This window comes from Quercus lobata, chromosome 8 (genome assembly GCF_001633185.2).
Source record: "Quercus lobata isolate SW786 chromosome 8, ValleyOak3.0 Primary Assembly, whole genome shotgun sequence".
In the NCBI taxonomy this organism is placed as follows: domain Eukaryota; kingdom Viridiplantae; phylum Streptophyta; class Magnoliopsida; order Fagales; family Fagaceae; genus Quercus; species Quercus lobata.
The window spans coordinates 18,140,582-18,201,974 of NC_044911.1; the positions used below are offsets into that span (position 1 = coordinate 18,140,582).

General features: G+C 35.0%; 5 protein-coding genes across 6 annotated transcripts; 1 reads left to right on the top strand and 4 right to left on the bottom strand.

Moving 5' to 3' along the window:
* Positions 1 to 210: 210 nt before the first annotated feature.
* Positions 211 to 3,203, bottom strand: LOC115956535 (PR5-like receptor kinase). Its single transcript, XM_031074880.1, has 3 exons — positions 3,161 to 3,203; positions 1,485 to 1,526; positions 211 to 1,322 (listed from the first exon to the last, which is right to left on the bottom strand). The coding sequence occupies exons 1-3, from the start codon at positions 3,201 to 3,203 to the stop codon at positions 211 to 213; spliced, it is 1,197 nt and encodes a 398-aa protein (XP_030930740.1).
* A 10,526-nt stretch (positions 3,204 to 13,729) lies between these two features.
* Positions 13,730 to 46,424, top strand: LOC115955885 (U3 small nucleolar RNA-associated protein 25). 2 transcript variants are annotated; one of them, XM_031074278.1, is made up of 26 exons: positions 13,759 to 13,971; positions 14,172 to 14,288; positions 14,509 to 14,644; positions 18,894 to 18,988; positions 23,781 to 23,931; positions 24,348 to 24,492; positions 24,603 to 24,641; positions 25,237 to 25,360; positions 28,329 to 28,429; positions 28,516 to 28,647; positions 33,456 to 33,536; positions 34,977 to 35,173; positions 36,303 to 36,375; positions 38,498 to 38,557; positions 38,683 to 38,721; positions 38,832 to 38,920; positions 39,174 to 39,238; positions 39,592 to 39,638; positions 40,523 to 40,582; positions 42,632 to 42,700; positions 44,507 to 44,536; positions 44,652 to 44,746; positions 44,891 to 44,996; positions 45,213 to 45,275; positions 45,447 to 45,518; positions 46,327 to 46,424. In XM_031074278.1, exons 1-26 carry the CDS (start codon positions 13,944 to 13,946, stop codon positions 46,399 to 46,401), a joined length of 2,289 nt encoding a protein of 762 aa, XP_030930138.1. In that variant the 5' UTR covers positions 13,759 to 13,943; the 3' UTR covers positions 46,402 to 46,424. The 2 variants fall into 2 exon arrangements, with proteins under 2 accessions (XP_030930139.1, XP_030930138.1); XM_031074279.1 differs by lacking the exon at positions 24,603 to 24,641 and having other exon boundaries at positions 13,730 to 13,971.
* Positions 46,425 to 54,277: 7,853 nt separating this feature from the next.
* On the bottom strand, positions 54,278 to 57,109 carry LOC115954444. Its single transcript, XM_031072299.1, has one exon. It carries the CDS (start codon positions 56,670 to 56,672, stop codon positions 54,435 to 54,437), a length of 2,238 nt encoding a protein of 745 aa, XP_030928159.1. The 5' UTR covers positions 56,673 to 57,109; the 3' UTR covers positions 54,278 to 54,434.
* A 175-nt stretch (positions 57,110 to 57,284) lies between these two features.
* Positions 57,285 to 58,448, bottom strand: LOC115956536 (probable disease resistance protein At4g27220). Its single transcript, XM_031074881.1, has one exon. It carries the CDS (start codon positions 58,446 to 58,448, stop codon positions 57,285 to 57,287), a length of 1,164 nt encoding a protein of 387 aa, XP_030930741.1.
* Positions 58,449 to 58,553: 105 nt separating this feature from the next.
* On the bottom strand, positions 58,554 to 59,702 carry LOC115956537 (disease resistance protein SUMM2-like). The gene has a single exon (XM_031074882.1). The coding sequence runs from the start codon at positions 59,700 to 59,702 to the stop codon at positions 58,554 to 58,556; it is 1,149 nt and encodes a 382-aa protein (XP_030930742.1).
* Positions 59,703 to 61,393: the final 1,691 nt, after the last annotated feature.

The window sequence follows — 61,393 nt, forward strand, 5'->3', positions numbered from 1 at the left end:
GTTGATCCATTTCTCCATATTTGTTCCACTTAAAACAATGAAGATCATGCGGCAGTTCATAAGTCCTGAGACAATTAGGGGGGACACACATTCAAAGGCAAAAAAATGAATAAAATTTCAGTTTACCATGGTGGGCATATATTGTTTTTCCTATTCAATCCAAAATGAGTTTTTTTGGGGGGAAACATGCTAGTGGCCAAAATTTTATGATTACATTTTAGATGAATCTTGAGGTGATCTTCTTGGTGAATCCAAGAATGGCTTTGGTGGAAATTCTAATGATTGAAGGGTACCTTCTAACATCTCTATGACCTTGCCCATGGATGGCCGATCCAAAGGATTAGTCTGAATGCACCATAAACTCACTATCATCATCTTCTTTGTTGTCTCTTCTTCTTGCTCTGACATTTCCTCGCAAATACTAACATTTTCTTTTAGTTCAAGTTTTTTATAAATCCAATGTGGAAAATATATTTCACTGGTATGAGAAACACCAGCATCGAAATTTTTTCTTCCTCCAACCATTTCAAAAACCAACATTCCATAGCTATAGACATCAGATTTATGAGAAACTCCTCCAAAATTTCGACTAAATACTTCTGGGGCCATATATCCTGCAGTTCCTCTCACACCCGTCATGGACACAATACTCTCTTTTCTTTGGCAGAGTTTAGCAAGACCAAAATCTGATATTTTGGGACAAAAATCTTCATCCAAAAGTATATTGTGAGGTTTTATGTCAAAATGTAGAATCCTCGTGCTACAACCACGATGTAAGTACTCTAGTCCTCGAGCAATGCCAATTGCAATTTGGTGTATTGTATTCCATTCTAAGTGGCAATTTATATCTGGCAATCTTTGATTGTATATGTATGTATCAAGAGATCCTTTGGGCATGAATTCATAGATTAGAGCTCTTTTAGTCCTCTCATGGCAGAAACCCAATAGAGTAACTATATTAACATGAGATGTTCTGCTAATGCTAGCCACCTCGTTAATAAATTCTTCTCCATTACCTTTGGACTTTGTTAGGACTTTCACTGCCACGATATGCCCATCAGGTAGCTTCCCTTTGTATACAGCACCATATCCTCCTTGTCCTATTTTATCTTTGAATGAGTTGGTAAGTTTCTTCACATCTGAATAAGTGTATCGCTTTGGGGCTAGAGATCCATAATTTTTAATGATTTCCTCAGCATCCTGATCTTTTCTTGCATGTTTCTTCCAGCAGACAATTGCATTACTTGATAAATGTTTTCTCCTTAGGGTGCAGATAATCAAAAAAATGATTACTATAATTGCAGTCCCACCTGCCGAAATACCTGTATGTGAAGAATAGATTAAGTCATGTAGACAACAAAAAAAATTAAAAATGAAATAGTAGCACTTTTCCAACCATTAGAAAGAGAGGGAGGCTTGCCATTATATGCTAGGGCAAGAGAGAGAATCAGAAAATTTAGAACGATTTTTAATGATAAAAATACCAATGACAATTTCAAGCCGCCAATTGTGCTTTGGAGATGGTTCTGCAACAAGGAAACAAATTGAGTCAGATTATGTCCATAATAAATACACCATCAAATATGTATAAATTACAAGTGTCCAACTTCGTTAGCATTTGGGTCAGATTGCCTATGTGACCTTTGACTATATAACGAGGCCGAGGTTTGTGACTGCTACTTTAGTGTACTGCCAGCGACCATGATTGATTCAGTCTAAAAGGGCATCGGTGGTCGAGCTAAAGTTAAATGGCATGAAGGTGAAGATAAGATGATTTGGTGTCCAAGTTTTGTACTATGACTACTTTCTCCTAGGATTCATGTCAACATTACGTGCCTAGATGTATATGTGACTCACTGGAAAAAAAAAAACCCCAAATCACCACCACCGAATCAAAGAACATGAAGATCAAACCCAAGCAAAAGAATAGAATTCTATTCTTTTGCTTGGGTTTGATCTTCATGTTCTTTGATTCGGTGGTGGTGATTTGGGGTTTTTTTTTTCAAGTGGGTTTTTTTCTTTTTGGTTTGTTTGCCAAAAAAATTTATGGGTTTGAAGGCTAAGGTTTGCTTTACTGGGGATATGGGTTTGGGGTTTGGTTAGAATTGTGTGGATTTTATTAAAAAATAACTATAAAACCCAATCTATATTATTAGTTAGGCAACGTTTTAAACATATATGGTTTCTAACAATTTAAGTTTTTTGCACTTGATTTTGCCCAGTGAATTTGCACTTGAAAGTCGAGTGTCTGACACTTGAGTTCCATACTCACTTGGAAATCAAGTGTCTCACATTCAATTTTCTCAGAGCAAAATCGAGTCCTCTGGGCTCGATTTGTTAGAAATGAAATTTATTTCAAACCTTGCCTAACTAATAATATAGTTTGGGTTTTATAGTCATTTTTTAATAAAATCCGGATTGTGTTTAGGAAAGGTAAGATAGGGTTTTTATTAATCATGAATGTCTAGAGGCTTTTCCAAATTTGGTGGCGACTGTTTCCCCACTACTAATCTCGGATCATACTTCTCTTTGTGTTTACACTAATAGCTGCATGTTTGTGCTAAAATGCCATTCCAGTTCGAAGCTGTGGCTTACTCACACTTAGTGCAAGGAAATTATCCAATTAGCTTGGAAGGAAGAGGTAAGGGGAACAAGCTCTGATAGTTTGGAATAGAGCTGGGAAAGGTGGAAATGAATATTAATCTTTTGAGGGAGGAGTCATATAGGCTGCAGAAAAGACAAAGGACAATGGATGACATTGAGCACGATAGAAGGCATAGAATGCACTTGGAAATTTTAATGAAAGAGAACAAATTAGATACGCTCAAAAGGTTCAATGTAATTGGTTTTTATGTTATGGGGATAGGAGTACAATTTTTTTTTTTTTTTTTTTTAACTTCAATAAGGTAGAGAATTGTCTCCTATAGGATCACTTGAAATAAATCAAGTGAAGGAAAGTTGCTGGAAGATATGAATTGTTTAGTCATTTTCAAGGGATATCATTTCCTGTTTTGTCAAGGGATCTAAGAAAGCTTTTAGTTCATCCTTTCATGGCAGAAGTAGTGGTTGAGGCTGTCAAGCAGTTGGATCCTTGGAAGGCTCCTGGTGCAGATGGTATCCCAACTCTATTTTGCCAAAGCTTTTGGAGTATAACAGATACCTCTGTTGTTAATGTTGTCCTCTCTTTTCTTAATCAAGGCCATTTCTTAAGAAAATTAAATGCTTGTTCTTAAAGTCAGTGTTCCTGAGTCAGCCAATGATTTTAGGCCCATTAGCCCCTGCAACATTATTAACAAAATCATGTCTAAGATCATGGTGAATGGTCTATCTTAGACTAACTTCTTACCCTTTTTCAAATTGCCTTTGTAAAAGGCAGATTATCACTGATAATTTGTTTCTGCCTCATGAATTTGTTTGAAAAGATTAGGAAAACTAAAAGGGGTAACGGGTAGCTTGCTTCTTCTGAAATTGATATGAATAAGGCTTATGATCGACTGAGTTGGCTTGCTTCTCATTGGATTAAACTGGTAGAACAGTGAGTTATTATTACTTTCTCTAATCAGATGATTTTTAATGGCTCACCCTCCTGCCTTTTTCCTGCTTTCTAGTTTAAGACAAGGAGATCCATTTTCACCTTATATTTAAATTTTTTACGGAAATTTTTTATGTCTTGTTTCATTAAAGGCTCAATATTTCTGCAAGATCAGGGGTATTTAAGTTGGCAAGGGAATTGGAGCTTATTTATCATCTTTTGTTGGCAGACGATAGTGTCTTATTTTTTGAACAGGGTGGTAAGAGTGTTTACAGTAGTTTTGTTTGTTGTCAGGTCAGGTGACTAATCCAAAAAAGTTTGAATAAATTTTTAGTTCCAATTGTCCTGAGTCGGCTGAGATATTGTATTGGAGCACTTCAGGGTTAAAGAGGCAGTGATACCCTCTATGTATTTGGGGCTTAGCTTGAATTTTCTAGAGAAGAAGTCAATATCATTTAGATGTATTGTTGAGAAAATTTCTCCTAAGCTCCAGGGCTGGAAAGTAGTGGATAGAAAAATATGTTTTTTTGTTTCTTTCTGGGGTCATGATGAGAGTGAAAGGAAAGTTACTCTCTGCTTCAAAATGGGATCGTGGTATGGGTTGCACTTGCAGCAGCATGAGTCTTGTGAATAAGGCCATGCTTCTTGCTTGCTAAATATTTTTGGAGCATAGTGAATAATCCAAATGAAGTAATGTCTAAAGTCTTGAGGGCTAAATATTGTAACAATCTATTTTACTTTCATGTCTAAGGCTTCTGATTCTTAGGGATGGAGAGATATTCTTTCTTGCAGAAATATAATTCTAACAGAAACCAAATGGTGTGTGGAGTACGTGATAGGTCTATAAGATCTGATCATAGCCCCTTTTGGTTTGATATGAAGGAAGAGATGGCTTGGAATTATTTAAACTCTGCTAGATGTGGCTGACCTTACTGATCAGAGGACTGCCAAATGGAATGCAGACCTTGTCAAAAAATTGTATAACTATGAAGTAGCTATGGAGATTGTCAACATCCCATTATCAAGACAACCTACAAAGGATAAGCTTATTTGGCCCCAAGGGATGCCACTTGATAAAATCTCTAGGTGTGGTTGAAAATAATAAGGTCAGTTCAGTTCTTACTATTGGTCTATTTTAATTTTTATGGCATATTCCATCCATTTTAAGATTTTGTTATTTTCATGGAAAATTAGCTTGTGGTGGCCCACTTGAAAGAAAAAATTTATGAATTTAATTTTTTAATAATTTGATAGCTTCTAAATGGATTGGATCTCTAATTACCTAAGCTAGGTTGGAAGATAACGGAGGAGGGAGATTTAAAACTCTACACATCTCTTTGAAAACACCAGATAGTACCACTTAAACTACACGTCTCTTGGCACCTCTCCCTTAAATTTAAATGCATATGGAACATGATATCTCAATTTTATCTATAATATAATAATTTATTCCTTACTTAGTTCCTTTAAATTATTTTAAGGGGGAACCCTTTAAATTGAAAATTAGATTCATCCAGACTAATAAGTGCCTCGAAATCTTATGACCAAATATGTACTTTAAGTTAGTAGGTTAACGTATAGCCAATATATAATTTAGTCACTCTATTATGAATAGATTCATACCTGGTGTCGCCGCAAGCACATGGGGTCCCTCAGCAAAAGGATTCAGTGCTTGTGGGGCGTGAGCAACATGGGGTCCCTCAGCAAAAGGATTCAGTGCTTGTGGGGCGTGAGCAACTGGGGGAGGCACTGGCAAGTTTGAAGGCGGAGCAGATGGTGGGTACAGACATGTATGAGAATGGTTTGCGCAATAACAAGTTATGTCATTCGAAGACAAGTGATAACTACAAACTCCCATGGCTCTAGTGCAGACACTACAAATTTCGGACAGAGTGACGTCTCCAGAAGACTGTGAATAAAGTGTGACATTCACTAATGTAGGTGAACAAATTCCAGTGGCGAAGTCTTCTCTCACAATGGTACTCATACTATAAAGGCGGTAGCTGACGTTTCTAACATTTTTGTTTGTATTATTGGTGACATTTTTCTCACAGGTGAGTTGTAGTCGAGGATTGCCACAAGCATCAGGCTTGCCAGCTCGCCAGAAACCTACATTGCAGTTTGAGTACGAAGCTGCAGAGGCACATAAAGACACTGGAAAGTACTCTATGGCAATCAAGGTTGTCAAAAACAAAGAAACAAGAAAAGTAGAGCGGGAGAAAATAATGTGGGAATTCATTGTGGTGGTGTGATTATTGATGAATGATGACTTGAACTTGGTTTTCTTTTAGCTTGGAAATAGAAAGTAATCAGTGACTGACGGTAATGGAAGAAGACGCGAAGTCAAATTAAGGAGGTGGTACCGTGGTAGACTTGTGTCGAACCATTTTTCCATAGTTACGTTACTTCATGCGATAATCATGCACAAAAAACAAAAACAAAAAATCTAGAGTTTGTTGCTTACAGCAAATCAAACCTTGACTTCTAAATTTTACTACATTAAAAGCTAGACTTTATAAATCATGCTGAATGAGTCTAGTATCGATTGAGGGCTAAGACAGTAAATTTGTTTAAGTAGAGTCTCTTTTATTTAAATGTCATTTATTAAATGTATTTAATACTAATCAAATTAAAGTTAATTTGATGACTTAATAATAAACAAATCAGTGTTAATTTCATAAATTAAAAGTAAAAAGTAGGATACAATTTGTTATTATTTTATATAGAAAAATCAAATATCATAGTTTAAGCATACAATTTTACAAATATAAATATAAATATATTATAATTTTAAAATGAAAGTTTATTTTACAATGGATAAATAAGGCAATGCATGGTTAAATAAAATTGTAATTTAGCTTTCAATTTCAATTTTGGTTTTAATAGAAATATAGAAATCATTTATTGTGTAACCATGTGAGAGATTAGATAGCTAATGTTGAGAATCTACCGGGTAGAATATTGATTCAACATATTTATAATATTTATATAAAAAAAAAAACAATTTAGGGTTCCTATTGGTCTAATATTGTGGAGGCATTATTAAAGGTGGGAAATATCGTACAACAGTTTTTTCAAAACCCAATTATTATCAGAAGATTATTGATTTTATATATATATATATATATATATATTTTTTTTTTTTTAAAACCTTCAACCTTGACTATCTAATATTTTTAAACCTTCAAAACTTGTTAGGCAATATTTTTATTCTTTCCACCCCATCCTCAACCCACAATCCATCCTCACCCATGACGACAGCACCAAATCAACCAAAATATCCAAAACACACCCAATTGAGCATAGACGGCGAAAAACCCATATTTTAGAGAGAAAGATGATTGAACAAAAATGAGGAAAACATATTGATATACTAACAATAATTTTTAGAACAAAAAAAAAAAAATACAAAAAGACAAGTGTTTTTTGAAACTGTTTTGCACAATAAAATTGAAAGCAATTTTCTAAAAACAATTTGCCAAAACTAGTATATGATATGTGGGACCCATCACTTTTTGTTTTTATATTAATATTAGTGTTCTTAAAAATAAACTCTTAAATTCATAGCTCAGGTAAACTTTCGAGAATAGAAACTCGCTTGCATTTACCCAATAATTTTTTTAATTATATATTAAAATGTAAATGAAAAAAGGTCTTTAAATATGGGCCAAGTAGTTCCTTATAATTGAAATTTTTAATGGAATGGATAGTAATGAAAAAAATAGAAATGAAAAAAAAAAATTGAATTAAATATTTAGGAAAAAATTTACTTCTAGAGAAAAGTTCTATAAACCAGAAAATTCAAGTGTATTTTTTTTTTGTAGGACCTATTTGACGAGTTATGTGCCTTATTTATTATATTTTTATGGAGTTATGTGCCTATATATATATATATATATTTGTAGGGATAAATGCCCAAAATTATATGTTAGGCCTTGGTCGAGGATGTTGGTTGGTCCAAGGACAAATAAACAGTAGTGAGGATGTTAAGCTCAGAGCCCTATGAGTAGGTTGCAAATGGAAAGGCTGGGGAAGGCAGGCCGAGGAGGAATGTCTCCTCCTCGGATAAACAAAGCATAAATCAAATGTATATCTTACCATTCAAGGTGACCTTCCAGGAAGTTCCACTAATAAAGACTTACTATGTAAACGTACAAGAGGGATGGAAGCTCAGAAATATCTAAAAGAAAAGCTGCTACCACCGTATTGAATGCTTTATAGCTAACTCTCTAGCCGCATTAATGAGGAAGTGATCTATGAACAGTGTTTTTCAGCTTTACAGCTACCCCCAAAGACTTCAGGAAGGTGCTGAGGAGACAAGGATCAACATAAAGCAATCTACTGTCCACGTGTAGGGTAAAGATGAGAAAGAAGAGATAGTATAAATTAGAGTGAAGACTCTAAGAGAGGGGGGAGGAAAATTGAGAGAGAAAGCACTGTAGCAATCAAAATTGCATCTGTAATCTTTTTTGGTTGATTTATAGAAGAACTGATCTCCTTGGACTATGCTGAGGACGAATTTACTTAAATAGATCCTTCTTACTTTTGCTTGATTGTCTTTTAAGTCCATTCTAATTGTTATCCAACTCGTTAGGGTCTAGTTTTCCAACCTATTCTTCACAAATTCATTGTATTGGGCTTGTTGGGCCTGAATCCATTTACGTTTTGGGCTTGGTTTCAAAGTGGGTCCTTACAATATTAATAGGTAAAGTAGAAAGAAAATTCAATTAGATTTCAAATTGAAATTCAATTAAAGTCTTATTTTGCGCCACGTGTCCTATCTAATCTAAGTTTTTAAATTTTTGAGCCAAATTATTTAATTTAGTGTAAAATTTGGATCTAATGTTAAGTTTTTTTAATTTTTGTACCAATTGAGTCTAATTTAATGTAGAAAATGAGGAATTCAATATGAATAAACCACAAACAATCTAATCATATATATATTTAGATTCAAAATTGATTTTTTTTTTTTTTTTGGTTAGCTTTCCATATAAATTAAATTGTTTAGATTTTTACTGTTATTTTTTCTCTGAACTAATGAGCATATTTTTTTATACTATTTCCATTCAGATATTTTGTATGCCAAGATCTTGAATATAACATATTGTAATTGAGCTGAACGATCTCATGCACCTATCTCCATTCAATTTAGGAGATACTATTAGACCAAAATTTTATTTTATTTTATTTTATGTTATATTTAGTAGAATTTCACAGTTAGTGATTATGAATTGATATTGTATATGTAATATCCAGTAATGATTTTCTAAATTTTATACATAATAACAGTATAATGAGAAACTTAGCCAAGCTAATATCATGAAAATTGTAATAAAAAAATATTTTAGTACCTTCAAATATCTTGGTTGAACTAATAGCTTATATGTTTTATAACCTAAGCTAACATCAACAGCACCACTACAATTCATCATTCTCATGCGTAAGCATGAGTTACATATTAGTTTAAATAATACATGTCTATAGTGTAATGAATAGCCAAGTAATGGGTTTAGTTGGAGAAAAACTTTAACCATATTAATTTATATCTTCCTTATTTTAATGTAGGAAAGGAAATTAATGGCATAAAAAGTAATAACTAATGAACCTATCACCTTGATACTCATAAGGAGATGAAAAGTAATATTATTTAAATTTTTCCCTTTTTATCTATACTACTCCGTACTATTTAAGGGTTTCCCCTATTTGGACTAGATTTTTTTTTTAGTTCCAAAATACTTCTACACCCTTAGGTTTAAGTAGAGATAACACTAAATGATAGTCTGGTAAAATACGTGTCTAACTTCCACTTAAACATTGCCTACAAAATATGAATACTCTTTCACTACCCATTTCTTCAAAGCAACTACATGTTTATTTATTTATTTATTTTTTTAACAGAAAAACAAGTTAAACAACCCAGCAACATTGTTTTTTTTCCTATAAAAAAACACCCCACATTTATCCAAAAACAAAGCTAAATAAAAAATAAAAAACCTAAATAGTTATAAAAAAATCTAAAAATTATCCCAAAAAAAAAAAAAAAACCTAAACTAAATAGATATATTCACGTTCTCAAATTACTTGCCACTTGCCTTTTAGTTTTTTTCCCCCTTATCAGAAACATCTTCAGTTTGAGTCTTTTCACAAAAACTTTTCCTTCTTCTTTGTTCATCACTCCCCTATTCTGCAATATTTATTCCTTCTTCTCCTCATTCGATGACTACTAAGAGTCTTAACTATGTATGCTATTGGCTGAGGAAATTTGAAGATATGCTTAAATTTTAAGTTATTACCTGGCCTCTATTAGTATTACCACATATTTTGAGATTGTTTTGATCGAACCAAATCAAAACAAAACCTAGGAAATGGAGCAAATATCGTTGATTGGAATGAAAGCCCAATACTAAGTGTAGCAATAAAAAGTTGTTCAAGAATGGATACATCAAAGTGCACTACAAAAAACTGGACTTATAGCGGTGTTTTTTTAGTAGCGTTTGTCAAAAACACTGCTATAGTAGCGTTTTCAAGGGCCTATAACAGCGTTTTTAAAACTCCACGATAGGTCCTGGTCTTACAAGGCCCCATAGTGGCTGAAATACCTGTATGTAACGCCAATTTCTCTTGAAGGATTGATGAACTTTTTTTTTTTTTGGTCTTTCATCCACATTTTACTTGAGTGGATAGATATTGCTATAAAAATCAAACTGTGCATGTTTAGAACATTTGACTAGATTAACCAGCGGGAGGCATCAATTAGTTCTTCTTCAATGGGTGAGCATCAATCTTTCTTTCTTTCTTCTTCTTTATTTATTTATTTATATTTTATTTTAATGAAGGGTGAGCATTAAATTAGACACAGAAAGTTATACTTTGTTATTAGTGGTTAGTACCATTGCCAATTGAATGTAATTTTAGATTTGGAAGTATGTATTATAAAATGTTTTTTCCTCTTTTTTTTTTTTTTTTCAAAAACAAAATGAAATAAATGGTGTTGAAACCACTTCATCTATATACCCAAATGGCGTTGAATTGATACTTGGCACAAACTTTGTGTCTTGAGAAAACATTTTAAATTTTTTTATGTTATTACTAGTTCACTGCGGTCATATTAATTGGTGGTATAAGGATTCTTCACCTAAGGCTATATATGATTTGTAGGAATTGACTTACTTATGATGGGCGTCCACAAAAGAATTTGCCAGGTGTGTATGTATTAATGAATTTATTTATTTCAATAAATTCACTAGCCTAATCCTATATCTGAATTATTTTTCCACTTAAGTAATGTTTTATTATATATTTTCTGATTTGGTAATCCTATTGTGGTTCTTTTTCCCTAGTATTATGGTGGTGAGGGAGATTCAATGTAGATGGAGGTGGTAGTACCAACAAATATAAAATTTGATGTAGGTTTGACTATAAAGATTTTGAGGCATGGAATGCTAATGTTTTAATTTAGGTAGAGAGTGTGTTGCTCTAGAAGATAGATATGTCAAGTTTAAAATGGAAAAAAAAAAAAAATTAAACACAAAGAACATTATGATTGGTAGATTATAAAGTGGAATACAAAAAATTGTACATTCATTCACATGATCTGTATATTGTAGTTGTAGTTTTGTCTCTTCTGTTGTTTTTGGCCCTTTTTAGATGGGTAAATTCTATATAAGAAAATTATGCTTTCAATTGGGGTTGATGGGTCTTTTCATGGAATAATTTATGAAAATTTTTAGGTTGTTACTTCGTCAAAAATGTTTATACTTTAAAATGTACAATACCCAATTTCAAATAAGTGAAATGGGGTATGATAAGATTTATATACGAAAAAATTATTTAACTCACATAAATCTTATTACATATCTACGTATTTTTGTGATTAAAAAAATTTAGTAATCCTGAATTATGATTAATGGAAGGTATTGACCTTTAAAAAAATAGAAATATTATGTCCATAACATTTTAAATTATTATCCTTATCTCATCATAAAAAAAAAAAAAAAAAAAAACCCCTTTTGCAAGATCTCCTATTTCTCCTCTCCTTCACGTTAAGTTGGTTTTTTTTTTTAAATAATTTTTTTAAAACCTTTTTTTTTTTAATTGGGAAAAACCCTTATCCTTATCCTCCCCCCCCCCTTTTTTTTTTTATAATTATTATCCTTATCCCTTTTAAAAAAAAAATTATTATCCACCAACATATCTCACTTATCTAAGTAAAAAAAAAAAAAAAAATCAAATCCCAAGTTCACCCATTTTTCTAAAATTTAGCATACCTCTTCAAAATTTAAAATTTAAAATACTCACACATTTTAAAATCTTTTCTTTTTACAATTTTTTTACATGAGGATTCTAATAGCTCAACAACAACTTCTCCTAAACTCTAATTATGGTTTTTATTTGAGTTTGTACTTAGCTTTAAAGGTAGTAATTATCTTTTAGTTGTAACTCATGAATATTTTCATCAAGTGTATATTTTGAATATAAATAAAAAAATGTGGACAACAGTGGAATGTCAGCTGTCCACCTTCAATTCTGCAGTATTACAAACTAGCCTTTGAGCATACGTGTGAGTCCATACTCAGAGGCTAGGCTCTTCTATTTTTTGGGTAGAGGTTAATAATTTGCATAAAATATAATTTAATTATAAAAAAACCTAGGGGTGTGATGAAAAAATTATTTCACCTACAAATGCTTAACACTTATCACATCCCTACCTTAGGTTTTTTTTTTTTTTTTTTTTTTTTTTTGTGATTGGAAAATATATTAATCCCAAATTATAATTTATGCAAATTATTAACCTTTACCCAAAAAATAGAAGAGCCTCATGCTCAAAGGCTAGTAAATATAATAGAATTTTAATTCATAGGATTTGTTCCACATTGAAAATTAATTTTTTTATAAAAAATTATTAATAAAGCTTTTTTTTTATATAAATAAAAATATACAACATGCGTTATTAAGTAGAAGTTTTACAGAAGTTCAATAAAAATTAATAAAAAATTATTTCGTAGTTAAAATATGGGACACTATCTACACACTAATATGTACATATTCAAGTATGTAAATGAATTGAAATTGTGGCTTTAAGGGTCTGTTTGGTTGGAGGAGTAGAAAAGTGGGAGGATGGAAAATTAGTGGGAGGATGGAAAAGTGGAAGGATAGAAAAAATTTAGTTTTCTCTCATGTGTGTTTGGTTAGAGGGTTGGAAAAGTGGGAGGGTGAAATTTTTTTTTATTTGGTTGGAGAGAAAAAGGGAAGGATGGAAAATGTAATTCATATAAATTGATTATTATGCCCCTGTTATATAATATTGGGAAAGTGAGAGGGGTATGTGAATGTAATAAAGTGAGGTATTTATGCAAAATGTATTTCTCATCACTTTTCTCTTCTTATTTTCATCCCAATTTGGGAGGATAAAAAAAAGTGGGTTCAGGAGGGAAAATTTTCTCTCATATTTTCTTTCTTCAACTAAATAGTGGAAAACAACATTTTCCATTCTCCCTGTTTTCACCACAACCAAACACACCCTAAGTGTGTGTTTGGGAAAAGATTAAAAAATGAAAATTATTTTACTATTTAACTTATTTTTTCTACTATTCATGGGTCCTATTACATTTTTTGGCACTATCTATAGGCCTCACTGTACTATTTCAACTAATTTTTACCTTTATCTACAGTACTTTTAACAATAATTTTTTTAATTTCAGCAAAATTAGTGGTATTTAAACACGTCCTAAGTCACATTTTAAAATTTAAAATCGTGACATAGATTCACAATTTCCATGCATTTATACGAGTTTTGTTTGAAAATACATATGAATAACAAGTATTAACTTGGCTAAAATGCAAAATTCATCCTATAAATTTAGTCAGAATTCATTTTAGTAAATTAACTTTTCAATTCTTTAAGTTCAAGATTATTTAATTAAGGTTTTTTCATTAATTTTTACTAATTTTTTATTTTTAAAAAAATAGGAAATATTTTTAATTTAAAATATTCAAAAAACTAAAAATTTGTACAATTAACTATTATCAAAAAATTGGTAGAAAAGGTTTAATTGAATAAAATTAAAACTTTACCAAGCCAAAATAAATGAAAACAAAATTAGCGTACAGAAATAAATTCAAATAAAATATTAAAGTAAAATTTTGCATTTTAGCCAATTATTTTCTTCCTACAACTTCAGGAAAAAAAAAAAAAAACCACTTTTCCAGTTCTCCTAACAAATAATATAAAAAAGAAGGTTCTCCCGCTAAAACCTTGAAAAGTAGGGTTTTACCTCTTAATTCTCAGTTATCATTCATCAGTAGCAGTCCCAGCACTAGCAGCATCGCGCCTCTCTCTCTCTCTCTCTTCGACTTACCTTATATACAACTATTATCTATTGTTGTGTTTTAGGTTTGTTTTGGGTTTTCAATGGGGAAGCAATTCGCCAAAAATCGAGGTTAGCTACTCTCTCCGACTCTCTTTTTTTTGCTTTACAGCCTCTCTTTATTTGCCCTAATAATCCAAATTATTTTGGTTCTAGTTTTCATTTTTTGTAATACACGCTCAACTATTCTATCTGTATGCTTGTTTAATTTTTTTTTTTTTTTTTTTTTTTTTTTTTAACTCTAAAAAGTTTTATTTTACTGGTTTAACTAGGATTGAAGCGATCCAAAGCGCCCTCCAACTCAGAAAGTAACCATGTAATTAAGAATCGCCGTGTCGAACAAAAGCTTGCTCGTACTCGTACTCGTAGCCCCTCGCCAAGTCCCTCAGGCACGTTAATCATTTTTTTTAATTAATACATTGTGTATGTTTTATTAATTCTATCAAATTTATTTTTATTTTTAATAATAAATTATGGATTATGAGAATGTTTAATAAAACTGTGTATTGAAGATATTGTGAACTATTGAGGAAGTTTTAAAAATTGGATTTGGTAATATCTGTTTTGCTACTAGAATGAATGTTTTTGGGATCGAACTTTTTATTACAGGGGAAGCGTCGGAGGAGCAATCTAGCGGTGCGGCTTCTGAAGAAGAAGTGATTCATAGAGAAGCGTCGATGTATGATAAATTATTGATGTCATTGCGGTCATGTAGCAAATCAGTTGACACTGCATATAAGAAGAGGTAATGGTTTCTCATGTACTGGGTTTGTTTGTTTGTTTTTTAATGTAGTTGAGCAACAAGGGAGATCAACGTACTCAGTTTGTTTAATTGTAAAAGCTAGTGTAAGAATGCTATATGCATATGGTTTTTAAGCCTAATATTTGATTTCATGTGATTTCATCTTGTGATTTAGTGGTGTCACATTCTTTTTAGCGTGGTGTGATGATGAGTTGTTTGCTCCAATCGAATGTAAGATAGTCGTGCAAGTGTCATTAAGATGCAAAGATCTCCCATTGTTTGATATGACAATTCTCTTAGTCTTGCGAAACTAGTTTACAAAAATAACATTCATGTTTTGAGAATCCAACTAACTGGCAAATAATTACACTTTTAGCTATCCTTTTTTTTTTTTTTCCATCCATTGTCCCCACACTTGTGTCTGTGCTTAGTGTCATATAGTTATTTATAGCTAGTCCCAAGCCTGGGAAAAGGAGGAGGGTTGTGGTAGGCAAATTCACATAGGTGTGGTTACAACATGGGATTTTGGCATGTTTTATGAGGAGGAGTTTTACATAAGAGAGCATGTGGTCCACTTCTATTAGTCTTTGTGCCAAGAAATAGACAGCTAGACCTTCAGTTGATGTGTTATACTTCGCTAAAATCAAATAGACTAAAAGAAATTTACTTGAGAGGAAGTTTGAAAGGAAATGATTATTCCAGTATTGGAAGAGTTAAGGAGGAGATAAAACCCTAGGGTTGTATGGATTCACCATGGTTTTCTTTCAACAGTGTTGGTGGGTGGTTGAAGTGGATGTTATGGCATTTATTGAGGAGTTTCATGAGCATTGTCAATTTGAAAAATCCCTCAATGCTTCTTTTAGCTCTCTCCTCTTTGCTTGGAGAAATTGGTTTGGAAAGCGCCTGTCAACCGCATGGAATAAGGTCCCAGCATGTTTAATGTGGTTGCTTTGGAAGGAATGTAATACAAGCATCTTTGAAGACAAGGAGAGACCCTTAGACCTCTTAAAAGCTTTTCTCTTCAGTACTTTGTTTCAGTGGACACGTGTTTGGGTTTTACGAATTGTATTTCAATTTCTGAATTCTTACACTCTGTTAGCTTAAGTTTTTGAGCTTGTTGTATTTTTTTCTTGATTAGAATGTTCGCCATCATGAACGTGATGTTCAGTTTATTGCATAAAAGTTTTATTACCTATTAAAAAAAAAAGGAAAAATCCTTCAGTGCTTCTTTTATTGCACTAACTCCCAAGAAAAACATTCCTATCAATATTGGGAATTTTCAGCCTATTTGTTTAGGTTGGGAGTGTTTATAAATTGTAATAGGCAAAGGTGTTGGCAAATGGATTGAAAATGGTACTTGATAAACTAACTTCTGAGTCACAGAATGCATTGATGGATTGTAGGCAAATCTTGGACTTGACATCCTGGGTGTGATTTGCAAATTGGATATTAAGAAAGCATATGATCCTGTTAATTGGGTGACTCTACTTTATTTGATGGAAAGGAGATAGGATTTAGTGAGAAATAGATATGCTGGATTCGTAGTTGCATTTCTGCAGTTCGATTCTCAGTTTTAGTGAACAGCTCCCTTTCTGGCTTCTTTAGTATTTCAAGGGTTCTTAAACGGGGTGACCCTTTATCCTGTTACTCTTCATTTTGGTTATGGGGGTCTTGAACAGGATGTTTAAGAGAACAGAGCAGGGCAGCTACATTAGCGGCTTTAGGGTGGGAACTACAGCTGAAACAGGGCTTTGTGTCGCTCACCTTTTATTTGCTTATGAAGCTATTTTATTTTGTGATTCAAATGCCTAACAAATGCTTTATATCAAAATGGCACTGACGTGTTTTGAAGCTGTTGTAGGATTAAAGGTGAACTTGAGCAAGAGTGAGACGGCATAGAGAGGTTGGCAACATGGCGGAGCTTGCTAATATCTTATGTTGTAAGATTGGGAATTTGTCGATGAATTATTTTGGAATGTCCTTGGTGGCATCCTTCAAAGTGAAAATGGTTTAGAATCCAATTCTAGGAAAAAATGGATTGCAGATTATTAAGACGAAAGAAATTATACTGGTCTAAGGGGGAAAGGATAGCATTGTTGAAGAGTAAAATTTTGAGTTTTCCTACATACTCTCTCTCTCCTTGTTTACCATCCCAACTTGTGTGGCAAACAGATTGGACAGATCACTTAGAAAATGTTTGTGGGATTGTTCGGGAGAGGAGTTCAAATACCATTTGGTGAGGTGAGAAATATAGTTTGCCTGCCTATTTTTACTGGTGGGTTGGTTGTAAGGAAGATAGGGACCTTTAATCAAGCTTTTTTTAGGGAATGACTTTGGCGTTTTGGGTCGAAAGATAACACTTTTATGGAGATGTAATAGCTTCAAAGTATAGGGAGGAATTGGGTGGGTGGACTTTAAAATTTTTTTGAGGGACTAATGTTTATAGCCTGTGGAAAAGCATTAGAGTGGGCAAGGATAGGTTTTTACATTATGTGCGCTTAGATGTAGGAGATGGTAATTGAGAAATGGTTTTGGCGTGACACCTGGTATGGGGATCATTCTTTGAAGGTGTTGTTTCTTGACTTGTTTACATGTTCCACAACGATAGATGCCTCTGTTTGTTCTGTTATGATTAGTTAGACGGATGGGGAGATGCGAAGCTAGAATGTTAGTTTTCAAAGAGATTTTAATGATCAGGAGCTGGACTCGGTGAATGCTTTTCTTTATCTTCTTTACTCTAATACCCCTAGGAGAGAGGTTTGTGATAGATTGAGTTGGAGGTTGAAAGGGGGTGGTAAGTTTAATGTTTGCTTTTACTATGATGCCTTGTGCGTTGCTTGTTTAGTATTTTTCCCATGAAAGAGTTGGGGTTACTCGTTAGGGTGCAGCCTAGTGGTTGGAGGCTTGAGATGAGCTGTAGATTCAGACATCTAGGGTTCCATCCGCACTAGGAGTTCCCCTGGATAACCTGTTATACAGTTCTGGCGGGTGGGGTCGTGAAAACTTAAGGTGAAAATCTCACATGTGAAAATCCTATCAATAGAGGTTACACATTAGTAGTATGGTGTGTGTGTAATGGGGAGGTGGTAGATCATTTACTATTACATTGTACTGTTGCTTGGGATTTGTGGAGTTCTTTTTTTAGATATTTCGGGATTAACCGAGTGCAACTAGAAAGGTCATTGACCTTTCTTTGTTGGAGGAATTGGGTTGGCAATCATTTAACGAATATATAGAACTTGGTTCCTTATGTTAGATGTGGACATTGTGGAGGGAACAAAATAATCGTGCTTTTGAGGATACAAAAAGTTTGGTGATTCAGTTTATAACTTTGTTTAGTATATCCTTGTTTGATTGGTCTTGTGCTTGGGTTTTACCAATTGTAATTCGCTATCTGAATTTCAAGAGTTGCTACACTTCTGTATATAATATCATTTCTTTGCAATCCTTTTGGCCTTCTTTTTTTTCATTATATATGTACATGTAGTAGCCTTTCTTTTTCCCAAAAAAAAAGAAAAGAAAATGTCGGTCACTAATCAAAAAATATTTCTTATTATTTCTTTTACTATTAAATTTCTGATAAAAATTCAGATGAAAAAACTTGTACTTCCTTTGGACTAGTAGAACCAAAAGAATAACAGGAAGTTAGAATGTTACAAAAGAGTTGCAGGAAATTAAGTGATTCATTAGGATGGGTCCAATTGGATGGCTTATGGCACACTTACCATACATTTTGTTTACTGTTGGAAAGGGAATGTCTCATTATACTTATTGTATGCATTTTGTACATCTTTGAGCAATGATTTTAAGTACCTTGATATGCCAAGTAGACATGAATAATGATGAGTTATTGTTTGTTAGTTGTTATTTATTAATAACTCATGTTCCTTATTGACCTGAGCATTTAACCTTTTTGTATGCCATATTGATGCTTGTCACGTGATGCATTATGTTTTTTAATTTTTTGAAACCCTTTATTGAGTTATACCATATAGTTGTAGAGTAATGAATTTTCATTTTATATTTTTTAACCAAGCAGTGTAGCTTTTAAAATTGCTAGTGATGCTATTCCCTCATGGATTAGCTACTTCTATTGAAACACTCATTTTAAATTGGATAATTAATCAGCACTACTAATACTTGTTGCTCTGGCTTCTTGAAACTTTGTGTTAAGTTGAATTATAAGGTTAAACAACAGTTTTTTTGAGGAATTCAAAATTTACAGTTATCATGTGCTTCTTTTGTGTAATAGACAAAGACAAGAAGAAGGTAAAAGTGACTCCGAAGTAGATGAAGAGGATGGTTTTGAATCTTTCAGTGTCTCGGTGGAAGATGATAAGGAAGATGGTAAGGAATGTTTCATGGGATTTATAGTTTGTTTAGACAACTATCTAAAGGGTTTTTTCTCTATGTCCCGATAACATATAATATGCTTTTTTTGTTTTATGAAGTTCTGTTTCCTTAAAGGCTTTTGTTAGATGTCTATAATCTATAAGCCTTTTTTTGTGATTGTAGTTTCAATCTATGTTCTCCTAAGTACTGAAAATGCTGATTTTGATGGAAATCAAGATCAAATAACTGAAAGAACTTGAAAAAGAATTGCCTTAGAATTGAGAATCAAAACTGGAATTACAGAGAAACCGGAGAAACAGAGTTTATGTCCAGATCTAAAACTAAGATAAAGTTGCATAAAAAAACTGATTCTACTCTTATATAACAGGCCTAATTATAATCTTTGACTAGTAGGAAATAAACTAGCTAATAGTTAAGCTAGGCAGGCTATCACAACATAAGTCCAAGCTGAAATTAATGAGAACATATGGTAGATCTGAGAAGTCAAAATAAGGGGCTGGCTGGCTGCCCTAAGAGAAAGGGTGGCTGGTTGTTTTGGCTTGATAGTAGAGGGGGGTTGGTTGGCTGGCCTAAGGGTAGAGGGTGGCTACATCAGATTTAATTGTTGATTATCAAATTTCTAATCTTGTACGTGGGCATGAATAAGCTTCTTTAGGTTTTCTTTGGATTTGTTACCTTCAGTAGTTGTTCACTTAGTTAATTATCCAAAAAGAAAAGGAAAAAGAGTGGTGGTTTTTCAAGTTTGTTTACCATTGGTTGCTTTTCTAGAAGTGCGCCCCCCCCCCCCCCCCCCCCCCCCTTTGCACCCCCTAATTTCTTCTCTCTCCTTTTCTGTATAACCTATACCTAAGGAACAATTTAAATGGAGTTCAATTGTCATAATTTGGGTTGTGGACAAGAATGCTGAAATCAGTTAATTTTCCCCCCTTCTCTCATTTGAGGGATGAGATCTGATGAGGCATTCAGGACCAAACACCTGCTTTGACTGACAGTTGTTCTCTATTTCCACTCCTTGCTGTCCATCTTCTCTGCCCATCACAAAGACTAATAATCACGAATGTTGAAAGCGGCAATTGAAAATAGCTTTCAATCAGTCTGACCTTTTCTTTCAACCCACAAGCATCTATAGAACAGTTCTCTTTAAAGTAGTACCTATTGATCTCCATTTCAAACTTTGCCCTTTCTGGAAAATTCTTACCATCTAAAGTGCAGATTACTTCTTCTCTTGTTCTGCTATGAAATTCGGATCCAATACACTCCTGACATCTTTTTTATTAATCTGATGAGTCAAATCAACGCCCCCTTTCAATGCCTACTTTTAGCTCGTGTGTGTCTATAGAAATTATTTTCAGTTTGTTATCAACTAATCGCATTAGACGAGTTCTTAGTTCTGATGTTTTTGGGATTTTATTGGTAGGCCTCTTTACTTTATAATATCTGAAGATTTGGGTGCTTATTAAAAAAAAAAAAAAAAAAACTTAAGCAGTAGGCATGTGGGGATGCATTCAACTGGAATGTAAAGTTTTGGCTAATCGTCTCCGCTTGGTGATGGGGGATATAATCTCAGCATCTCAGAATGCTTTTGTGAGGGGCAGACAAATCCTTGACCCTATTCTTATTGCTAATGAATGCCTTGACAGTAGATTGAAGTCTGGGTTGCCGGGGCTGATTTGTAAGTTGGATATTGAGAAGGCTTTTGACCATGTAAATTGGAATTTTCTGCTACAGATGTTAGAAAGAAGTGGATTCTCTGCCAAATGGAGACAATGGATTCGCTTTTGTCTTTCTATTGTCCGCTTCTCCATCTTGATCAATGGCTCTCCTTGTGGTTTTTTTGGTAGCACCAGAGGCTTGAGGCAAGGTGATCCGTTGTCTCCTTTGTTGTTTGTTTTGGTGATGGAAGCTCTTGGTCGAATGTTGGACAAAGCAGTTCTTGAAGGTCGCATGTCGGGCTTTAGTGTAGGTAACTTGGAGGGAAGATCCATGGCGGTGTCTCACCTCCTCTTTGCAGATGACACGCTTATTTTCTGTAAGGCTGATTTAGATCAGATTTTGATCCTTCGCATGATTCTTATTTGGTTTGAGGCGGTGTCTGGCCTTAAGATCAACCTGGGCAAGTCAGAATTGGTTCCGGTTGGGGTAGTCAATGATTTTGACCTTTTCTTGGTTGTTCTTGGCTGCAAGCAGGGCTCTCTCCCTATGAAATATCTAGGTCTTCCTTTGGGAGCTAAATTCAAGGATAAGTCTATATGGAATCCTATTCTAGAGAAAATGGAGAGGAGATTGGCGGGTTGGAAACGTTTATACTTATCCAAGGGAGGTAGAGTCACCCTTATCAAAAGCACCCTATCTAATCTACCCACTTATTTTCTTTCTTTATTTCCTATTCCTGCTAGTGTGGCTAACCGAATTGAGAAACTCCAGGCGGGATTTCTTGTGGGGCAGTCTTGGAGATGATCCTAAAATCCATTTGGTTAAATGGGCTACTGTTTGTTCTCCTATTTCTTCGGGTGGCTTAGGGATAAGGAAGATTAGACTTTTCAATGAAGCTTTACTTGGAAAGTGGCTTTGGAGATTTGGGGTTGAGGAAGATGCCCTTTGGAGGCAAGTGATAGAGACAAAGTATGGTTGTATGTGGGGGGGCTGGTTTTCCAGAGCTGTGATTGGCCCTTATGGTGTTGGTTTATGGAAAAATATCAGTCAGGGATGGCCTTCTTTCTCTCACCATATTCTTTATGATATTGGTGATGGATCTAGAGTGAAGTTTTGGCAAGACCGGTGGTGTGGAGAGACTTCTCTTGCTGTTAGATTTCCAGACTTGTTCAGATTTTGTAGGAATAAGGATGCCAGTGTGGCTGAGCTTATTATGTCTGCTCATGGTGTCCTCTTCTGGGATGTGAGATTCATTAGGAGTGTGCATGCTCGGGATCTAGAGTCTATGTCCGACTTCATGGCATCTATTTATGGTTCGCATATAAGGGGGCGAGGTGAGGATAAAATGTGTTGGATTCCTAACAAAGTTAAGGGTTTCTTGGTTAGTGGTTATTATAGAATTTTAGCTGGCACCGCTTCCATTGGGTTTCCTTGGAAAAGTATTTGGAAGCAAAAGATTCCCTCTAGAGTAGCTTTCTTTGTTTGGACTGCTGCTTTAGGGAAATGCTTGACGATTGATAATTTACGTAAAAGGAAGGTGTGGATTCTGGATTGGTGCTACATGTGTAAGAGAAATGGTGAAACGGGTGACCATCTATTTCTTCATTGTCCTTTTGCTTCGGATCTATGGTCTATGGTTTTGGGCCTTTTTGGAGTTTCTTGGGTTATGCCGCACTTTGTTCTGGGGCTGTTATGGTGTTGGCAAGGCAGCTTTGGTCGTAATCGAAATGGTTATATTTGGTCCATCATTCCTCATTGCTTATTGTGGTGTCTTTGGAGGGAGAGGAATAGTAGATGTTTTGAAGATACTGAGAAATCTATTCCTGACCTCAAGCTTCTCTTTTTTAGAACTTTAAGGGATTGGTTGTTTGCTTTGCAAGATAAATCTTTCCCCTCTTTTATTGTTTTCCTAGACTCTTGTAATTTTTGTATTTGATTTCTTTTCCCTTGTTCACTCCCTGTGCACTAGGGTGTCCCCTTTTTTATCAATATATCTTTTACTTATCAAAAAAAGTAAATGACGTTTAACAAAATATTGCGTTTGAAACAATTCATAAAATAATTGCATTTGAACTCATGATTGAAGGCTGATTTAGCAGGCTTGACTGCTTGTTGGCTGAATTGTGCCATGTCTGAAATTGTGAGTTGTGTTAGAATTATAGTTAAATGTTAAATTCACAATTCCTAATAGTTTAAGGTTTTGGGAGAATCTGTAATTTAACATGGAATCAAAGCAGGAGATCCTAAGTTCGGTTCTTGTCTCCACTCTACCTCTCGTTTAAAATGTTAAAAATTATACGTGTTGGGCCCTAGTTGTTAAGGAGGAGTTTAAGCCCACACGTGAAAGGGAGTGTAAGAATTATGGTTAAATGATTAAATTTAACATTCCTAACAGCTTAAGCTTTGGGGAGAATCAGTAATTTAACAAGTTGAAAACGAAATCCAAGTCACGATTTTAGTTTAAAACATTTTAGACCTATACTCAACTTATAGACAGATGAAAGACTTGGGTTTTGGCCTACAACCACCAATGGCACCACCAAACTGCCGCCATACCTGGCCACAATACCCTCAAATCAGCAGTTCACTCCCAAACCAAATGCAGTACAAACACCCCCACCTTAAACTACCAAACTAAACTGTGGGCGAAAATTGTCGAGATTGAGAAGTAAGGTGCCTCAAAATCATGGGTGAGTATAGAAAGTGACAGAGGGAGATATAGTGTGTTTTGAGTGAGACTGAAAGTCTGAAATCAATTTCAGCCCAAAATTGGAATCATGAGATTTCAGATTTGACATAAAGTAAGAAGATAGTCACCGCAACTTGCCAACTCATGCTAGAAATTGTGGCTTCAAGTAACGATTTTACTGAAGTTTTCAGTTGAACCCTTGGTTCCATTTCATAAAATAGTGAATTTTATAATTGCCACGCTTTGCGGATAAGTTTTTGAAACACAGTATTTTCAATATATATGTGATCTTTGGAGTTGGTTTATTATTTGTGTGATCCAATATAGTTTCTCCAACTGCAAAGGGATTTTGACATTTTATATGCTTAAAATCCTTTTGTCTTTAATCTTAATGAATTGGACTGGATTGGATTGAACTGACAATGAGTTCTGTTCATACTATAGAAAGTACGATACAACAGCCTGACATGGTGGACCCTGGGGAGCAAAGTGAAGATGCTGAAACTGAAGATGATCACGAGGCCTCTGACACAGATCAGGAGCATGATATTAGAGCCAATGGTCAGACTTCTACTGATGGATCAGAATGCATGAGGTCTATTTACATTAAATGCCTTTCTGATTTTTCTATTAAGTTGTGGTTTATCATTTGAAATTATTATCATTGTTAGAACACTATTTTTTATACTTATATATAAAATTCTAATCATTATCTTGAGATTACTTTTGGGCAATCGATTAACAACCATACAACTTGTAGCATGTCAATCTGACAGCTATGTTTCTTGAGTTTTTAGCTTTTTTTATTTGTTCATTGATTTTATGTTTTTGATCTCCTTAATTTTTTGAGACTCTCACCTATTGGCAGTTTTTGTTAAATATTATTACATGTACATGCATACATACTATATATATATGTAAAATAATATGAAGTTTTTATGTGATCTTTGTTTTATTTCAACTAGATCGCATCCTTATAGATGTGTCATTTAACTATATATGATCTTGTAGTTCCTTTAATTTACACTTGGAGCACAAGTTATCAAAAGAAGAAGTTGATAATATGTCAACAAAGAAATGGAAATATAAGTGGGAGGTGCCTGTTGTTGGGATGTCAAATTGCAAGTGGATGGGAACTGAAGAGTGTTTCTTAAAGGTAAGCTTTTGTCTTGCATTCCTTAGAATTACTTCTGATAAAGATTATCTGACCATCTTTTATACTAAAGCTTTTAAAATTTATATTTTATTGCAATTATGATGTGGCAGTATCTTAGAGAGAACCACATCAAAGAACTCATATTCAAGGTCTGAGTATTGTCTTTCTTTTTATTCCCCTCTTTGCATCTCCTTTCTCACTAATCAAATAGAGCAAAAATGCATACTTTTTAAACATCAGTATAAACTTTGAAAAGCAAGAAAACTTCAATTTATTATATATATAAAAAAAGGGTTGAAAGAGAGAAAAGTAGGACGTTTTGATAAGCAAATCCATTTAATGCTTAGACTGTTATTTGAGTGGGCCAAGCTGGGGTTGGTTATATTCACTTGTTGGGGAAATTTTCCTCCTATAGAGGTGGAAGGCTACTGTGCTACAAAACAATGCACTACCTGAATGGAACTCTGTGGCAAATTTGTAGAAGCTACTGAGGATAAGAATAATTAGGTTTTGAATTTTGAAATTTGAGTTTTTTGACCACATGTTAATGTCTCATCACGGCATACCCATGCATTAATTAGAATTTAGAATCTTAAATCTGGCCCATTAAATCTGTTTGTTGTTCTGTGATTTGCACTAGTATTTTGATCTATTATTACTTATTAAAAAAAAGTATTTTGATCTATTACTATTGTCTTCATTCTTTTAGCTGAATCATGTACTCCGTTTTTTTTACTTTTGCAGGATGTTAACACCAATTCTGATTATGGTCTGAAGCTAAAGTTGTATAAACACTGGTTGGATGTCTATAAGACATCTGGAGGGGATGATTTTCATTCATCTAAAGAGAGATTATTCTTCTCCCTTTGTAAGTGAGCCTCATCTTGTAGTCCTAGATTAATATCTTTTCAGTTGCATTCAGTTGTGTCTTGTCCTACTGCAAGTTATTAGTTTTAAATCCTTGCAATTGATTTTCTGAGAATGTTTTGCCCATATTCCTTGCTTCAATGATGAGTGGAAGTGGAGGCTACCAAGGACTATCCATATGTAGCTTCAGGACCTTCCTCTTATTCAATGATACAATGTATTATCTGGTTTAGATCTAAGAATATCAAGGATGGAATCATTGTTAACATCATAGGGTTTTAAACTTTTTGTGTGCTTTTGTATGATTTTCTTAGTTACTTCTTACATAAGCTCACAGCCTTTTCCTAATGAAGTGGTAAATCCCTATTGAACATGAGGGAACACCTCTCCATCTACAATTTCTACTTTTACTTCAAGATTCTTTTTCTTATGATTTGCGGCCCAAGTTCAAGTCTCTCTTTTTTTTTCTTGGATACCTTGTAGGGATTCTTTTACTACTTTGGTGTCCAAAACAATTGGAAAGGTGCATATCACCTTAGCAAAGAACCATCATAGAGGGCTTGTAGATTCAAGGGTTTGCATATAGGTTCAAGAAATTCCCTGTGGCCTTTAGGTTTGCATCTAGCTAGAATGAATTTTATACTATCTTTCACACTTTTCAACCTGTGTCAAGTTTCATGTTGAAAACTGAATTATCATGTGTCCTCGAGCTCTTGAGGTGAAAGATGTTAGGCCAATTAGCCTGGTGGGAATTATATATAAATTACTAGCAAAGGTATTGGTAAACAGATTGAAAGGGGTATTGTGAGAGAGAGTGTTATGCAGAACCCTTTCATCCAAGGGAGGCATATGCTGGAATCAGTTCTCATAGCAAATGAATGCTTGAATAGTTGTATGAATTCAAGTATACGAGGGGTGCTGTGTAAAGTTGATTGGAGAAGGCTTATGACCATGTAAACTGGGATTCCTATTGTATTTGCTTGAACAGTGTGGATTTGGTGAAAGATGGAGAAAGTAGATAGAATTCTGTATATCAACCGTCAGTTTTCGATTTTGGTGAGCGGTACACCAGTTCACCCACAATTTTTTCAACAGGAGACGGGGATTACATCAGGGGGACTTAATATTCCCTTCGTTGTTTGTGATTGTCATGGAGACTTTGAGCAGGTTGATCACAAGAGCAATGTCTGGAGCTTACTTAATAAAGCTTCTCTATTGATGATAATTTCTCCATTGATAGTAGGAGAGGTGAAACAATTATGATATCTCACATTCTATCTGCAAATGAAACTCTTATTTATTTATTTTTGTGAGGCAAGCTCTTCTCAGATTAGGTATTTACGATGTATACTTATTTGTTTTGAGGCCGTACGGGTATGAGCATTAATCTGGGCAAGTCTGAAATAATGCCTGTGGGAGATACAACACATTGAGGGGCTGGCAAATGATCTTGGGTGTTGAATTACATCGCTTCCCATGAAGTATTTGGGATTACCTTTAGGAGCTCCCTTTAAGGAGAAATTGAATTGGGATCCCATTCTTGAATGTGCTGAGGTTGGGTGGATGGAAAAGACTTCATCTGTGTTGCAGACAACATACCTTATTAGATTGAATTTCTTATGTAGTTGGATTATTTTAGGAATCCATTTTATTTTGAGTTCAAATAAGGATTGGATTAGATAAGGATTCTTCCTAAAAAAAAAAAAAGATTCGATAAGGATCAGTATTTTATAAGGATCAGTATTTTAGATTGTTATCAGTCGAATGTTTTATGGACATGATCTTTTATCTGTGGAAGCTTTATAAAAAGGCTTTAGGCAGTTAATTTAATGAGCAGAAGATTGATTAATGGAGTTTCAAATGGGAGATTTTCCAAATTGTTGGTGTTGATTCTTGACGGCTTAGGTGTTGATGTGTAAGTGTTCTTGCTTGGTGCTATTTCCAGCAATGGGTGCTGATTTTTAGGGTTACCTTTTAAATTTCTTGTTCTTTTATTTCCCTCTTGATTATCCTGCATCAATCTGTCAAAAGGAGGTCGCTTCACCCTCATCCAGAGTATGCTTCCTAGTCTTCTACTTATTTTTTCATCTCTTTTTCCAATACTAGTGGGTGTAGCAAATAGAATGGATAGACTTCACAGAGACTTCCTTTGGGTGGTATGGGTGGCGAATTCAAATTTCATTTAGTAAATTGGAATAATTGTTGTAGTCCAATTCGCCTTGGTGGTTTGGGAATTAAGAAGGTAGTATTCTTTAATCAGGCTTTGTTGGGAAGTTGTTGTGGTGTTATGGGCGTGAAGAGATGGCTTTGTGGAGGTGGGTCATAGAGTTAAAGTATGGATCCCCTAATGAGTTTTGGTGCTTGGTGTAGGTTTGGGGATTGTATGGAGCGGGTTTATGGAAGCCTATTAGAAGAGGATGGGATAGTTTTGTGAGCTTTGTTAGATATGATGTTGGGGATGGCACAAAATTTTGATTTTGGCATGGCCTATGGCAGGGGTAGTCTATACCTGGAAGGAGAGGTTTCCTGAATTGTATCTTTTAGCTTGGGATAGTGAGACTGCTGTGACAGATTCAGACATGAGCAGATGTATTAGCATCCTGTGTTCCTTCTGGCAGCACAAATTTTGGAAGTAGTGAATGTGACACAGTGCTCAGAAGTAATTGGGAGTTTCTCATCACTGCTTTCTTCATGTCTATGCAAACTTTGTGATGTGCAATAGTCTATATGGGTGGTGAAAACTGGATTTTTGCAGTTGATTTTAAGTAGCTGGTCCTTGAGTTTTGTTGAACTTTCTCTTTGTTTGTCATACATTTATGATTATATGTTTGCCTTGAAAGTTGCCTCTCTGGTTCTTCCCCCTTATTGACTTTATGATCTTGCAATTGAGTATTGATTATTGATTATACTTTTTTTTTTTTTTTTTTTATGTATCGAATTGCTTACACTGTCTTGATTTTTTTTTCTAGGCAACAGCTATCGGGATATACTGCACTGTGACAAGAAACCCTTTTATCTCAAAGGCCGGGAAGAAGATTCAAGTATTATGGATGCTTACATCATTCATTCTGTGCGTGCAATTACTTGAACTTTCTTGATAGATTTTTGGTGTATGTTATTTTCATAGAATGATTGAATGAAGAGTATATTATGCAGCTGAATCATGTATTGAAAACCAGAGATCTTGTGACAAAGAATGATACAAAATTGGCAAAGCATCCGGAAAGTGCTGACAATGAAATGCTTAATGGTGATAGTTTCCTTGATCATGGATTCACTCGTCCTAAGGTAGTCTTAGTTGTTTTCTTGTGATTTTTTATCAACTTATACTAAATAGACTTGGACTTTGTTCTTCATTTTTTGTTTTTTGTTTGTTTTTACTTTTAAATTGGTTCCCTGGCATACACATAAGAGCTTTGAACCTAATATAGTAATTATTAAATGGTTCTCAATATGTAGACTTGGTTTATCATATGAGTTTATAATTCTTTCCTGTTCCCATAGATCTTTTGACCACTTATCATTTTCGTCATTGAAATATTGTGTTGATAGTAGTGGTAAAAAGTGCTGTTATGTTCCTGACTTTAGTTGATAGACATCATTTGATGAGAGCACCCCTCCTTGTCTTGTGATAAAATTGATCTAGGCTTTTTTAATCTGTCGAAAATAGCTAGTGATAGAAATTATTTTTAGTGGAAACTTTTTTTTTTTATTCCTTTTGGAATTCAATGGGTAGTTCCAAAGAAAGTGGTAGATGTCTACTGTAGTTGGCAAGGGTTGTTTGGTTAGTGTAAATAGAGCTTCATTTAGAAGGTTGCTCCACTTTTTGAAAGTTTCTAAAATACGTGTTTGATGCATCAAACATTTCAAACTTTCAAAACTGTAATTTTCAATTTTGGAAGCTGATACATCAATAAATAGTAAGGAGGAAGGCTTGAAAATGTGCTTTTAAGCAAAGTCAGTTGACCTCCTTTTGAGAGATACAACTTCTTCCATCTTGCCAACCGTTGTTCAATCTTCTCCAATACTGGATTCCAAATAGATATGGACTTGTAAGAAGCCCCTAACGGCATGCCTAGGTAGGGTATGGGAATACTCCCTACCTTGCAACCTAGAATATCTGCCAATGCATGCTCACCAGCCACCTCCCATATTAGAACTAACTTGCTCTTACTCACGTTAACCCTCAAGCTTGTCATTGCTTGAAAGCACAACAATAACATCCGGATATGGAGAATCTGTTTAGCTACAAATTTCCAAAAGAGTATAGTGTCATCTGTAAACAAAAGATGAAAAATACATACTCTACCACCCACTCCATCTGCCCTAAAGCCTCCTATAAGACCAAGCTCCCTCCCTTCTTTTGAGTATCTTGTTGAACTCCTCCATCATCAATAAGAAAAGCATTGGGGATGGTGGATTCCCTTACCTTAGACCCCTTAAACTACTAAAAAACCTAGCTGGAGACCCATTAATAAGAACCAAGAATTGAACTGTGGAAATGCAAGTTCTAGTCCATTCTCGCAATCTATCACCAAAACTCATCCTCCCTAGCAAGTAAATAAGGGCCTCACAGTTCACATGATTTTACTTCTTTTCAATATCTAACTTACATATAACACTCGAAATTTTACTTCTCATACAGTTGTCAACACATTTATTCGCAATAAGGACCGAATCTAGAATCTGTCTTCCACTCACAAATGCATTATGAGACTATGAAACAATCATAACTAATACTATCTCAGTCTCAGACAATATGCCAACACCTTAGCCAATATCTTGTGGGGGTGGTTTGGGTGATGAGTCCAAGTTTCATTTGGTGGGTTGGGATAAGGTGTGCGCTCTAATGGCTAATGGTGGTTTAGGGGTAAGGAAGATTACTACCATCAACAAAACCTTATTAGGGAAATGGTTATGGTGGTTGCCTTGAAATTTGGGGAAGAATTGGGGGTGGGGGGGTGGGGGATGGGTTTCTAAGATGAATAGGGGTCCTCATGGTTGTGGTCTTCAGAGGAGTATTAGGATGGGCTGTGAAAGTTTAGTACATTCGGTTTGAGGCTGGATTGGGGAATAGGGTGTGATTTTGGCAGGATTGTTGGTGTGGTGACCAACCTCATACAGAGCTCTTTTTTGGTATTGTATGAGAATTCTACTAATTGGGAGGCTTCAATGGCATCTTTATTGGTGAGGCAGCAAGGGGGGAGAGGAGTTGGGATGTGAGGTTCCATCATGATTTTAATGATTGGGAGATGGAATTGGTGGCAGCTTTTCTTCTTCTCTTGGAGTCTCATATTCCTAGTGAGGGTTGGGATTGTGTGAGGTGGAAGTTGATGAAAAGGAGGGAATTCGATATTCAGTCTTTTTTATAATGTGTTGAGTGGACCTTTTTCTTTCATCTTTCCTTGGAAAGGTATTTGGGGCGTCAAGGCCCCTAGGTAGGTCTATTTTTTTTTTGTCAGGAAAATAGCATAGGGGAAGAAAAAGTCCATTATGAAAACTTCTTAACTAGAAAGAGGGGGTGCCCTTGGGGATTTTGCACTTCCCTCATTAATTCAATCACTTTCTTTAAGAATGGGCTATTTTGCCTCTGAGTAAAGACTTCTTGATTTAAGTCCAACAACATTCCAATTTGTCCCATCATTTTGGGATACTTCTCGGATCGCCCAAGACTAGCATTGAGGGGCATTAGGAGGTATTTCATTTGCAAGCTCCATTATTTCTTTTATCAGATGCTCACTAGTGACAATTTGAGAATTTTTTTAATAATTATTTTGTAATGATTATATATATGTATAAATTTTAAAATTATTATTATTATTTTTTTAAATTATGGATTGATGTTGTATGTGCCATTGTAATGGGAAATCATTAGACCATCTTTTGATTCATTGTGCGGTAGCTTATCAGTTGTGGGGCTTTGTTCTTAGATCATTTGGGGTTACATGGGTTCTATAAGAGAGAGTGCTCGACCTTTTGATGGAGTGGAGGAATTGGTTGGGGAAACACTCGTTTGACATTTGGAATGTTACACCTTTGATGTGGTGTATTTGGAGGGAGAGCAACAACTGTACGTTTGAGGATATAGAGTGTTCAAGGATGTGGATAGCTTGGGGGATCATCTCCTTGCCTCGTTCGTAGGCCCTTTATTTGATTGGTCTCCACTCGGGGACCCTTATCTAGTGACTCCCTCCTGATGTTTATTGATTCTCTTCTTTCTTGTACACAGTTTTGAGTTGTCATTGTACTTGTTTGGCTGCTTCGTGTTCTTTTTGCATGAAATAGTCTTTCAATAAAACTTTTTCTTACTTATATTAAAAAAAAAAGGAATAAAAAAGAAGCTGATACATCTTGAATAACAATGAAGCATGAGCTGGTTTTGCCTTGAATGTTTGGAATGAGCCTTCTAGTATATGCTATGAATATAAGCTACAAAGCTCAGAAATGGCAAAACACGGTTGCATACGCGCCTCAAGATTTTTTTTGGGGGTTCTGATATGGTCAAGACACCTCAAAGACAAAGTCAAAACATGGTTTGCCAAAAAAATTGGAAAAAAAAAAAAAAAAAATCAAAGCCTCAAATCTCTATATGCAATCTTCTTTCTCTCATTCCATCTGCACTCCCACCATTTAAAACAGCCAAATAGGCACTAATTGAAGCTCATTGGCACTTCTACAAGCTCATGAATGATCTCTTTTGTCCTCATCTGGTACATGGTCATCCAAAGCGTGGAAAGGATGGATCTGTTGCTTCCTCTGTTGCTCATCGGTGCTTCTATAAGCCCATTGATTATCTCCTTTTGTCGTTCTGGCTTGAAATGAACACGAGTTCTTATACGTGGTTATTATGGCATCTTCTTGCTGTTTCTTCACTTTAAATTATTTTTTATTTCCTTTCAGTTTACTTTCTTGTTGCCCAGTTTTATTTTACTTTTTGAGACTTCCATTGACAGAAACAAATGGCATAAAACCAGAAAGAAAGTGTACTGATGAAATAGTAACAAATAAAAATAGAAAAAGAAATGAAAACTGTATTTAGTATCTAATTGGTGGTCCTTATTCTTTTTACCAATACAATTCATCATATTTATTTTCTTTTTCAACTTTATACATTTGGCCCCAAAGAATGTTGTTGCCTTGTTGTGCCCTTGTTTTTCAAGAATTGTTGTGTCACTATGTCTTGTGATGTGTTGGGTTCATGTCCATGATTCATAGAATATAAGTGTAAATAAAATGATAGACCAGTTGTGGGATACTAAGTGTATAAGTTATAGTTGCTTGTGTGACTTAACAAGTAAATAACTTCACAATTTTTAGAAAAAAATTAGCATACCAAAATGTCTATGTATACTTCTTTCTATCAGATTATACCTATGTTATTTTTCTTTTTGGTAATTAATTATACCTGTTTAATTGTATCCCACATATTTTCAACAATGGTGCTATATTCGATCCGTATGATGTATATTGTATCTATATGTGTACTTCACAGCCTAAACTTCAGTTTTGAAGAAGATTGAACTCTACAAATTCAAAATTTAATTTTACAACAGAAGTAAAAGTACCAGAGTCATTTAAAAATTGATCTTCTGTAGTTTCATCATAATTTATCTTAAGCCTTTGGATTGAAAGTTTAAATTTGTGATGTTTTCCATTTGAGAATTATCAGTTTCTATACATTGAATTGATTCATCACATTTGCGTCTTTGATATTGGATCAATTAACTTTTAAGAAGCAGCTGAGTAGCACTTGTTCATAATTGTGTTTATAAATTATAATTCTGCTGCACTATATTTAGTACACTTGTCTGTTGGTCATATAGGGCTTTCCTTCCTTCATTTTCGAAAACTAGTGTGTGAAACTGTGGCTGTTATATATGATTATAGAAATTCTATCATGAAGGACCCAATGTGGCTTCATCACTTGTAACTTGTCTCCTTTATTGGGAACCAGAATAAGTCTTCTACGAAGAGGTAGAAGTCCTTGAGATTGGTTTGTTCTGTGACTGTTATGTTTCTTTTCCCAATCGTTTTATTTCGTATATTACAGTGTGCTTGCTTAATCAACAAGGTCTGTTTTTTTTTATGTGCACCAGGTTTTGATCCTCTTACCGCTTAGACGCATTGCGCTTCGTGTTGTTCAAAGGTTAATTCAACTAACCCCTTCAGCCTACAAGGTATTCCATCATATGTCCTCTCTTTAGCTTGATCTGATCTTTTGCTGTGGTAGATAAGCTGGGTCATACATGGCATTCATGTTTATAACTTTATATATTCTCTTTCCATTAGGAGTTGTCATACTTGTATATGTCTTGTCTTGTATTTGGTCCACCAAATGGGACTTGGAGTCATGTTTCTAAACCATCATTTTGCACCTTTTCACACACACACACACACACACACACACACAAAACCCTTAGTGATCCTTCCATTTGAGCTTTGAAACCTCTTTTGGGACTTATTGTCCTTTATTTTATAGGTAATGTTTTGGGAATTTCTTCTATTGGAAGAATGGTCAACGTTTGTTATTGGGTAATGATGGGACTTAAGTATTGTCACTAAATCCTTTTGGTCCCCTTTAGATGATGACCTCCAAAATCCTAAGTAATGTTGAAGATTGAACGTGAAACCTTGCATTGTTATGAGCTTTAGCACCTTTTAAAGCCCACTAGTTTCCAATTTCCAACACTTTTCTAGCGTTTATTGGTACAAAAGAAGCTATGGCAGTTTATCAGAATTTTTTTTCCCATGTACTGAAGCATATTAAAGACATATATGATGTTTATGAGTGAGCTTTATAGTGGACCAAAAGTAAAAAAATCCTTTATAATTGGATCTTTACGTGGAGAACTTAGATCCTTGTCAAGGTTTAAGGAAAAATGGAAATACAATCTTTATCTTTGTCTAGTTTGTTTACCAGCTTCTTGGAAATTCTTTTTGATAACTTCAGGACATTATAGATGAATAACCATGCACTTATTTATTCAATTCCTTTAAATTTTTTAGTACCATTAATGAAATTTTACTGAAAAGGATGAACACCACAGTACACAAGATGTGTACTTAGATGTCCATTCCTTCATATTCTTGGATCATTAACAAAGTTGAAATGATAGTATATGGGAGATATTTTCAGCTATTTCAAAACAAGGTAATATAATTATATTCTAAAAATTGATTGGATTTCTAATGCAAAACTTTGTAATAGTTGTGGAAATGGATTGTTATCCAAAGCTCTTGCTATCTCATACTTTTAGATAGCTAAGGATAATTTTTGGTACACAAAATTATATATGGTCACTCTTCAGAAATATTAGTGGTTCATACAGTAAAGTGAGTGCAATACTTTATGAATTTTTTTAAAGTAGTACTTCACATTAGTGCAACTTTTATGATAATTTGTGGCCATTACTAGATTATAGCTTTACAGAAATGTCTATCTTAATATTGAGTTATTTGTGCTTTCTTATTACTTCCTGCAACATAAATTTATGGCATTATTTATCAAATATTTATATGATAAAAGTTTTAGAGGTTTCTTTTGTCTTTGGTAAATAAAACACAGTTTATAAATGTTTTCTTTCCATATTGGTTAATACTATCCTTTTGGTTTTCAGGTTAATGTTGATCACATTGACCGTTTCTTGAAAGAATTTGGAACTCAAGAGGTTGAAGACGATGAGGATGAGTTATCTCAACAAACCCAGGGTAACTCAAAAGCTAAGAAGTCTTCAAAGCCTTCCGACTTTCTAGAACTTTTTGGTGGAAAGAGGGATGAAGAGGATCATTTCATGTTTGGAATTAAGTTTACTAGGTAAGATTTCTTTAGTTTATAGTGATGACCCAACAAGTCCATCAAATTAACATTCTCAGTTGTGTTGACATAATAATTGCGCTTCATCTAATTTTGTTATACACTGAGAAGATAAATGAGTTTTTTAGATGTGAGGCTAAAACTATGATAAATCTAGGAGTCATTGAGAAAGATATGTAGTCATGAGATTGGATCTCACTCTGTAGATTGCAAAACGTGCTCTGTACACAAATTATGGTTTTATGAACATGAATTACAAGGCACTTTGAGGGTTTTTCCTAGAATTTATGGTAGACTAGTGTGCATCTATAGAGTCTTTATGTTTGAACCTAGGTTTTCATAAAATCTACTCCAAGCACCGGATTTTGGGGGAGGGGGGGGGGTTACATGATATGTGATATACCCGTCCGTTGATTGATTATTTTCTCACCCTTTGCTTTTTTGATATGTAATGTTTGAACCTCGGACCAGCCAATGAGCTCTAGCTCAAGTGGTACTTATTCCTTCCACAATAATGCCATGGGTTATGGGGAGTGTGTGTGTAACTTACCAATTTGAGAATATTTTAATCTAGGACCTACCATAATGCCACCCCACCATTTATTGCTTGAGAATTTATCTATAGAATTGTGTTGTCCACTATTTATAGTTCTTTCCAATCGGGTGGATGGATGATTAATCAACCTAGTGTTGTGGATTCCAAGTGCTGAATTTCCGTGGAATGTGACTATGCTTTTACAGTATCATTGTAATGGAGTATGCTGTAGGTAGGACTGTAGGAGCATCTAAAACTTTATTTTGCTGCTCAATGATTTTTGTTGCCTGTATCTACTCTTGTGATTTAAGAAACACTTGATTGGCTACGAAGAAAAACAGATAATGCTCGTTTTTTGTTGTAGTACATATTATTCTACCAGGAATTTAGCTATTGTCATTTGATCAAATTTCATCAGATTTTCAATCTTTTAAAAGATTTCTGTTCTTGTGATTGCTTGATTAAAAAATTTTATTGTTAGTTGCCGTCATTGTATATTTAAGCATAAATGGAGTGAGTGTAGATGTGCCTGCTGGCTCATTTTCTTACTTTCTGTTTTTTATTTTTATTTTTATTTTTTCCAATTTTTTGTAGGAAGAGCATAAAGTTGTACAGTGATTTCTATTCCTCAGATGTGATTGTTGCTTCTCCAGTTCGTTTGATTGCTGTAAGCATTTATTCTTTTGATTTGTTTTTCTGATTTTTCTAATTATTATCGTGAAGACTGTTATAGCTTTTATATATTATATTCATTCTTTAGCACCATGCAAAACATTTATTGTGTCCAATACACCAGGAACTTTTCTAAAAATACAAATTTACATCCCTATTTTGTCTTGATACACAACAAATAGTTTAATCATGAAAGAAGAGAACTTAACTCAGTGCAAAGGGTATATGGTGCTGCCTTGGATCTGTTTTATAAGACCTTATTGGAACCTTTGTGTTGGTTTATTGGCTTTAAACATCTAGTGATGCAAGAGCACGGTGAAACATTAGTATGTTCTATGCTTCTGTTGAGGCTCTGTTACTTGTATAGGAAAATCCTGTTATTAGGTGCTAACTCAAGAAAATCCCAAGTTGAATATTATGCTGTGTTTTGGAATTTCATGATAGATAGTGTTGGGTCATTATCCAAGAATCATGTTCTGGGAAATCTTTAGTTTGGTGAGACCCTTTGAACATTAACTCTTTATGCCTGTTCTCATGGCTCAGCTTAATGGCTCAATTTCTGCAAGGCTGGTCCTGCAAAGAATACAGATTTTAAATTAAGTTCTTCTAGTGTCTTTTATTTGTGAAGGGGATGAAGTTGCAATACCTTTGAGTGTCATATAATTTTCTTCTTTGAATTTGGAATTTCGCTCCTCATTTCAATTGCCTCTTTTTTAAATGAAAAAAAAGAAAAAAAGAAAAAAAAGGGTAAATTAAGCAAATTTCACTCTTCAGTTTTCTTGGTGTCTGTAGAAGTGTTTGTCTACTTACACTCTAGCTTAAAAGATCCTCTTTGACTTTAAGCTCAGTGGAAGGCTAGCAATTATTTTCAAGTACTATGTTCACAACTCTCTCTTTTGTGCATCAAGATAGGAGAACATGATAACTCGTTCTCTTTTTCCCCCCTTCTCTTTTGGGCAATATTATAATGAGTTGCGATCCTTCCTTGACAGACTGTAGTATTTAAGGCTTTTTATTCTTGTCTTCTCTGGGAATATACATGGCTTCAGAATTGCACCTTGTTTACTTAATGTCCAAGGTATAAAAGAGCCTCTGAGGAAATCTCTAGCCAAAAGTTGCTGGCATTATTACTTCCAACACTCTTCCCCTACCCACATCCCTCCCCTTTTTTCTAAGTGATGGGTACTGATAAATTACCGATTAGCCTAAATGCTTAAGCTATTAGGAAATGACGAATTTAATTATTTAAACATAATTTAAACACTTCCCTTAATAAATGGGCTGAACATATGGGACTTTTTAAGTAGAGTGGAGATAGGGTTTGAACTTGGGACCACTTATTTTGATACCATGATAAATTACAATTGTCCCAAAATTTTAAGCTGTTAAGAAATGATGAATTTAATCACCTAACTATAATTCTAATTGGTATATTTCAGTAATTTAGTTTGAAGACATGAATCCTAGTTCATTTCAAAATGTAAGCATATGGAAACAGAAGATTCCATCATGATGAAAAATGTCTCTCCTTACTGATATGTTATCATTTTGTCAAGTCATCCAGCATGTTTTTTTTGATCGGTAATAAGACTTTTTATTGAAAAAATTGAATATCATTTTCACGATAGTGAACACTATGAACAAGAAACAGATACAAAAATCAAGAACTAAAGGAACTAGAGGCTAAAAAATCAGATAAAGAAATACAATTCGTACACCCCCAAATACGAGCCCAAAGAAACAGAGTACCAAAAAGGAGAGATTTTAGATGATTTAAGGTTCTCTCCTTTTCTTTAAAAGTGCGGGTATTGCGTTCTTGCCAAACTAACCACATTAAACATGCTGGGATCATATTCCAAATGGTCGAATGATGCCTTCCAAACCAAGTCATCCAGCATGTTTGAGGGGCGATGAGAAGAAACATAGTTTTATGTATTATTTTGGCAAGATGTTCACCCTACAGGGATCTTAAACTGTATATATAGTGCAGGTCTATTGTTAGTTGCCTTTTCTACCTGTATAATATTATGTTTGGTTATACTATTGAGATTTTATGGAGAATTTTACCTTTTTTATTTTGGCTAAAAATGCAAGTGACACCAGACTTTTCATGTCAGAAAATTTCGGAGGCTAAAACATTCAAGGAAAAAGATGTAGATTATCTCTCCTCTATAGAGGTAATTTTTGTTTTTTTTCATTTTTCAGGAGTATGTCATTATAATTATTCTCTCACTTAAAAAAAAAAAATTGTGCCTATAGAGTTTACTATGTTGTTAACAGAAAAGGTATTTGCCATGAGCAGGTTCTTATCATTGATCATGCCGATGTCATAGCAATGCAGGTATGTGGTGCAGTGAATTTAATTGCTATAAATATATTTGTTGCAGTTCATATGGTGCAAATTGTCCATTTTGTTTCTTATTCTTTTTATTTTTGATGAAAATTATCCAGAATTGGTCCCATGTGAATACAGTTGTTGAACAATTGAATCACATACCATCAAAGCAGCATGGAACTGATGTTATGCGCATTAGACCATGGTATGTAATACGATTTTCCAAGATAATTTAATCATTGTGTTTGTCCCCTCCCTCCCATTTATTTAAATTTTTACTTTTCTTTTTTATGGTGTGGCTGTGCGGGTTGACTGAGGGAACCTCTAGTGTATGGGATATAAACAAAGTTTCCTCTTGATGTTTTATATATAAAGAAATGCTTAGCTAATCAAAAGATCTTCTGCTTTATATCCTTTCTTGAGTTATAGTGACCCTTTAACTTGTCTTTCATGTTTAGGTGTCTGGATGGATATGCAAAGTTTTACCGGCAATCAATTATTTTGGGCTATTATTCTAACCCAGGTAATAGGGTTTCCTGCTATTCTTAAAAAAGCTTTGATAAGAACATTGCCATCGTTTGTGTGCGTGTATATGTTTTTATTTTTATTTTTTTGTTGGGGGGGGGGGGTGGTTGTGGAGGTGTGAGAAACCATATCATAAATCACCTTGGGTAATCCAGTTGTAATTTTTTCAAATTTGCAAATTATGGTGTGATGTAGATTTTAACTTTCTCAATCCTATTTATATGTATGCATGATCCAGCTAGCCTTTGTCAGGGCAATCCAGAGCTTTTGACCATATTTAACACGAGTACCTTTGACTAATATTTGAAAAATTGATATATTCTAATCTGTATCTGTACTTTCTTGTCCCAGATATCAATGCCTTGTTCAATCGCCATTGCAGTAATTACCAAGGAAAAGTATGTTGATATTCATTTTTACATTTTCTATACTGTCTTCACACCAATGTAGTAACCTACCTCAGAATAGGTGATCATGAACTGCCTGGAGGCTTAAGAAGCTATCACTTCACTTTGGAAGAATGAGAAGAGGGGACTATATCCTTTTCTTCCATTGATTTATTGCCTGAGGGAAAAAGAAACAAATGGGTTGATTAGAGAAGTGCAGTTCATTCTAGGCTAGCCAAAAGTTTTAACTTAACAAGTGAATTTAGTTTAGAGAGAAATTTAAACAATAAGTTTCAAGTACTACATTTTGACACATTTTATCAAGGATTTCACCGAAGGATTTGCTGGGTTCTATTTATTTATTTATTTATTTTTCTTTTTTAGTGTTGATGCAAATTAAGTGTAGTCATGGATCCTCTTAGGTATATGACTCACAAGCCAAGGCTTAGTCAAAGCTATTCTATCTTCTATCTTCTATCTGTGTTTGTACTCTATGTTCACGAGGCATTCCACCATGTCACTCATTTTCTACCTGTCCTATATTTTAATGTTGAGACAATGCTTATTTATAATGTGGTCCTATTTAATATTCATTTTTTGTTGTAATCTCTTTTTATACTATGTTGAGTCATGTTTCTGAGTAAAATATGTTTTTCCTGTTCTGGTTTCTCTGCCCTAAATCACCTATATGCCAATAGCTAATAAAACATTGATCTCTTTTATTTGAGTATTACTAGTATACTCCTATTATGATGAAAACAAAAATGATCTGCTTGCTGTGAATAAAGGTGGACTGGTATATTGCTTCCTATGCAAGCATTTTTTTCTTTTAAACAAAAAAATGTCATGTATAATCTCATCTATTTTAAATTTTATGATATCGATACTGTTTTCAGGTGAAGTTAGTTTGCGAGTATAAAGGCATTCTTCCAAAAGTGATACTTCAAGTACGGCAGGTGTGTTTGCCTCACCGTCCTTTCTGTATGCTTAAATTAGAGCTGGTTTTTTAGTATCTTAAGACATTAAGATGCTCATGTTGTCTTATTTTATTTCATTTCTTGTTTGATATTTCAAGAACTGGGTGAATCAGTGATCATTCTGTCAGCAGAAAAAATTGAGACTGGGTAGATCTAAATTAATGTAAATGGAAGTATTATTTTGATAAGTAATGAAATTTTATTGATACCAAAAAAAATAGTCACCCAAGTGTACAGGATGTATACAAAGGGACATTACAATCAGGCATGCAAAATACAGTGATCAATCATAAATGGACAGTATTGTGTGTTACATCTCTTTGCATTTCTGCTCATTCATCCCCCCAATTTTTAGTACAAAAAACATTTTTATTCCCATAAATTAATTACAAACTGAAGATGACATTAAGCAAACAGTTAAGTACGTGTTTGTGATTAATATATTACAAATCAAATATTTTTACTTTCTTTAAATGGAAGTCATAAGCCTGAATATTGATCCTGATATATATGTTTAAGGCAATGAATGCAAAGGGTGGATCAAACTTTCAAGGATGATAGTTTAATGTGCAATTATGATGGATCTAGTGTATTTTATATGATATTCCATAGGGGATTTTATACACCATAGGTTTTCTTATATTTTGAATTTAACCTTTTTTTTTAATTTTTGGTAAATACATATTCATTGCACTTTACTGCTCTTCTTTCATCATGTTCTTTTTTGCCCCACGACTAGCTCACTTTCTGCCATGTTCCCTAAAAGGCTGGACATCACCTCTAAGCTTAAAAAAAAAAAAAAAACTCAAATGTTTCTAATTATTACCAGTGTTGGTATATCATCTGCATATTCATATTTGTGTCTCCTGTTAGCCATAAATAAATAAATAATTTCATCTCGAATTGTCATCTCCAGTCTTTGTTTATATCTTTGCTATGGGATAATTTTGTCTTTTTCCAATTTGATAATTTGGGTTGGGGGGGGGGGGATGGGAAGAGATGGACAAACACTTATAAAAAATAACATGCACAAAGATAGAGAGATGAGACGGACAATTACGTGCCTTAAGGATTTTCATCTCTAGGCTGACAAAAAAATGGAATAGATTTCTATGGGACAAAAAATGTGGGATTCATTAGGATACGTGGCTGGAATATGCATCCAATTTCTTGTTCCTCTCCCTCCACCTTCCCCTGCATTCAATCCACCTTTTCCTCTCCTCTTCCTCCATCTTCCCCCGTACAAACATAGGGTTAGTTATCAGTTCAAGAATTTTTAAGTCGAAAAGAATGTTTCCCTCTTGGTTGGTTAAATGGATCTTCACCTTCTCTTATACATTCTACCATTATGCATTCTACCTAGTAGGAAATACTAGATGGTTGATTGACTTGGTCTTTTTAATCATCATTATTATAATTCCTTAAAGTCATCATTCCTGCTCATGACATCTGAGATACTAACATAGATGCATTTAACAGGTGCCTGTTTATTTCTTGTGTTTCCAATGTCATCCCTTTATTGCTTTTTTTTTTCTTCCAAAAGTGAGATTAATGTTAAACCTTAGGAAGGAAGATATTTTGGAAAAACATATCATATTTACTTTTGATTAGGACAAACATTTGGGGTACACTTAGAAAGGGGAGATGAAGGTAGTGTTTTTTTTCCTGGACTTATTTTCCCCTCTTCGGTATTATTTCTAGCTGCTGACACTTTTGTTTGAGATGGCTCTTGAGGGGTCAATGCATGGAGCAGGGTAATTTCATGAAATGTTGAAATTGAATTTGGAAATAAAATGTGAAAAATGGTTTTGTTTTCAATGTAATTACTAATTAGGTTGGAAATTGTGTCCTATGTTTTAATCCTTCAATGGTTACTGTGGCTAATAAAAAATGCTGACATAATTCTAATCTTCAGTACATGATTTCCTTTCTTGTTTTAGTAGGATTCTAATCTCATTGATCACTATTTTAAATCCCCTCTCTTACTGTGTAAACATTAAGTTTTATTATGCTCTCTCAACCTTACAGATTTATGAGCGATTTGATGTGGACTCAATAGCAGATGCTGATGATGCTCGTTTTGATTATTTTGTCAAGGTTTGTTTTGAACTTATATCTTGTTGATTTAGTTGTGCAAATGCATCTTGTGAATGGAACATATGATATCACATCTCTTCTTAGGACTCAAAAATTACCATAAAGTTTTAGGCATCTTTACTTGAATTAGAACTTTTGGTCCCCCTTATTTTTTTGATATGTAACAAAAATTGTATTAAAATAAAACATCCCAAATACACCATAGGTGTACTTAGGGAGAAGGCTTTAATTTCAAGGATAGATTGTTCACATCCCTAAAAACTTCTAGCATTTCGTTCTCTCCAAAGACGCCACATGACGCAATGTGGTACCTCCTTCCAAAATGCAATGTTTCTATGCCTACCAAAATAACCCTGCCAAGCTGCAAACGTGGAGTCCAAATAAACAGTAAACCATTGTCCATAACTCGTAAGAGATAGGACAATGAAGAAGAAGATGATCCATTGACTCCCTATACCTTTTTCATGTGCAGCACCAATCCGTTATAATAATGCCTCTCTTTCGGAGATTGTCCGTAGATAAAATCTTCCCTAGAGCAGCAGTCCAAGAAAATAAGGCAAAACCCTAGAGGGGACTTTTGAACGCTGCACCAACTTCCAAGGAAATGAAGTGCCATTAGATGAAGGTCAGGAAAGATAATAACCTCACACCTCAAAACCCCTACTCTTAGCAGGCCTCCAGTGAAGTCTATCCAACTCTCAGTCTTGGACAGGTCTAGAGAATTGAACATACCAATGGGTTGCCCCATTTGAGAGATGTTAACCCCGGCTATTGATATTAATGAAATTTCAAGTCCTGTAAGTCTCTTAGATTAGGTTAAGGCTTTGAACTTTAACTGTCAGTTGCAGCTCAACTTAACCTGGATGTGGAACTTAGCTAGGATGTTCATAAGCTTGAGGCCCACACCCATGACTCATGAGCTTGAATCCCTTTGGGCGAAGATCAACAGCAAAACTTTTGGGTGGGCAGCTGCTGAGTATTGTTAGTGGTGCCACCCATGAGATCTTGGCCATCCGTAAGAATGAGACCATCAGGAACCCTGATAAGCAGATTGGGAGGTTCTGGAATATAAGTTGGTTTACATAGTTTTTGGGGTTGGCAAAGGGTTGTGGATGTTCCTGTGCAGTCAACATGGGGCCATTTTTTTAGTTTATATTATTTATTTATTTAGTTTCTTTGGTTAGATGTTTTTGTATAGGTGACCTTGATGCTATTTGGTCCGGGTATTGGTATTGCAATTCAAAGGGCTTTTTTTTTTTTTTTTTTTGGTGGGATTGAAAGTTATATATTGAAAAGTATATTATATTAATTAATTAATTGTTATGTCTCTGCTCCATATACTAATTTTTCAAAATTATCATATTGTTTTGTCCATATTATATTGTACCCATATATCATATTGTGTCCATGCTTCCTAGAATAATACCATGGCCTGTGTTTGGGCTTTAGATGTGATTCGTCTTAACTAGGCTTGGGTGATGAATGGCAGTTTGTGCTATCCATGGCTGTGTCCCTCTTCTGTAACTGGAATTTCGTTGTCCTTACTTCCACCCATGTCATTTTAGGTTCTGTTTTGCTCGTTCACCTGAATTCACCTATGCATTAATAGGTTTTTGTTAAAATTATTGGACCATCTGAGGATCTCAGACTTATCTTTGGTTTGTGAAAGGGTCAATTTCTTCTTCTCATTCATTCGGCTGCTACTCATCCATTACGTTACATGAGAGTCTTCTGTCTTAAAAAGAAATTCCAGTTGGAAGACTAAAAGTTATCAGGCTATAATTAATAATGACTTTATTTGTGCAGGTGTTCCCAAAGATAAAAGATTCGGTTCAGGTACTTTTATTTTTCTTGAACTTAAAAGAACAATCTAATGTGAAATTTTAAGTGTTTGATATGACTGTCATAAACTGTTCAATGTTTTAAACTTCTGTGGAACTTTCCAATGCAGGGGGGAACTATGCTATTTATCAGTTCTTACTTTGAATTTGTTCGAATTCGAAATTTTTTGAAGTCACAGGAAGCATCTTTCTGTCTGCTTGGGGAGTAAGAAGCTTTGTTTTCTTTTTCATTGCTTGTGTTGACCGTTATATGTAATCCTGCCAAAGCATTCAGCATTGCATTTTAAGATATCAATTTTCTCCATGGGTTTTTCATGTAATTACCTGGGATGGTGGTCTTGCTCTTCAGGTATACACAACCGAGTGATATTTCCCGTGCACGGCTTTGGTTTTTTGAAGGAAGGCGTAAAATTATGCTTTACACGGAGAGGGCACATTTTTACTACAGATACAAGGTTATTTAGACTGCTTCTGCACACAATTTTTCACCATGTAAAGTTATAGGTGCAACAGTGTACCTAAGTGCATCTATGCTTTCATATCTAACTTGATATATCTGCATCTATGCTTGATTTACTTCTATAAGGCATCTAAATTATCAAATCAAATATCAGAATCATTTTTTATAATGCATAGTGTTGACATATCCATTCATATTTCCTTGCTTGTAGATTCGTGGTATTCAGAATTTAATAATCTATTCACTGCCAGAGAGGAAGGAGTTTTACCCTGAGGTGAGCGTGATCTTTGTATAATAGGTTGCCTTTCTCATAGCAGCCTCGTTCTTTAAATTATTGCTGCATTTTGGAAAGCCTATTATTATTATCATTATTTTAAAACAAAAATTGGATGGGTAAATCTCACCTTATTTTGGATCTCTTTAACCGTCATCTTGGATTTTGCAGATTGTTAATATGCTTGATGGGTCCCATAACATGTCTTGCACAGTGCTATTTTCTCGCTTTGATCAGTTCAGGGTAATATTCTGCTCTCTTTATTGGTAGGCTTGCACATATGGGCGGTTACAAAGCAGGGTACACCTTACATGTGCCCCCAGGGAGGAACAAATATAATTTTTAATTTAATCTATTTTTTTTTAAAAAAATCCTTTGGTTTTGATATGTTTTTAAATGTTTTATTATTTTGAGAACTCAATTAAACATAAAATATGCCTAAAAATGAAGAAAATATATCTAAAGATATGAATTAATTAATTTTCCTATCCCCCATCATTTTGTCATAATTTTTCAAGAATTATTGTGTCCTGTGTTGTGTCATATCTGTGTCCTTATCCGTGCTTTTAGGTGGTGATGCAAGGCAGTACTGCTTGTGGATTGTGCTTTGAACCCCATGTGTATGTAGTGTACTCATGTAATCCTGTGAGTCCTACATCCATGTTCACTTTAACTGAGGATGGTTGATGCAGTCATGGATACCACTAAGCACTGTTACAGAGTTATGATATTGAACTCTTATCCCGATAATAACTGATGACATGCATTGACATATGCCATTTTGTTATAAGACCTGACGAAGACATCCAAGACGTACTTTGACTGTTAGCTGTTCTCTCTATTTCCTTAGGTTTACCATGTAGATTTTTATTTTTAAAAATTATGATGGAGGTGGGGGAGGGCTAAGAGTTTCCATTGGTGGTAAATTTGGGGTCCTCAGCTCATCACTCTGTCCTCTTCTCTTTTTGGGTGTTTTTTTTAATGTTATATCCCCATACTTTATAATGTAGTTTAGTACTGACATTTCCCCCCCTTGCTGACTAAATTTTAGCTGGAGAGAATTGTTGGAACTGCTCCTTCAAAAAGGATGGTGACGTCAGAGAAGGGTGTCTTCGTTTTTTGCTAGAAGACTTTTCTGTGCTCTAGACACTAGTAAATGCAAAAAGGATAATGTATGGGAGAGGCCAGAATGGCAATCCCATTGTCCATAAGCACCAGAGAAGCCAAGCTTTATTTCCGACATCACTGCATTAGAGACTGTTGGGATATTCTTCCTTTGACCTTAGCTAGCAATGATAATAATTGGTCTTGAAAGGATGCTTGAAATCAATTTTATAACTCGAGGAGTTGGATCTTTTTTGACAATAAGCATTTCAGGACTTGCTCTTCGTTTCTTTTATCCCTCTTTTCTGATTTGATTGAGAATGCTGAATTTGTATTTAAGAAATTTAAGTGAAAAGTTTGTATAGGAAAGCAAGGCATATAGCAGGATTCTTTGTATTAGTTGTTCCCTCTTTTCAAATTCACTATTCTCGGGGAATTCATTGCTGCTGTAATTTGTCACTTGGAGTAGTCTCCTTTTTAGTTACATATTTTTTTTCTCCTGATCACTGTTTATCAATAGTAAGTAGATCCCAGTTTTTTCAATATAAACTATTACAGATGCTAGCAAGCTTCACGAAGTTTTGAGTGTGCATGTATCAGCTTTAAGCGTTTTTTCTTCTAGGTGGGCCAGATCAGTCAAGAGTCTGATGCTTCTTGATTTCAAACAGTGGTGCTCAGCAGGTCAGCATTTGACAAGCAAATTGTGCCATTTTAAGTGACTTGTAATTTTGACGGTTACAATTGCAACAAGCAAACAAGCTAAGCCTGGGCTTTTCTTATATGATGAGCAATTGAGCTGTAGTTGCTGGTAATGAGCTGATAATGCAGTGTATGAGAATGTCATTATATTTGGTTGGGACCAAGCACCATTGCGGAAGAAAGCTTGCTCTTTGGGTATTCTTTCGACATCTGAGAATCATAGCAATTGTCATCTGATACGTAAATTAAAACCAAGTTTCAAGGGAGAGAGGATAATGCCACTGACCCCAGTGTTTCTCAAGACAATGTTACGGCCATTTTTGTGTGTATATATATATATATATATATATCAACCTAAAATTTTTAATATTTTTCGCCCTATGCTTCCATTCCAAAGTTTAGTCGGTCTTGTGCTCAATCTGGATTCTAGCAGACCATGCACCAGAAGATAACATAGTATTACAGTAACATTTCTAGTTTATCTAGGCTCCCATCTCTTCTTAGAGAACACATCTAAAAAGAATAACGTTTTTAAACAACCATATCATAATAGACTCAGATCAAATTTTTTAAAAAGAAAATGAATAGGAAAAATAAATCTTCTTTACATGGAAATCAATCAAATCTCAATTACAAAACTAATTTTAGTATTGGAGTCCAAGTTTGTACAACTGACCTACTAGTTAATATATAAAAAGCACGAACTCATATATTTTATCAGAGGATTGCAGCAGCAGCAGAGGTTTGAGCTCCAAATAGGCTGGATGGCGATAGACTCTCACTTAAAAACTGTAGGGTGGCAGCTTCTACTGGAGGATGCATGTAAAGTGAGGGGTGTGCATAGAAGGGGTCCAGTTTTGTCAGGAAAGATAGGGAAGGAAGAAAGATGCTAGCTGGTTGCTGCAGATGGGTTTCTGATTCAAGAGTAGCATCATCTTGGCTGTCAGGGAAGCATTTACTTTGGATTTGGCCAAAGGCTTCCACTCTGTGCTTCTTTTGACTACTTGCGGGATGTAACTGCTATGTGGGATAAGGTGATGTTGGATGTTAAAACCGGCGAAAATGGCCAAATGGCCATCAAATCTAAACTATTTAGTTAGTAGACCGGTTTTGAAACTATATAGTTTATTAACAATTCGAGTATAAGAGTGTCGATTTTGATCTGAAAATCGAGTCTTTAAGACTCGATTTTCATCATATTTCGATTGCTTAAAAATCGAGTCTTAAAGACTCGATTTATAAGCCTATATATAACTAAAATGAAATCAGATACAGAAAAAAAAAAAAAAAAAATCGACGAAGAAAAAACCCAGAAGAAATTAGATCCACCCAGGCCGCGGTGAACCTCAGGCCGCGCGAGCCTGGCGGCCTGGGTCGCGCGGCCAGGCGTCGCGCTGCCCAGGTCGTGTGGCCTCTGATCTGGTCTCCCTCTCTCTGATCTGGTCTCCCTCTCTCTTATCTGATCTGACTCTTTCTCCCTCTGTGATCTGATCCGATCTGGTGGGGTGAGGCTGCGCTTGAGACTCAAAGTTTTAAAAAAAATTTTGTTTGTAAATCGAGTCTCAGGGACTCGATTTTGAAATCCAAAATTGACTCTCTCAGTCAATTGGTGTTGGTTGAGGTCAGACGGCAGCGAGGCTTCTACTAGCTTTATGAATATGGTGTGAACTAGAAGGCAGTTGGATGTGGGCCGAGTCCTTTGTTCTGCACTGCTCTTTTGTTCTAATTGGTTGTTCTTGGACCTTTTGACTATTACACCAAGAAAAAAAAAAAGAAAAAAGAAAAAAGAAAAAAAAAATCACCTAGGCATGGTTTCAAGTTCCAATTGATTCCCCAAATTCAATATTTGCTAATTTACATTAATTTCTTGTACATATTATATTTAACAATCCGATAAATCTAAAAAAGGAACCATACCACATAACCACACAATAAAACGATTCTTCCTTGTACATCAAAAGTTAATTAGAAATAAGACTCTGATAACGTCTTCTGGCTTTTGATCCACTTTTGTATTGAAGTAGGGTGTGTTTTTACTTCAAATTTGCACAAGGTAATTTAGAAACCTAATAATTTTTCTAAGTATCTTTGGTCACTCAATTAGTTTTCTACAAATACTGGACTTCCTCCAGTTTTCTTACCTTGCTATGAATTGGCTTTATCTCCACTTCATGACCCACAACCTTTTATTCATTACAAGTATCACAAGATTTTTCAAACTGGGATTCCTTCTACAAATACAGGAGAAAAACCCAACACTTTGATCATTTAATGCATTTTAAAGACCGCACAAATTCACAGGCAAAACCCAACACTTTGAGATACGATATGATAGGTTTACAAACACACAAGATTTACTTAAAATTTTTAGCAGTCTAGAATTACAGGTTGAGAAATGATACAATAATTTTGCAAGCATGCATGAGTTCTTTAAATTTTTAAGCATCTTAGAGTTACAAGTTGAGAAATGATACAATAAGTTCACAAGCACGCATGAGTTCTTTAAATTTTTAAGCATCTTTGAGTTACAAGTTGAGAAATAATACAATAGATTCAAAACATACGAGAGCTCTCTAAATTTTTAGGCATTCTAGAGTTACAAGTTTATGAAGGACAATACTAGGGTATGCAGGGAATATCTATTGATTCAGATCAGAAATAAACCTCCTGAATGATTAAGCATTTTTATAACATATGAAATGTGAACCATGCAGCAATATTGAACTTAGAGGAAACTAAAGAGGATATTCAATACGTAACGAAAGATTATAGACATTCAAGTAGGTTTTCTTGAAAGCCTACAGCTCAAAAGAACTAATGAATAGCAAAACATATGGAGGAATAACAAATTAACAATCCAAGGATCTTTCTCTTCAATGCTCACATTGTTATAAGGTAATGAAATGCCTTACATCGTATAATAGGAAAAATAATTTAATTGCAGAATATTTTTTTCATGATGAAATTTTTTAATTTGATTGTTTTATCCCTATTTAACACATTTTGGTTGTCAATTGAAAAATATTTTTCAAAGCCTCATCTTGTGCACAACAATGGAGCATGGGTTCTAGTAAAATAGGTTGTATGATCTTATCAACTTAAAGAGCAAAATTTCTGCATTAAAATTATGCAAATCAAGACAATTACTATCTGCTTTCTCTCTAAGCTTCCCATTATCCACATAAATTCTGAATATATGGGGATTGAAAACACTTGCAACATCAAGTAAAGCACAAAATTTACTAACCTAAAGGCAATTTTTAATCCTTTCACCTTTTCTACAAAATTTATAAATTATTTAAAATTGTTCGACTTATATTATTGTAATGAACGGTGCTAGAGGTCTTCACACACAATTCACCTTATATTATCCTTTCCCCTTTCACCTTTGTATGTTGTGCACAGAAGGATTCACACACAATTCTTCCATAACTATCATCTTCAATTCATCAAGGGTCTTCAACCAACTATCAATTTGGGTATAATAGCACTTTATATCTGGCCCTTCAAATGACAATCCCTTGTTCGCATTGGCATTCTTAAGCGGACCACAGTGGTTTATTAGATTATATCAATTATAGTCATTGTGAACCTGTTAGAGTCAAGTTATAATGTTAGTTAAAAAACATTTTATCTAGTCAAACTACACAAAGTACAAAACAAATACATTACATACTAGAAGCCTTATAATTTCACATGAATTTTCTTTTAAGAGAGATTTTAGTCACAGCTTATGTTAATGTTTGTTATTTTTAGTTAATAGTAACACATTTTAAAAATAGGGTTTAATGTGAACACACTCCCCCCCCCCCCCCCTCTGCACTGCCCCCCTCTCAAAAAAAACTATATAATTTGTTCAAGTCTTTAATAAAGGGTAGCCAGTTAACGCAAGAAAATTGTAACCACTTGTCATAACCATAGAGAGAATATAGTCACTTGGTGCAACCACGGCTTCTAAGACCCAACATTTATTATTATTTTTTGATGAAGTGGATCCTCATCACGGCAGAGCCCTTTGGGCCCACTCCTAGGGAGTAAACCCAACTTTTCTTATATACTATATGCCCAACTTTTCTTGTATACTATATGCTTAAATTCAAGTTACATCTGGTGTGTTTTTCGGTTAACATTACAGCACCTATTATCTTCAAATCAGATAAATATGTCATCTAATCCCCTTTCAATTTATTTGTTTTTCCCATAACCACCATGCTCACCAAATATCAAGCCTCTCAAAGATTAAGAATCATCTCATCTATGCCAAAGGCCTCTTGGCCTGGTGGCCCCTCAGGCTCTCCCCTAATAGGGTGAGCTCAAGCTCTGGTTCAACCCACCAACTCCGTCTATAGGGTGTGCAACTATAATAAACTTGAATGCAGAAAACTGTTTGCATTACAAAGATCAATATATTTCACTTTCACATAGTGAAATATTTGTTCTTTTTAACTATGTCCATCTTGAAGCAAGAGACACTCACTAATTGCAATGAGTCACAAGAGTTACTCACACAAGAAAAATTTGATAAAAACACAAACCATTTACAACAAAATCCACAACCTAAATCAGTTATCCCAGAAATGCCATTAAATATTTTCTCAAGTATCTAAATAGTCAAACTCTTTAACCCACACCCCACAAATAATACCCAACAATCAAATCAAAACCCTTACCTGAGGTGTAAATTTTTTGAGAGAGAGGGGTAGTGACAGAGAGGCAATGTGGTGTGAGATCAGAGACAATATGGTGTGAGAAGTGTGAGTGTTATGGGTGAGTGAGGCAGTGAGTTTACTAAGGAGTGTGAGAGTGTCGGAGGCTAAGAGTGGGTGAGAGTTGTGAGTGTTTTGCGTATCTGTGTTTTAAAGGTGAGAGTTATTCACATGTTCTGCGTATTCGTGTTTTATACAATTTTGCCTAGAAAAAATCGAGTCTATAAGACTCGAGATACAAGTAAATTTTAATTCAATTTCGAGTCTTATAGACTTGAGATCTATGAGGTGGTAACCATTTTCCCGAAGCAAATTGAGTCTTAAAGACTCGGTTTTTGCTTTGTAGAAATCGAGTCTTTAAGACTCGAGATCTATGTGGCACAATAGTGTCCAACTCATCAAGTGCAAAGCGAGTCTTTAAGGCTCGAGTTTTATATAGATCTCGAGTTTCTAAAACTTGAGATGCTAGTTGGCTATTACCTTTCAAATGTGGGTTAACTTACTATATAGAACCCCTTACTATGCTAGTCCCCAAATTCCCTCTCAAGATGTGTTTTAATTAATTTAAGATCCATTTGTTCTGTCTCTTGGGTTGAGTAATGAATTGTTCATTTAAACCTTGAACTAAATTCATATGACATTTATTTATGGCAATAATCAAATATCCACATTGTAAAATGCCAAACATCTGTATTAGATTACAATGGTAGTTTTGAGAATGATTTTACACCTATTAACTAGTGATGAAACCAAATTTGATATCATTCATGAACTAAGTTGTATTCAAGGGAGGAATTGAGAATATAGCAGGAAGGGACAAGAAAGAAGGAAAAGGAATGAAAATAAATATAAATTCAATGACATTTAATCAGCCAAAAGCAATGCTGGAACATAGAGAGATTTTAGAGGCCAGGGGAAGATCATGGATCATCCAAGACTTCTAAAGTCAACCACAAAAAGCGAAAACATGAAGCTAAAAAGTGGGTGGATCACCCATAACTTCTCATGTTGATTAACTCAATAAAAAGCAAAAAACATTAACAAAAAAGTATGCATAATTGATGATCAAAAGATGCTTACATCATAAGCCTATAGATAGGCAAAGCTACAATGGAAATTGATAAGATGTGCTCCAATTTTATACATTGTTCACAAGGTATATACTAGATTTTTCCAATGATAGAGAAATCCAAGATTTGGCATTCCGCAATAAAAATTCACAAATTAGATCACTGTAGCTATGATTGCTGTAAAAGCAACTTTACAAGATATCCTACTGTTTGGACCAAGCATCTTCACCAAATTTAGCAGCAAAAGATTTATTAGGAAGAAAATGTACACAGAATTTTTTAAAGAAAAAGAAAAAGAAAAAGAAAAAGAAAAAAAGCCTTGCAGAGAAAGAAGAAGAAGATAACAGTGGATGTGGATAACAGAAACAGAATATGAGTATCAAAACAACTTAGGCAGAGGATCCATTATTAAAGAAGATTGTGGCACTTTGTGAAAAAGGAACACACAATCATAACAAAACAGAGTTTGTAATAAATTAGCAAATAAGAACGGAAGTAATAAAATCACATTTAAGAGTGAATATATCCTTGCTCGCACACACCACGGGAACATCTGATATTAGCAGCTTCGACTTGGGACAGACCATTGACTGCATATCCTATATCAAACAAAACAGGAAAAGAAACCATTCATGAAATTTTTTTTACAAGAAGTATAAAGCGTATATACATCTATGCCCATGGACGGACTTACTGGGAAGATGTGATAAATAGCTAGTTGGTCCAATCCAAAAGGGAATTTTAAAAAAGATATATTAGATGGTAGTTAAAAAAATACCCATAAAATAAAAGAAAGATGAAAGATGTGAGAGTAAAGAGAGAGACATACCCATGCTTAGGAAAATTTATTGACAAAGGGTTGAAGGACTTTCTTAGTGTCGAGAGAGTCCCACTCCAGCAATTTCCACCATTCTTTTTCATATGTTGAAATCTTTTGAAGAGAAGGGGGAGGAGATAGTTGTCCATTAAGAAAGGGCAGAGAGAGAGGGAGTCTCTTCAGCTTCTGACATTTATTTATATGAATCGTTTCAAGAGAATCACAAACTATTACTTTACTGCTACTACAGATGGTCTTCAGTTCCGGTAGGTCATCCAGACCTAAAACCCTCAAATTGGAGAGAGTGATTTTGGTACGTACAAGACTTGACCTTTACCTATTTTGATAATTAATAGATATTGGATAAACACTAAAAAGAAAATTAGGATTGATTGAGGAATCCTTGACCTCTACAGATTATTCTGCATAAATAATTCTTATCTGATGATTTTATTCAAATAAACTACTGCTCCTTTTATACAAGATAAGCCCTGCTTTTTAGGAACAAACTATCCTAATAAAACTCAAACACCAGCTCCAATAGCCGTTACCCCCCCAAACACTTGATAAACAAATTCCCTTGTCCTACTAAAATGCAAATACAAATGCAATTAATCCTAATATTATGCAACAACTTATTCTGATCCTAAAATTAAGCAAACATCCAAATATTCTGCAGCAAGCATAACGTTAAAATCTGTAACAGAAACTCCACTTCTTTTGCACGTAACAACTCTTCCCCCCTTAACAAGGGCCCTTGTCCTCAAGGGCAAGATCTGGAAATTGATGCTTCAAGCTTCTGTAAGTCCTCCTTAGTAGCATCTGCCGGTGATAGGCCTTGCCAATTCACTGAAATTTCAGTCTTGCCACGCTGCTGCCTTTGATCCAAAACTGCTTGACTATTAAGGACCACAGGTAGCTGTGATTGAGCTAAGACATTGGCCCCTAACTTACCTTTAAGCAAGGAAGCATGAAACACTGGATGAATGCAAGACTTGCCTGGAAGATTTAATTTGTAGGCAACCTTACCAATGCCTTGGAGGATCTGAAATGGACCATAGGATTGTGGAGCAAGCTTGTACTGTATAGTGAAATCAAAACCAATCAATTTGTAGAGCCACCTCTCCGGAAACCAATTAGGATCCATCTTGATTAAACTTCTATGGTTCATTCTCACTATGAATCTTCTCCCTAGGAGGTAGTGACGCCACTTTTGTACTGCCATGATAAGTGCCAACATCTCCTTTTCATAAGTTGAGAGCAGCAACTTTTTCCCATGAAGAGTGTGGCTGTGAGAAGCAATTAGTTGCTTTTGTCGCAAGACTGCTACTATTCTTGATCTTGAGGTATCACATTCAATGACAAAAACTTGGTTGAAATTTGGAAAGGCCCACACTAGTGCTGTGGTCATGGCCTCCTTCAGCTGCTGAGAGATTGACTTAGCCACAAGGATACAACTAAATAAACTCTTCCTTAGCATCTGGGTTAGAGGTGCTGCAATCTTATTGTAACCTTTAATAATTTTGTGACAGTACCTTGTTAATCCATGCAAGCTTCTCATGGTTTTGGAAGTTCGAGGTTGTGACCAATTGAGCATGGCTGAAATTTTTTTGGAATCAACAGACACCCCTTGCAATGTGATTTCCCTTCCATCGCATACAAACCTCATGATTAATTTGGAAAAATCCCATATTATCTCCCCAAGGGTGCATAACCATTGTGTCCCCATTACCACCTCATACCCTTCAAGGGGTAGGACGTAAAAATCAGCCTTAGTAAAGAAATTGCCGAGTTTGATTGAGACTCCAGTACACTTTCCTCGGCTGACCAGCTTCTCTCCTGACGCTAATTTCACCTTAACATGCTGTCCCAAATCTGATTGTAGCATGAGCTTTATTGCCAAGCATTCACTAATGAAGTTATGGGTGCTTCCGGAATCAAGAAGCACAATGGGAAATGTGTTGCCAATCTGCCCTTGAACTCTCATGGTCTTGGAGCTATTAATTCCGCTTATAACATGCAGCGAAATTTCTGAGTTGTCAGCTTTCCCAAAGGACTCCACATCCATGACTACATCTCCATCAACCTCTTCATTGCAAGCTTCTATTAGGAAAAGCTTTTTACACCGATGACCTGGTACAAACTTCTCATTACAATTGTAACATAAACCCTTCTCCCTTCTCTCCTTGAGCTCTGCTTGTGACATTCGTCGTACCGTTGATGGAGTGCGTGAATCGGGTTGATCTGTCCCCACTGGAGTTGTTACTTGGCTGCTGGTAGTGTTTGGCTGAATTATTTTTCTTTGAGAAGCATTTCGTGCCTCAAACAACCTAGCAAGTCCGATGGCTGTGGTTAAGTCAGTAGGACGTCCAGCCAAGACATCTGCCTTGATGTTCTCCTTTAATCCACTGACAAAACAACTAACTTGACGAGTAGGTGTCAAGTGACCCACCTTGGCAAGAAGTTGTTCAAATCGGGATTGATATTCTCTTACTGATCCCGTTTGTTGCAATTTGGTCAGCTCTCCAAAAAAGTCATGGAACTGGGTTGGTCCATAACGAGCCAAAAGGCCAGCTTTGAATACTTCCCACGTCACAAACTCTGTTCCCTGTTGGAGAAGTTGGTACCAGAGTTGAGCTTCCCCTTCTAAATGGAAAGAGGCAAGTGCAACCTGGTCTTCTAGTGGCGTCTCTTGGAAACGGAAGAATTGTTCAGCACGGCAAATCCAACTGGTGGGGTCTTCACTCCCATTGAATCTTGGAAAGTCGAGTTTCACCAAGCGAGGGGCGTAAGATTGGTTGGTTCTGCCTTGTTGTGAACCACGATTTCCCCATTGGTTGTGTGATCCACGTGGTTGGCCATGGGAGCTCTCTCCTTCCTCACGGTGTGAATTAAAGGAACTAAGCTTTGTAAAAAGCTCAGTTACCTTTTCAAGCATTTGTTGTTGATTGGTGAGGAGTGAAGTGACATTTTGTTCAAGTTGCTCCACACGTTGATCCATCCCCAGGCTCTGATACCACTTTGGTACGTACAAGACTTGACCTTTACCTATTTTGATAATTAATAGATATTGGATAAACACTAAAAAGAAAATTAGGATTGATTGAGGAATCCTTGACCTCTACAGATTATTCTGCATAAATAATTCTTATCTGATGATTTTATTCAAATAAACTACTGCTCCTTTTATACAAGATAAGCCCTGCTTTTTAGGAACAAACTATCCTAATAAAACTCAAACACCAGCTCCAATAGCCGTTACCCCCCCAAACACTTGATAAACAAATTCCCTTGTCCTACTAAAATGCAAATACAAATGCAATTAATCCTAATATTATGCAACAACTTATTCTGATCCTAAAATTAAGCAAACATCCAAATATTCTGCAGCAAGCATAACGTTAAAATCTGTAACAGAAACTCCACTTCTTTTGCACGTAACAGATTTTGGTAGTGTCCATTCCTTCCTCCACTGTTTCTTCATCACTTGCTTCTCCTATTATTTTCTCTAATTGGTTACAATGGTAGACATAGATCTCTTCCAGGTTACGCAAGTGTAGTAGCAACCCAGGTGGAAGCAACTTCTTTATATTCGGACATTGGAATATCTCAATCACTTTGAGACGGGAAAAGGTGATAGGCGGGACCCGTGCTGATGCAGCTCTCTGTCTTTCATCTTGAGAGTTTGAAGAGAATCGGTAAGAGAAGAAGAAGGCGAAAGAACGTGCTCTATTCCTTTGCAATGGCTAAGACGTATTTTCTTCAATTCCCTTACGTGCTTCAAAGATGGAACATCGCATAGACTTGTTAAATCGTCACATTCTACAATATCTAGGGATTGCACGTCTTCCGGTAGCACACGGGACTCACCTTCTCTTCTTAAATTGCACTCTCTTTCTAAAATTGCACCTTTTCCTACGTCTTGAATATCCCGATCCACGTCTTCCTCTGACTCTCCCACTTGAATTTGGTAACATGTGAGTTGCCTTTTCTCTAAAGATCTTATAAAACTACAAAACTCATACAATTCATCAAAACGGACCCAAACATTCTCCAATTTCTTCAACCTTTCTATCTCCTCTCCTTTCACTGTTACTACGCAAGAAAATCTAAGATACTGGAGATGAGAAAGTTTAGGTAAAATCCCAAGTGGCATGATTATTGGACTCCCTACGTCCAGATTGAGGTATGTCAAGTTTACTAACATTTCTAAACCATCCGGTACTTCCGTAATTAGAGTTCCCCCAAGGTCTAACTTTGTCAATGTTGTAAGCTTTGCTAATGAAGACACATGCTTTAAATAACAACACCCTCTAAGGCTTAATGTATTAAGATTCTCCAAGCTAAAGATTGAATTCGGCAGAGATTCAATGTCAGTATATGATAGATCAAGAAACTTGAGCCCATGCAAATGCTTAAATAAAGAATCTGGGACATTTTTTAATGACTTGTTACCTTGCAGCAACAAGGTCGAAAGGTTAGGACACATTGGTGATACATTAGAAGGAATTCTTGATATTTTTTTGTACATCAAAGAAGCCTTTACGAGATTCTCTCTCCATTTTCCTTCATCAGGAAAATCCTCCAATCCCAAGTGACCTTCTACCATAAATTTAGGACTTGCAACTTGGAGAACCATTTCTCTTACCAAATCATGCATCTTCACAAACATTCCCTCTTCATAATATTTCTCACTTACACCTTCTAATAAGCAAGCGTTTTCAAGTTTACTTAACATAGAATAGCCCCTATCAAACTCTGCTTGCCTACTCTTCATTCTTTCAATAATTCCCTCATCAATCAAATGTTCTATTAACTCTTCTTTGTAAATCTTGAAGTCTTCAGGGTATAGTGCACAATGCAAGAGACACTGTTTAAGCTTCTATTCTTTCAGTCGTTCATAACTAAATTTAAGCACCTCATGCACCTGCTTCTCTATATTGTCAAACCCCTTTAATGATGTCCTCAACTGTTCCAATGCATCTCTCCACTCATAATTGTGAATTAAGCGTTTGAAACTTCCAGCTATCGTGACGATTGCAAGAGGCAAACGAGCACATGTTTGAAGAACATTTTTTGCAATTGCTTTCAAATATGGAGTATTAAAAACATCATATTCCATTTTATGCAAAATTAACTCTCGTGCCTCCTCTTTCGAAAGTGACTCCATTTTGATATCCTTACAACTCATTCCTCGACAAACATCAAGATCTCGAGTTGTCAATACTATTTTGCATTCATTTGCTGAAGTAGGCTCTGGAATTCCTATTTTCTCAAGAGCAAATGTTTCCCACAAATCATCTAGGATTAGCACATACCTCCTATCTTTCAATGCTGTGTATAACTCTGCTGCCCCTGTTATTTCATCCTCAAATTTTGGGAGTCCTAATTTCAACTTGCTGGCAATTTCATTTTGTAGTTTGATAATATCATTAGCCTTTGATACAGTCACCCAAATTACCCTTTCAAATTTGTCTGACACATTTAATAAGAAATTGTTAACTTCTTTCATGACAGTCGTTTTGCCAATGCCACCCATGCCATAAACACCAATCTTCCCAACATTATTATCTAACAAGCATGCTATAATCTCTTTCTTTGTTCTTTGAGCAGTTTCTCCCACTAAGGTCGATGGTGGCATCATTTTACCAATGCATTCAGGTAGATCAAGAACCAAACCATCAGTGAAATCACCCGCTTGATAAAGTTCCTCCACATCTTTTGTCTTCTTTAAAGCAAATTCTCCCTTCTGCATACGTGAGAGAAACATCCATCCGGCAGGTTCTTGTCCAATGTCTATGTCACCCTTAATTGTTTCTACATTTTGAAGCCAATGTTTAACTTCTTGCTTTGGTTTCTTTCCTTGATGAAGTTCTGTATAAAATTTTGTTTTTATGTCATCCTTCCGGCTTTCCAGTAAGTCCCATTTTCTCTTCAGATTCTTCACATGTTGATCAGCCTCTTTGTGATAACTCCAATATTTGCGTACTGAAGGAACTATGTTTCCAACAATTGAACCTAACATCTCCATTGGAAAGACCCTGCATGATAGATGCACCCAAGATGTAGATCAGGCATATTGGCCATGTGTTTGGGGAAAAGAGAGAGAAGAATAACAAAAAAACAAAGAGGGGATGAATACATTTTGTTACCCAACTTTTGATATGGAGTTAATATGTACCTCCAGATTTTGTTTTGTAGTTACTAATAACTCTTTCATTCTTGACAGATAAATTAACAGTCAAATAAGTAATATGGTTATAACTACATTTCTTTAATGGTAAAATTTTAGAACGCCAAAAAAAGAAAAAAGAAAAAAAGAAAAAAAAAAAGAACAACTGACATGGAAAATATAAAGATGAAAGAAACAAGCCATGACACTGAGGAATTAGAAATTAATGATTTTGAACTCGGCAACAAGCAAATCCAGGAATTGTAATTCATACTCCCATATGTACCACCAAAGTTCATTACCGCCTTTTTTGTCTCTTGACTGATTGGAGTCAAAACCTATGAAGAATTTGATAGGAGGGAAGTATGGTACAGATTCCATAATAACATAAATTGAAATTGATCTATGCCCAATGCCTCTGTGAAAATATCTGCACGCTGATGTTTAGAGGGGATATTGGTGGTTTCAATGTAACCTTCTTGTATTTTTCACAAAGGAGATGGCATTTGAGCTAGATTATTATTTCCATGAAAATCTAGATTGGCTACAATCTGAATTTGCATAGTTGTTGCACAGTAACGTTTCGTAGGCTTACAATGAGAAAAGCCACTCAAGTCAACTCACAACAAGCCATGGCATGACTCTATATTTGGATTTGAAGAAAGAATGAGAAATAGTGGTTGTTTCTTGGTTTTCCAAGAAATGGGGCAGTCACCATTATAAATGCCATTACTGGTGGTAGAATGGTGATTCGAAGGACAACTAGCCCACCTGAGTCAAAATGAGATGATATTTCCACAATAAAATGCCTTGAGCTGGGGAACCTTTGAGGCAACAAAGACGAGTGGCAGTCACTGGCAGCATCAAGATCAGGTTTATGAGGCTTAGCCATGAAATGACTAGGGTCTGTTTGGATAGAACTTATTTTGCTGAAACTTAAAACTGAAAACTGAAAACACTGTAGCAAAATAATTTTTAAATGTGTGAATAGTACCGTGGGACCCATTTTTAATGAAAAAGTTGATAAAAAGTGTAATTTGTGGGTCCGTAAACAGTGCATATGTGCACTGTTCACTGCAGAAAGTCAACAATTGCGGTTACTGTTCATTGAACAGTAACCGCAATACTCCAAATGAAAACGCGTGGAAAAAAAAAAAAAAAAAAAAAAAAAAAAAAACAGAAACGCAACGCAACGTAGGATAAGTCCAACCCAAACACACACTAAGAATATTGATAGCATAAATTATGTCAGGTCTAGCGATTGCTAAATACATTAGGTAGCCAATGAGTTTGCGATAAAGTGTTGGATCCTAAAGGAGCTGACCATCAATATTTGTCAGTTTGAGATTATGCTCCATAGGAAAAGGGGAGAGTTGTTTGCTAACATACCCCCACCTAAAGATTTCCAATATGTATTTTCTTTGAGAGAACAACCATGTGAAGAGCGAAGGACAATTATCCCCAAGAAGTATGTTAGAAGGCCCAATTCTTTGATATGAAATTAAGCATGTAGAAATTTTTGACAGACATTTGGTTTAACATGAGAATCA

Coding starts and splice junctions, on each gene's coding strand:
- LOC115954444 (XM_031072299.1), bottom strand. CDS start 56,672: ATGGATCAACGTGTGGAGCAACTTGAACAAAATGTCACTTCACTCCTC.
- LOC115955885 (XM_031074278.1), top strand. CDS start 13,944: ATGGGGAAGCAATTCGCCAAAAATCGAG. Junction 13,972..14,171: donor GCAATTCGCCAAAAATCGAG/GTTAGCTACTCT, acceptor TGGTTTAACTAG/GATTGAAGCGATCCAAAGCG. Junction 45,276..45,446: donor GGAAGGAGTTTTACCCTGAG/GTGAGCGTGATC, acceptor TGGATTTTGCAG/ATTGTTAATATGCTTGATGG.
- LOC115956535 (XM_031074880.1), bottom strand. CDS start 3,203: ATGGCCTTGATTAAGAAAAGAGAGGACAACATTAACAACAGAG. Junction 1,527..3,160: donor GGACAACATTAACAACAGAG/GTATCTGTTATA, acceptor TCCTTGTTGCAG/AACCATCTCCAAAGCACAAT. Junction 1,323..1,484: donor GCGGCTTGAAATTGTCATTG/GTATTTTTATCA, acceptor CTTCACATACAG/GTATTTCGGCAGGTGGGACT.
- LOC115956537 (XM_031074882.1), bottom strand. CDS start 59,702: ATGGAGATGTTAGGTTCAATTGTTGGAAACATAGTTCCTTCAGTACGC.
- LOC115956536 (XM_031074881.1), bottom strand. CDS start 58,448: ATGAAGAGTAGGCAAGCAGAGTTTGATAGGGGCTATTCTATGTTAAGT.